Source organism: Nicotiana sylvestris, chromosome 3 (assembly GCF_000393655.2).
Source record: "Nicotiana sylvestris chromosome 3, ASM39365v2, whole genome shotgun sequence".
NCBI classification, from domain to species: Eukaryota; Viridiplantae; Streptophyta; class Magnoliopsida; order Solanales; family Solanaceae; genus Nicotiana; species Nicotiana sylvestris.
Window position 1 is genome coordinate 142925243 of NC_091059.1, and position 72089 is coordinate 142997331.

Below are 72089 nucleotides of genomic sequence, written 5' to 3' on the forward strand. Positions count from 1 at the left end.
GAAGGAATTTCAACTTCTGCTGGTATTACTGCTTCGGTTCCGTATACCAACAAATAAGGAGTCGCACCTATTGAAGTACGAACAGTAGTGCGGTATCCTAACAACGCAAATGGTAGCTTTTCATGCCATTGTCTGGATCCTTCAATCATTTTCCTCAATATCTTTTTTATATTTTTGTTGGCTGCCTCAACTGCTCCATTCGCCTTGGGCCGATACGGAGTGGAATTACGGTGTGTAATCTTAAACTGTTCACATACTTCTCTCATCAAGTTGCTGTTAAGATTAGCACCATTGTCCGTGATTATTATATTTGGGATCCCAAATCTACAAATGATATGGGAATGGACGAAATCCACCACTGCCTTCTTGGTTACAGACTTAAAAGTTTTGGCTTCAACCCACTTAGTGAAATAATCGATGGCTACCAGAATGAACCTGTGACCGTTCGAAGCTGCCGGCTCGATAGGCCCAATGACATCCATGCCCCATGCTACAAATGGCCATGGTGCGGACATTGTATGCAATTCCGTTGGTGGAGAATGAATCAGATCTCCGTGTATCTGACACTGATGGCATTTTCGTACGAAACTGATACAATCATGCTCCATAGTGAGCCAATAATATCCCGCTCGCAGAATCTTCTTTGCCAACACATATCCGCTCATATGGGGCCCACAGACTCCAGCATGTACCTCTGTCATCACTATCGTGGCTTGACCTGCATCAATACATCTCAGCAATCCCAGATCTGGGGTTCTTTTGTACAACATTCCTCCACTGAGGAAAAATCCATTTGCCAGTCGTCGAATGGCTCTCTTTTGATCTCCGGTTGCCTGCTCCGGGTATATTCCTATCCTGAGGTATTCCTTGATATCATAAAACCATGGCTCGCCATCCATTTCTTCTTCTATTATGTTGCAGTAGGCATGCTGATCACGAACCTGAATATACAATGGGTCAACATGGATTTTGTCTGGATGGTGCAACATCGATGCTAAAGTGGCCAAAGCATCGGCAACCTCATTGTGAACTCTCGGGATGTGTCTGAACTCCACTGATCGAAATCGCTTGCTCAAATCGTGCAAACATTGTCGGTATGGTATAAGCTTCAAATCCCGTGTTTCCCATTCACCCTGGATCTGATGTACTAGGAGGTCCGAGTCTCCCAAGACCAAGACGTCCTGAACATCCATGTCTGCAGCCAATCGTAGGCCCAAAATACATGCCTCATATTCAGCCATGTTGTTAGTACAATAGAAACGTAGCTGAGCTGTAACAGGATAGTGATGTCCTGTTTCTGAAATAAGTACTGCTCCTACTCCAACTCCTTTCGCATTAGCAGCCCCATCAAAGAAAAGCTTCCACCCTGGCTCCTCATTCAGTTCTAACTCCTCTATATGTATCACTTCTTCATCAGGAAAATACGTCCTCAAAGGCTCGTATTCTTCATCAATAGGATTCTCAGCTAAGTGATCGGCCAATGCTTGAGCTTTCATGGCCGTCCTCGTCACATAGACAATGTCGAACTCTGTGAGTAATATCTGCCATTTTGCCAATCTTCCTGTGGGCATAGGCTTCTGGAAAATATACTTTAATGGATCCAGACGTGAAATAAGGTATGTAGTATGTGACGACAGATAATGCTTAAACTTCTGTGCTACCCAAGTTAGAGCACAACATGTTTTCTCAAGTTGAGTGTACTTATTCTCATAGACTGTAAACTTCTTGCTGAGATAATAGATGGCTTGCTCTTTTCTTCCTGTGATGTCGTGTTGACCCAACACGCAACCAAACGAATGATCCAGGACCGTTAGATAAAGGATTAATGGCCTCCCCGACTCAGGTGGAACCAATACAGGTGGATTAGATAAATAACCTTTGATCTGGTCAAATGCCTTCTGACATTCTGCCGTCCATTCTATCGCGGCATCTTTCCTCAACAATCGAAAGATGGGTTCACAAGTTGTTGTGAGCTGAGCGATGAATCTGCTGATATAGTTCAACCTTCCCAACAGACTCATTACTTCTGTTTTGTTCCTCGGTGGCGGCAATTCCTGGATGGATTTGATCTTTGACGGATCCAACTCAATGCCTCGCCGACTGACGATAAATCCTAACAGCTTTCCAGATGGAACACCAAATGCACATTTGGCTGGGTTGAGCTTAATGTCGTACCTTCGAAGTCTTTGGAAAAACTTCCTAAGGTCTGCTACGTGGTCTTCCTGACGCTTGGATTTGATGATCACATCATCTACGTACACTTCGATCTCTTTATGTATCATATCATGGAACACAGTAGTCATTGCTCTCATGTACGTTGCCCCAGCGTTCTTCAAACCGAATGGCATTACCCGATAACAATAAGTCCCCCATGGCGTAATGAAAGCTGTTTTCTCTGCATCTTCTTCATCCATCAAAATCTGATGATACCCAGCGTAGCAATCCACAAAGGAGCCGATTTCTTTCCCGGCGCAATTGTCGATCAAGATATGGATATTGGGCAATGGAAAGTTATCCTTTGGGCTTGCCCTGTTCAGATTACGGTAGTCGACGCATACCCTGATCTTCCCATCTTTCTTTGGTACTGGCACTACATTAGCCAACCAATCAGGATATCGAGAGACCCGAATAACCTTTGCTTGCAGCTGCTTGGTTACTTCTTCTTTAATCTTCACACTCATATCTGTTTTGAACTTCCTCAGTTTCTGCTTGACAGGAAGACAGGCCGGGTCAATGGGCAATTTGTGAACCACTAGCTTGGTGCTTAAACCCGGCATGTCGTCATATGACCATGCAAAAATATCTTTAAACTCAATGAGTGCTTTGATTAATTCTTCCCTGATGCCAGGCTCAATGTGGATGCTGATTTTGGTTTCTCGGACATTATCCGCATCCCCTAGATTTACAGCCTCGGTGTCATTCAGATTAGGCTTGGGTTTCTCTTCAAATTGGCATAGTTCTCGGTTTATTTCCTCGAAGGCTTTATCCTCATCATATTCAGACTCATAATCGATCTCTTGTATCATTAAATCAGAGTCAGATTGATTTATTAGACTAGGTCGAAGATCCGTCGTGCATGCCATGTCATTAGAACCAGTAAAAAGAGAACTGTTCAGAAAGAGAAAAGAATAAAACAAAATTAAAATGAGACAAGAAAAGAGTTTTATTAAAATGCGGGATAACAGGGTTCACACTTTTACAAGATAAAATGAGATTTGGATTACACCCTGAATAATCCGAAAAATAAAAAAGCAAAAATCAAAGCCTACTACCAGGACTCTCCCCGAGTAGGAAGAGGAGTAACCGTCCAATTGTTGGTTTTGGCTTCAGGCCCCATAAACTGTATGTCTGTTCCACTGGAACCCTCTCCGACTTCTACCATATTGACATTAGTGAACAATCTTTCGAAACTCTGATTCAGATCCCCGTCAATCCCAATCAATCGCCCGAGAACTTTCGGGACTGGTGACCCCTTGGCGCTTGCTCTAACAAAAGATCTTGAGAGACGTGGCACAGGTTTGGGAAGAAACCAAACTTTCTTCTTCATTTTCCGAGCTCGTTTTACATCTGCCGCAGTCGGTTTGAACCCCAACCCAAAGGTCTCCAAATTCTTGGGCAAGGAAACAGGTTGAACAATTCCCTGAAGTTCAGCTCCCAAGCCTTTTCCTGGCATAAACCCATTACCTAGCATTTCTGAAACCATCATAACCGTTGCGGAAGCTATCCTAGGATGCTGAATGATTTCACCCTCGGGGATCTTGTTTGCCGACACTGCATCAAAAATCTGGTAGACCCAGGGACCTTTGTCATCATTAGTCTCTATGAAGGGTACAATGGCGCCTCCTACGGTGCACGCAGTGTCCTCGCCGTGCAATACGACCTCTTGTCTATCCCACTCGAACTTGACCATCTGATGCAAGGTGGATGGCACTGCTTTGGCTGCATGGATCCACGGACGTCCCAACAGAAAGTTATAAGATACCGTAGCATCTAATACCTGGAATTCCATGGTAAACTGGACTGGACCGATGGTCAACTCAAGTATAATATCCCCCACGGTGGCTGTTCCATTTCCGTCAAATCCTCGGACGCAAATGCTATTCTTTTGGATTCTTCCGTGGTCGATCTTCAATTGGTTCAGGGTGGATAATGGACAAATATTGGCACTTGAGCCGTTATCCACTAATGCCCGAGTAACTGCCGAATCTTCACATTTGACAGTTAGGTAGAGAGCTTTATTATGCTCCGTGCCCTCCACTGGCAGATCATCATCTGAAAATGTTACCCTGTTCACCTCGAAAATTTTGTTGGCAATCGTTTCCAGGTGATTTACAGAAATTTCATTGGGCACATGAGCTTCATTCAGTATCTTCATCAGGGCCCGACGATGTTCATCCGAATGGATTAATAATGATAGCAGTGAGATCTGGGCCGGTGTTTTCTTCAACTGTTCGACCACGGAGTAATCCTGCACTTTCATCTTCTTTAAGAAATCCTCAGCTTCTTCTTCTGACACAGGTTTCTTTATTGCAGCTGGATTGGGTCTTCTCAACTCCGCCGGAGCAAAACACCGTCCTGATCGAGTCAGTCCCTGCGCCTCACAACTATTCTCCTCCACTTGTTGTCCCTTGTACATCACCACTGCCTTTTCATACTTCCAAGGCACAGCCTTGCTATCAATCATTGGTGTTTGGACTACTGGTTTTATGATGACCAGTTCCCTGCAGACCCCTTTCACAACAACCACGGGTGTAGATGATGCTCCCGTTATTACCAACTTGGCTGGTTCTGGTTTCCTTGTAGCGGCAGATGGATTCTTCCCCAATATCACCACTGGCTTGACATCTTCCCCTTTCAACTTTACCCCTGCTTCCTCATTGATCGATTTTTCTTTTGGAGTGGCACGGATCATCATCACTGTCTGTGGGGGTTTCTTCGGCTCCCCTACTTCGTGCACAAGCTCGATCATGTGGGCTTCAGGGTGCTTTGGCAATGGGTTCTGGTTAATGTTAGGTGCCTCCGGTGCCTGTACCTCGATCTTGTTGGTATCAATAAGATCTTGTATTGCATGTTTCAGCCTCCAACATTTCTCGGTATCATGTCCGGGAGCTCCCGAACAATATTCACATCTTACCGAGTGATCCATATTTTGGGGTAAGGGATTTGGTAATCTAGGCTCAACAGGATTTAATAAACCCAACTGCCTCAATTTGTGGAACAAGGCAATATAAGTTTCCCCCAACTCAGTAAAAGTTCTTTGCCTCTGCAATCTTTCATTTCTGGCGGCCGGATTTCCCCTGAAACCCATCCCTGGAGGGTTCCTGTAGGCTCTTGGTGGTGGATAGGTGTTTTGTGGTGGTGGGTATGTGTTATGTGGAGGTGGGTATGTGTTATGTGGAGGTGGGTATGTATTGTGGGGAACCGGCGTGCGCCATTGTGGGCGAACCGGAGGTTGGGTGTATGTCTGGGCTTGATGGACGGTGAAATGTTGTTCTTGTGGTTGGTAGTAGGGTTGTGGAGGGTAATTTGGAATGTGTGGGTAGTTTAGACGATGGGGTCTGGGTTGGTAATGAGGGGAAGGACCTCTAGATCTGGACCAATTGTCGGCCTCTAATGTCGTGACCTCCTCTCTCCTTTTCTTCCCTAGCGCACCTCCCGTGCCGCTCTGAATGGCCTGAGTTGTTGCCTTAATTGCCGAATAACTCAGGATTTTATTAGACTTAAGTCCCTCTTCTATCATACCTCCCATTTTCACAACTTCATTAAATGATTTGCCAACTGACGTCACCAAGTGACCAAAGTAAGTTGGCTCGAGAGTTTGTAAGAAGTAATCCACCATTTCTCCTTCTCTCATTGGGGGATCAACTCTGGCTGCCTGTTCTCTCCATCGGAACCCAAATTCTCGGAAGCTCTCTCCGGGTTTCTTCTCGAGCTTTAGCAATGTGAGACGGTCTGGGACTATCTCAAGGTTGTATTGGAAATGTCCTGCGAAAGCCTGTGCCAAGTCATCCCAGGTGTACCACCTGCTCGGATCTTGTCTTGTATACCACTCTAACGCCGACCCGCTCAAACTCTGGCCAAAGTAAGCTATTAATAGCTCATCTTTGCCCCCTGCTCCCCTCATTTTGCTACAAAAACCTCGTAGATGTGCCATAGGATCACCATGCCCTTCGTATAAATCGAACTTGGGCATTTTGAACCCTGCTGGTAATTGAACGTCAGGGAAAGGGCATAGATCCTTGTAAGCCACGCTGACTTGGTTACCTAACCCGTGTATGTTCCTGAAGGATTGCTCCAGGCTTTTAAATTTCCGCATCACCTCGTCCTGCTCTGGGCTCTTAGCCGGCTTTTCAATCTCCGCCGGGACCTCAAAGTGGGGATTATAGGTATGTGGCTCGGGTGCTTTGAATGTGAGTTCAGGGGGGTAGTATTGTGTATCGTGAGCCTGAAACAATGGCTCACTAGATGATCTGTGCAATGGGGCTGGGGGAGGTGCCACAAAGACGGGAACATTTGGTGGAGGAGGGTTTTGAGTGGGTGGTGGAGCTTGGGAATCATAAGCCTCTCTTCCCTGATAATAATGATGGCTTGGGAAACTTGTTGAAGGACCGGGAGAAGGGTATTCCGGCGTGTGTGTTGGTTGGAGGGTAGGAGTAACGGGTAATTCTTGCCCCTTCTGGGCTCTAGCTAAGGCTATCTGCATTTCATTCATTTCTAGCCTCATTTTTTCCATTTTCTCCAGGGCTTCTTTCAGCATCTGATTGGCCGTTTTTTCTGACTCAACGCTGTTGTCTGACCCAGTCATACTTTCTGGTATAGGACCTTTTGATCTTGTCTGATAATGGTACGGTGCCAGTACGCTCTAACAACTAACTGATATTGGTATGAAAAAACAACAAACTTGTCAGTGGTAGAGTCTTAACAGATATTGTAATTGCACGTTAGGGGGATGCAATGCTCCTAGGCAGTTAATCATTTCTAACATGCTTTTGCTCCGATCCGCATGCATCATCCCGGCTTATTTTTGCTCTGACAAATATATATTCTTCCTCTTTTTTTTTTCTTCTTTTTTTTTCTTTTTAATTACGGTCGAATCCTATAGAGATTGCCTACGTATCGTGACCCCGCACGAATCAGACCAAGCGTAGTTCGTGCCATAAGACCAAATATATATATATATATTTTTTTATATTACTCAAAAATAATGCTATTACAAGCCATCACAGAAAAAACAAAAAATACAGACTTTATATATATATATATATATATATATATGTTTTTTTTTTTTTTTTTTTTTGAGAATGTTTGAAGAAAAGGAAAAAACATATGGGTAGACAACAGACTCGAAAAACAAACAAGTGCAAGATTGAACTAGGGATACATTAAAGCTTTGAATTTTGGTGCCCGCGAGGCATCATTCGGCCTTTCCGCGGGCTTGGGGGCCAGGCTTCTTTGCAAGCTTTTTAGTTCCTCCATGATCTGATGGACATAACCCATGATTGAGGCAAATAGGACATCACGAGGCATCTCTTCACATGTTAGGCACTTTGTGGTGATATAGCGCCCTATATCATTGATCCTACCCCTGATTCTATCCCTCTCTATGCACAGCTGTTCTATCCGTTGATTCTTTAGTCCCAATATTCGAGTATTGTCAATGAGCTGCTCTTGGAACCTCTCCATTTGTTCTTCCATCCGGGCTATCGACTCATGGTAGTGTTCTCTATATGTTCTAGCATCCTGGGCTTGTTTGAGGACCCGATTATTGAGAATGGAGTTTATCTCTCTCAATGTCGCGACACTCATTTCATAGTCCCTTTTTACTTTCCATAGGTGCTCTCTCCGTGATGTTGTAACTGTAGCCCACCTGACCCGCATTCTTGTTATACAAGCCTGGGATCTCTCCAAGTCTTCTCGGCTTTGGCTGACTTGATTTCTCAATTCCGCTATCAACCTTTCATCAGATCGACGTTTCTGTCGGTCGCTATCACTCTTACTGACTTGGCGAATTCGGGCTTTCAGTGCCTGGTTTTCTTTGGCTAATTTGTTCTTCTCACCCTGCTCTGAGGCTACCTGAACGTTGTTTTCAAACATAAGTCTTTCAATTTGTCGCTTCAGCTTCCGGATTTCAACCCGGTAGCCTTCCTCTCTCTCTAACTAGCCCCACTGTTCCTGCGAATCATCTGTAAATTGTTGGACGTGAGCTCTTTTGGCAGGCCTCTGACGAATCTGAAACCTTTTCCCGAACCAAACATCGTATTTTGGGTCTACCTCACCCTTAGCCAGCTCTCGAACCATAGTCTTGGGTTCAAGGAATCTACATTCGTGCCACAACTTTCTAATTTTTCCTTCGGGGAACACGACTCCTGGACTCAACTCAATGGCGTGCTTGCTTAGATCCTCATCAGTGGGAATTACCTGAAATCTTCCTAGTTGGCGCAGTACCCGATGAGGAGCATATGGTTGGATGCTACGAAGTCCCATCAAAAGAACATGACATTCCTCGGCCGCCATGTATATTACCTCAGTATCATTCAACCACCCAAATGCCCATTCAACTTGGTCGGCTGTTGTTGACCTCAATTGTGCAAGCCATGCTTCGACGCCTTCGGGAAATATGACGCCTGTCATTCGTTTCTCAAAGCCGCTAATGCAGTTTTTCTCAGTCAACCCGTGGTTCATGTATCCCACTCGGTGATGGAGGTGTTCTTGCATCCACAACTGGAGTAACAGATTGCATCCCTGAAAGAACTTGCCTCCTTCTCGGCATATAGTTAAAGCTCGGTAGATTTCAGACAAAATCAAAGGAACCACAGTACTGTCGGTTCTTTTGATTGCAACATCGGCCATCCCTACAAGGCCTATCTCTATTTTTTTATCTTTGCGGGGACAGACCACAATTCCCAGAAATGCTGTGATAAATGCCAAAGTACGTCTTGCTTCCCACCTGATTCTGTTCCCAGTGTGAATTAATCCGAGGTTTGGTTCTTCCAAACCCTGAGGAATTCCGTACCGTTGATACAAGAATTGGAGAGTACAACATCCCTTCGACAAATCATCATTCTGTACCTTCCGACTAATGCTTAGTAAATCCAAGAACGCGTGCGGAGATACTGGTCTTGGTGAAAGTAAATACTGCCCTCTTAGTTTCCCATTCAACCCCGCATATCCGGCGACTTCCTCTAGTGTAGGTGAAAGTTCAAAGTCAGCAAAACGAAACACGTTGCGTGTTGGGTCCCAGAACGGTATTAGAGCCTCGATGATATCTGTCCTTGGCTTGATATTCAACAGATCGACAAAACCTCCCAAAACTCTTTCCACTATCTTTATACTATCCTTTCCCATATCATTCCACCACATGTGGAGTTGCGAAGGGACCTCGCTACACACTGAGAATGGTTCATTTTGACTTGTGCTCATCCTGCACATTTATTATAGTGATTAAAGAAGGAAAAACTTTTATTTGACTTAAAAACTATCTATATTCTAAAGAAATATTTTTTTGGATTTTAATAATTTTTTTTTCTTGAAAAAAAACTTTTAAGGAGAAAGGAAATATTTTTGAACCAATATTCTGAATTTATGAAAGAAATACTACAGAAAAAATATTTTTGAATTTTATTTTGAATATCTTTTAAACAAATAATTGGGATTTTGAGATTAAAAGGAAATATATTTTTTTTTTAAAAAAAAAATTGAGGTCTAAAAGAAAAACTTTCTAAAGAAGTGAGTAATGTTAAATATTTTTGGATTTTTTTTTTTGAATATGGTGAGCCGAAACCAAAGAGGTTTGCCTCTGATCTCACATCCGGTGAGAATCATACCCGCGTAGTTCAGGCTATAAACTAACTAATTTTTTTTTTTTTTTTTTTTTTTGAAAACAAACAAATTTTTCCACTTCCTTTTATATAAAAAAAACTATTTTCATTTTTCATTTTTTTTTTAAATAAAGCAAATTAAAATAGAAGACTTATTCCTACACACTTTCTGCTTTCTAGGCAAACCAACAATTCTAAAAGTAAAAATATATATATGTTTTTTTTTTTTAAAAAAAATTCGGCAGTACTTCGACAGTACTTGGACACTGATTTTTTCTAAATTAATCAAATAACTTTTACTTGCTATTTTTATTTTATTTTACTTTTTACACTCCCGAGACTCAGAAGCCGGTCAACATGCAAGACCGAGCAAATAAATGCACATAAAACAAATAATATGCATCAGGATGGTCATTTTCATTTTTGGTGCACCTGTCCTAGACAGACTCAACCCCTGTGTTGAGCCTCCAAAGTCAGATGCACGTGATGCAAACAAACGTTCCTACTAGGGATCCGACATGTGGTTTTGTTATACTAGGTTCAGAACCTGGGTGTTTGTTCTAGACCTGGCTTACCCGAGCGGACAGCTCGAGCCGAGGGGGGGTAGCGTACCGGGAATACAGAAGCTTCACCGGCTTAGCAACTTGTCCGAACCTCGTTCTAAATTGGGATTTGACACTATACAGAAAAGAAGTCGTACGAAGTACACCCTTCTTCATGATTTAGAAGACTCAGAGAGGAGATGGGTTTCGGCACAGTTTATACACAGTTCACGTAATATCAAAGCGGTAAAAGCAGCATTTAGCACATTAGGCTCAATCATGTAAAAATCAGATAAAACCAAATATAACAATTTATATGAGCTCGAATTTCTAACCCTGAACCACTGGTTCTGGGTTAAGTCCCCAGCAGAGTCGCCAGAGCTGTCACACCTCCTTTTTCCGGCACCGCGAGGTGCGTAGGGAGTTTTTTCCAATTAAAGGACAGTCGAAACGGGATTGGTTTAATTATTTCAGAGTCGCCACTTGGGAGATTTAGGGTGTCCCAAGTCACCAATTTTAATCCCGAATCGAGGAAAAGAATGACTCTATATTACAGTCTGCGTACCAGAAATCCGGATAAGGAATTCTGTTAACCCGGGAGAAGGTGTTAGGCATTCCCGAGTTCCGTGGTTCTAGCACGGTCGCTCAACTGTTATATTCGGCTTATTTATCTGATTTTTAATACAATTATGAACCATGTGCAAATTTTATCTTTTACCGCTTTATTATTATAATTATTATTTTTTAGGAATGTGAACATCGCTTAAAACATATCTTTGGATTGTGTCACATGAAATGCACCCACAATACGAAACATATTTTATTTGATGTTTTAGGATTTAGATTTGGGTCGCATGAAATGCGCATCCGAGTTTAAGAAGGTAAAATTAATTAAATCGCGCCTAAAGAGTCTAACGCGTCATCATCTTTGGGGAAGGAAGTGAAATTCACTAAACAATCCATCCCTAATTCTAAGTAATTTTTTTTTAATAATTAAATAAATAAATGAGAATGGAGAATCCTATACATTTGTATTATTTACATCTATTTATTTTTAGCGAACTCCTTTAATAGTATCCCTAATGACTACCTTTTTATTATTACTAAGTTTTTTATAAATATAAAATCAATATCTACATTCTTGAAAATGACATATTAAATAGAAGGGAAAAACAAATATTAGCAGAAAATAATAAAATTATAATCATAGATACAACATGGAATTATCGGAAAGTAAAAAAATAAAAATAAAAATAAAAAAAACTAATTATCCCATAGTTGGATTAAAATTCAAATTATTAGTAAGACTTAAGCTTATTGAAACTAATTATTTGCAAATACTGAAAATTGAAAGAAATAAAAATAAAAACTTGAGTACTAAATCATATTTCTAAAAATTTAAACAATTTAACATTAACTAACTTTGTTTTAATTCATCATGTCCTAATACTTGTTTGCAAACTAATTCATGTTATAACTGAAATTAACTACATGATTCGGATTAACTTATCGTTGATGAAAAACCTTCTGCATAAGGAACTTAGTTAATTTTTGCCAAACTGATTCAATAACGCCATTTTTACGTTATTTCTTCTATTTTTTTTATTAAACAGTTTTAATTAATAATCAGGCTTAAATATATTTCCTAATAATCTGGTAAAGGCGTTATTTAATATGTCGCTATAATATGCCTAGTTATGCCGATGACAGTGATTTACAGAATAATAATACATGAATAACCTAAATACAATACAAAAATTAAATTAAACTAAATTAAAAATTTAACACTCCATTCTTCATTTCAGCTTACAAAATGCCAAAATTACAGTTGTGTACCTGATATTGTCAATATAAGAAGAAGAAAGTCAGCAACGTAATACGTAACACAGCAACAGCAACAATAACCAGCAATAACCAGTCAACGAAAATCCCAGTGACAGCTTTGAAAAATTCAAAATAAAATCCAGGAATGCCGAAAATAATGGACAGAAACCAAAGGAAATTTTCAGATTTTTGAAAGGCTAGTTAATCTTCAACCCTTAATTTCTACACCTGTATACCAGAATATTTCTCAGGTGTGTACTACTTTCTCTTCTAATTTTCAAATTTTTTTTTCTTTGTATGTTTTTTCTTTTCTTGAGAGTTTCAATGTTTTTTTTTTTCGGAATAAGTGTTCAGCTTTTTTTTTCAATCTCTTTTTTTCTGTCTGTCCTTTTTTTTTTCTTATGTTCAAGACTTCACATATATATATCCCATCCCATAAATCAATTCAAATCAATCCCTTTCTCTACCAAACCCATTATCTTCCCACTCATCCCCATTACATTAAATAAATATATCACACCACCCCATTATATTTTGTCCCCCATGCTTTATTTAAAATAATGCAAGATTCCCCTTTAATTTAAATCTTGTCCCCCCTTTATATTAAATAATCATATCACAACCCACCCCATTTCATTTTGTCCCCCATGCTTCAAATAAACAATTTCAAAATGTACAATTCCTAAACTACCCCTTCCAACCTTACTGAAATTACCAAACTACCCCTGATCGTATTACAAATTTACCAAACTACCCATCAGCTATAACACATCATTTAATCAAACATAACCAAAATATAGTCAATATGATCAATTTCTAACAATGTTCAAACAACAATATGAACATGGATGAACATCATAACAACAATATCACATGAACATGATTTTAACAACATTTCAACAACAAATCATATGAACATAAATTGAACAACCAAGAACAACCAAAATTTGATTGAACAATATTTTTGGCAACAACAAACCTATTTTTCGGATTTAAACAACAACAACAATCAAACAAGTATATTCAGATTCTTAAATTCAATAATATTGAACTTAACATCAACTCTAACAACATTACAACAAACAATTCTTATATTAAACTTTAAACAAGATTATGAGAACAATTCAAGCAATAATCATAAATGGTAAACAAGAAATCAAACTATATAAAATTCGGATTCAAGATCATCCAAACAAAGTAGGAACATGAATGAATCTACTTTAACAACAATAACAAACAAGCTTTATTCAACTTCGAATTAAACTTAAACAAAACAAATAAACATATTCAAATTACTAATCTTCAAATAATCAATTAATCTTTTTTAAATTAAATCCAACAAAATTATAACAAATATGCATGATCCAAAAATTAAAACCAAAACATAACTTCACATTAAATCACTGAATTAAAAACGAACTTCAAACAAGATGAAACACGAATTAAATCTATATTAACAACAATCAACGGATTTAAACGATTTAAGCTAACACTTTTCTATATTAAAACTAAATCTTCTCAAACTGAAAAAATAATTTAATTGAATCTTCAATTCAAATCTATCAACAATATAATTAAACTAACCATTTTTATCTAAAAATAAATATGAAAAATGAAACAAACTTATACTAATTTCAAATCTGAAAATATCAAACAAATTATGGATGAAAATAAACTTAGAACAACTAACCGTAAATGACCAATGACGAACATCGAACGAACTCTAAACGAAACCAACGAAACTTGGACATAAACGGACTTGAAGACGACGAAGCAACAAGCATCAGTGAAAGATGAAGAAAACGCAGCAGCGGCAACACGGCATCGGCAGCAGCAATCCGGCAGCGAAGGCAGCAACACGTCGCGGACAGCCATGGACGACGACATGGTCGACGTCGAAGCTCGTCCATGGCTGTGTTCGTTTGGTCATTTGATTGAAACAGAAGCAGCAGCATCGGCAGCAGCACGATGGAGGGAGTAGCTGCGACAACCGGCGACGAAGAGAAGACGCAGTCGCGACAGCAGCCATGGCAACGAGCGGAGCTGTAGCGGCGACAAGGCATCGACTGCGTAGTTGTCCAGGAACTAAAGCACGGCCATGGCAATCACTGAAGCAGCAGATGTGTCGAGAAAAGGGTGCAGCAACAGTAAAAAAACGACGCGACACGGCGAGAAGGATGAAGTCGCGTTGGTGGTTTTTGAGGTCGTTCATGGTTTCTGAGGTTGTTCATGGGAGGGCAGCTTGGAGACGACATGTGTGTGTGTGCAGTGAGGAGGATGGAAGGGAAGCCATTGATGCTAGGGAGAAACTTGGAGAAGAAGAAGCAAAGGTGGGGGGGCGGATGACTTAGGTCTTTTAGGGTTTTCTTCTCTTATTTTTTTTTGTTTTGTTTTTGTTTTGTAAAAATGAAAGACAAATGGGGTTTGAGTCTTTTGGGTTATGGACTGGGTCGACCCAGTTCGAAATGGACTGGGTCGTAGGGAAGATTGGGCCATTTTTTGGGCTTGTGGCTTGAAATTGAAGAAGAGGCCTAATTCCGACTTTCTTTATATTTTTGCTTTCTTTTCTTCTTTTATTTCTCTAAAACTAAATTATAAAAATACTTAAACTATTATTAAGAATTAAATTAAGTTATAAAAGCGCAAATTAACTCCCAATAACAATTAACGCACAATTAAGTATTAATTAAGCATAAAATTGTATATTTGGACATTAAATGCTAAAAATGCAAACGATGCTTATTTTTGTAATTTTTAAATTTTTGTAAAACAAATTTAATTACTAACAACTATAGAATTAAATCCTACATGCAAAATGCGACATATTTTTGTATTTTTTATTAATTTATCAAATAAACACGCACAGACAAATACAAATAATTATTCAAAATGTCACAAAATATCACAAAATGGCACACCAAGAAAAATCATTTTATTTTTGAATTTTTTGGGAGTAATTCTCATATAGGGCAAAAATCACGTGCTTACAGCTGCCCCTCTTTGCCCGGATACACGAAGGGTTTTCGTGCAAAGATAAAGCGAGCGATTTTTGCCCATTCGCGTACTCCGTTGAAGCATTTTTTTTGAAAAAGATTTGACCGAACTATTTTCAAAAATTCCCCAAGTCCTCAAAATCTGTCCGTTTGTTTTCTTCTCCCCTTTCTTTTGTGTTTGTCCGTGTATTTAGCATGGGCTTGTCAAGAAAAATGAGCCCCACGCGTGGTGGGGTTCAAGGTTTATGTCCCCCACGCGTGGTGGGGTTCCCCATGTGTCCTGGACACGGTTATTATGGGCTAGGTCCGAAAATTAGGCCTAAAACCGGGTAGTTTGAACCCGAATATTATTCTTTTGCCCGGACCCGAGAAATAGGAACACGTTGCTTAACTAGTCCTATGTAAGCAAAATAACTACCGAAAATAAGACTAGTATTTAACAAAACTATATCTTTTTTTAAATATTTTTAAGGTTTTAAAATAGCTACAAAATATTAATAAAACTATTTTTGTAATTTTCGTAAATATTAAGATAAAATATGAAGTACTATTTTTGTATTTTTTCAAAGTTAAAACGACTATAAAATATTAATAAAACCATTTTTTTGTAATTTTCGTAAATATTAAGATAAAATATGAAGTAATATTTTTTGTATTTTTCAAAGTTAAAATAACTATAAAATATTAATAAAACTATTTTTTTGTAATTTTCGTTTTTTAATAAAGACAAAAATATGAAATAATATTTTTTGTATTAAAATGACTTCAAAACATTAATAGAATTATATATATATTTTTTGTTAATTTTCGAATTTATATAAAGTACCAAAATAAAGTGCAATTTTTGATTTTTTCAAGTTTATGAGGGATACATAAACTAAAATTTATATATATACTTTTTTTTGTAATTTTTCTTTTTGCAACGAAATAAAGTAAAAATAGTTAAAATAGCTATACTAGACCCAATTTCACATATTCACACTAAAAATGTGAAAATTCTCGGGGAGGGTCAAAAATCACGTGCTTACAGCTGCCCCTCTTTGACTGGAAACACGAAGAGTTTTCCGACAAAGAACGACTAGCCGTGTTTTTGACCCGACCATTACTTGGACGGACTACACTTAAGGAAAGGGAGGGAATGTGACCGAGCCCTGGTATCTGAGCTGTCTACATATCCTTGGTTATACAGGAATCATGCCGTGTGTAGTTCGGATATGAGAGAGATAGTGAAGTGTACCGAGGTGAAGAGCCGATCGAGGTGCCGTTCCGTTGAGGTTCCGGTCCGCGGTCCTGTCATTACAACAAAAATGAAAACTGAAAAAGACTAACTAAGCCTATCAGCTACTAGTTACAAGGATTCCTATCTCTTAAGTCTTCTGAAACTTGGTCTTGAGTCTTGAATGGTGCTTCATACAGACTTTGGATCTGAACCTTGATACTTGCTAGTTGTAGGTGCTAGTTCTTGAGCAGACCACATTTGTTCTCCACTTCCGTAATTTGGGTTCTTTTCTTTTTTTTCTTTTTTTTCTCTTTTTTTTCTTTTCTTCTTGTTTTTGTGACTAGCTTTTGTTGACCCTCTCAGACTGTTGACTCGCATTCTTGGGGCGAGCTTCTAACTTGGATTGAATGCTGGGGATTTCTGTTGTAATCCTTCTGCTTTCCGGTCACTGCTTGATCTTGAAAAAATGTTTCTCCGTTCTACAGGCGGACTCCTGACTTCTTCTATCTTCGACACGCAACAACCTCCGTTCTACAGGCGGGTCCCTGACAATCAAAACAAACAAGACAAACAAAATTTCCTAACCCAGTTTGTACTGGGAAGATTTGTGAGTCGTTAGCAAAATTGTAACTCCTTACACCACTGATGCAATGATGAGAGTAAACTAAAGACTAGGCTAGGATGTGCATATCCTAGAGTAAAACCAAAACTCTTGCTAGCAAATGTGTCTACTAAAATAAAAACCTCAATGACTCAAACTAGAAAGTGTGTCTTCTATGGTTGCATCGGAATGAGCTAAACTAGGAAGTGCGTCTCCTAAGGGTGAAAACTTCAGTGACTAGAACTAGGAAGTGCGTCTCCTATGAATAAAATATCGATTAGGAAGTGCGTCTCCTACGGGTAAACTTCAAAAAACTGGACTAGGAATTGTGTCTCCTATGGTCGAACTTAAAATGAATCAAACTAGGAAGTGCATCTCCTAGGGGTGAACTATTCTTAGGAAGTGCGTCTCCTATTGGTGAAACTTAACTTAGGAAGTGCGTCTCCTATTGGTGAAACTGAACTTAGGAAGTGCGTCTCCTATCGGTGAAACTTATCTTAGGAAGTGCGTCTCCTACTGGTGAAACTTGCTTAGGAAGTGCGTCTCCTATTGGGAAAAACTGTTCTTAGGAAGTGCGTCTCCTACTGGGTAAAACTTGCTTAGGAAGTGCGTCTCCTATTGGTGAAACTGAACCTAGGAAGTGCGTCTCCTATTGGTGAAATAAACTTAGGAAGTGCGTCTCCTATCGGTGAAATTTGCTTAGGAAGTGCGTCTCCTATTGGTGAAACTTGTTTAGGAAGTGCGTCTCCTATTGGTGAAACTTGCTTAGGAAGTACATCTCCTATTGGTGAAACTGACTTAGGAAGTGCGTCTCCTACTGGTGAAACTTATCTTAGGAAGTGCGTCTCCTATTGGTGAAACTTCTTAGGAAGTGCGTCTCCTATGGTGAAACTGAACTTAGGAAGTGCGTCTCCTATTGGTGAAACTGAACTTAGGAAGTGCGTCTCCTATCGGTGAAACTTATCTTAGGAAGTGCGTCTCCTACTGGTGAAACTTGCTTAGGAAGTGCGTCTCCTATTGGGAAAAACTGTTCTTAGGAAGTGCGTCTCCTACTGGGTAAAACTTGCTTAGGAAGTGCGTCTCCTATTGGTGAAACTGAACCTAGGAAGTGCGTCTCCTATTGGTGAAATAAACTTAGGAAGTGCGTCTCCTATCGGTGAAATTTGCTTAGGAAGTGCGTCTCCTATTGGTGAAACTTGTTTAGGAAGTGCGTCTCCTATTGGTGAAACTTGCTTAGGAAGTGCATCTCCTATTGGTGAAACTGACTTAGGAAGTGCGTCTCCTACTGGTGAAACTTATCTTAGGAAGTGCGTCTCCTATTGGTGAAACTTCTTAGGAAGTGCGTCTCCTATGGTGAACTGAACTTAGGAGGAAATGCATCTCCTATGGGTAAAGACGTGGAATGTATGCCTCTATTATCTGGGCGGGCTCCCAATTTCAACACTTGAAATAAAAAGACTGAATTTATGCCTCTGTTATCTGGGCGGGCTCCCAATTTCAACACTTGAAATAAAAGACTGAAACCAACATATCCTATTTGAGGGCGGATGAACCCAACATATCCTATTTGAGGGCGGATGAACCCGACATATCCTATTTGAGGGCGGATGTACCCGACATATCCTATTTGAGGGCGGATGAACCCGACAGATCCTATTTGAGGGCGGATGAACCCAACATATCCTATTTGAGGGCGGATGAACCCAACAGATCCTATTTGAGGGTGGATGAACCCGACAGATCCTATTTGAGGGCGGATGAACCCGACAGATCCTATTTGAGGGCGGATTAACCCGACATATCCTATTTGAGGGCGGATGAACCCGACATATCCTATTTGAGGGTGGATGAACCCGACAGATCCTATTTGAGGGCGGATGAACCCGACAGATCCTATTTGAGGGCGGATGAACCCGATAGATCCTATTTGAGGGCGGATTAACCCGACATATCCTATTTGAGGGCGGATGAACCCAACATATCCTATTTGAGGGTGGATGAACCCGACAGATCCTATTTGAGGGCGGATTAATCCGACAGATCCTATTTGAGGGTGAATGAACCCGAACAGATCCTATTTGAGGGCGGATGAACCCAACATATCCTATTTGAGGGCGGATGAACCCAACAGATCCTATTTGAGGGCGGATGAACCCGACATATCCTATTTGAGGGCGGATGAACCCGACAGATCCTATTTGAGGGCGGATGAACCCAACATATCCTATTTGAGGGCGGGCTCCCAATTTCAACACTTAAAAGTAAAGACTGAAACCAACATATCCTATTTGAGGGCGGATGAACCCAACATATCCTATTTGAGGGCGGATGAACCCGACAGATCCTATTTGAGGGCGGATTAACCCGACAGATCCTATTTGAGGGCGGATGAACCCGGACAGATCCTATTTGAGGGCGGATGAACCCAACATATCCTATTTGAGGGCGGATGAACCCAACAGATCCTATTTGAGGGCGGATGAACCCGACAGATCCTATTTGAGGGCGGATGAACCCGACAGATCCTATTTGAGGGCGGATTAACCCGACATATCCTATTTGAGGGCGGATGAACCCAACATATCCTATTTGAGGGCGGATGAACCCGACATATCCTATTTGAGGGCGGATGAACCCAACATATCCTATTTGAGGGCGGATGAACCCAACAGATCCTATTTGAGGGCGGATGAACCCAACAGATCCTATTTGAGGGCGGATGAACCCAAAATATCCTATTTGAGGGCGGATGAACCCAAAATATCTTTAAGACTTGAAAATGTCTTACCTCGAATACTTGCTGGGGATTGGGATGAATTTTCCTTTTCTACCTTCCCCATTTTTTATTATTATTCTTTTTTTTTTTAATTCCTTTTTTGTTTTTGTTTTGTTTTTGCATAGCTTCTTCCTTCAAAGACTACATCCCTTGATTTACTTACTTGTTGGGGGGTAAAATGTTATCAGCTGGGGGTACCTGACTTCCAGAAAATTTTCTAAATGGAAGGAAAATTTTCTGCCCCAGTTTGATAATATCCCTTGTGGCACGCAGTTCTGGCATCAATGCCATTTCCTTTACCTGTTTCAAATCAAACAAAATTGTTAGTTTAAAACATGGTGGTTGGTTGTGATACTCCTACTGGGATGGCTTTCCCTTTCTCCTTCCTTGCTCTGCGTTCAACAACTTGTTGGGGATGATCTTATGTGCTGGGGATAATCCCTTCCTGCTGGGGGATATCCCTCTTCTTTTGTGGCATAGCTTGGAAACTGGCATTTCCCCGACCTTTTAGTCTAGTATGGATTTCGCCAAATTATGCTCACTGCTCTCCTTGCTCTGTTCATGGGCCTTGGCCTTTGAGGTTTGGGTTTGGCAAGGATATCTCTCTTGACGCTCGTCAATCCTTTTGTCAATTCCCTTTGCTGGGGATATCTTTTTTGACACTGGCCTCGCTCTTGTTCCTCGCCGACTATACCATTTGGATATACTAGTCAGGTCTCATCTTGGAAAGTTGATGGCATATTTTGAAGTCATTTCATACTTGTTCTGACCGGACAGACTCTATTGGGGAAATTTTTTATGAAAGGAGAAAGATAACAGAAAAAAATAAAAGACAAAGGAAACGATGACTCTTTTACAAAAGAAACTATAAATAAAACCCTATCAAACGCAGATACCGACTCTAATGGCCATGACATGCATATGAGGCCTATCATTTACCGTCAATCATCTTTCAAGATCCTCAATTGGCGATTCCCCATCTGATTCCCAATCTTATTCGACTTGCAGTGCCCGAAGGGTTTTCACTATCAAGTCTCTCTCATTTTTGGCTTTTCTCTCAGATTTCATCGCCTTATGGTGCCTGTGAAGGTTTTCACCGATAAGACTCTCTCATTTGTATCACTTTTCAGCTGGGGATTTGGAGTGTCGCCGGTATGACTCTTTCTGCTGGAGATTAGAGTCCTTTCTGCTGTGGAACAGAATGTTATGTTCGCCGGTAAGACTCTTCATTTGTCTGACTTGGCATCTTTTGAAGACTGATCGGAAGGTCTTTCTTTGGACCGTAATGTGGGTTTTGGATAGGGTTAGAAAGAAAGGGTATTAAAGGCTCAAAAAATGCATTAATTTTGGGTTATTAATTACAACCTTCGGAATTAGATTTATTTACATCAAACGCAACTTTTGCCCCAGTTTCTTGCTTGGGGATATTTTAATTGATTTTTTCATTTTTTAAAACTATGACCGAGCCGTGAAGCGCCTACGTATCCTCTTTGAGGAATCAGGTCAAACGTAGTTCCCAATTCCTCTTTTCATTCCGACTTTCTTTTGTTTTTTTCTTTGTTATCAATTTTCTTTTCTTTTCTTTTTTTTTCTCTCTTTTGCTCGTTGCTGTTTTCTTTCTTTCTCTTTTTTTCGTTGTTACTGATTCCGAACGAGGGGTATGAAAGAAAAATAAATAAGGCTCAAAAGGGGTAACGAAGGATAAAATGTTTAGGTAGCAGAACAAAATGCCTTCGTCATTCCAGTCTTCAAGACATGCCAAGTGCAAACAACACAATTAAACAATAGATTTATAGTCTCTTCCGATGGTGCTAGACTTGACAATTATACTCAACATCTGTTTGTTCATTTGTCACTTCTAAACACTGCTGGGCGATACTCTCATTATCATGAACGCCCCTCATGCCAATTTGGCGAATCTTGGTTTTAACGGTTTTTCTTCATATTTTACTTGCCCCAGTTCCATATGACTCGAGCTCTGAATAGTCTCAACCCGTTCTTATTTCCTTTAAATGCTTTGATCACCTTCCCAGGGTTTTATGATTAACTTTTAAGATTAGGCCCAAACTGGGTGCGCATGTCATGTCCCTAGAATCGACATTGAATAAAAATGATAAAAGGACTAAACAAAAGAAAACTGGAAATAAAAGGGACCGGATTTTGCATTAGATTACCGGTGAAATGGTTTGAATGACAAGACAAACAAAACAACCGGTGAAATGGTTTAAATAACAAAACAAACAAAACAATCCAGAACAAAATCCTAAAAACAAACTGGACAAGACAACATCCGACTCATAACCCTAATAATCCGAACAACAGAAATGACAACAAAATGAGCCACCACAAGCTTCTCTCTTGCTGACCCAGGAACAAAACGTCCTCCCACTTTATCAAAATTGGCATTTTAGCCACTGAGCTTTGCATCAATACTGCCGAGACCATTACCAGCTTCAACCTCATCAACCTCCGTCGGCAAATTCTCGAGGAGGTTCGAGTGCTCCATGTCACTGTTATTAATCGCAACCCGCCCTTCTCGGATCATTTTCTCTACTTCCCTTCTCCAGCTATGACAGCTCTCAATGTTGTGCCCTATGACATTGGAGTGGTAGGCGCATCGTGCTGCCGGATCAAAGCTCCTTGCAAGCGGATTTATAGTACATGCGGGGAGTGGCTCAATCGAACCAGCATGCCTTAGCCTTTCAAACAGACTGGCATAAGATACCCCGATGGGGGTGAGAGCCTTTCCTCGTTTCAGCAACCTCTTCATTCTTGCATGTTGACAGGGCCGGAAACCTGATCCAGGTGGCTTTTGGTAGGCTTGTGTAGGTGGGTAGGCATTTTGTGGAGCCGGGTGCCTGGAAAGTGAAGTATGGCGGGGAAAGAAGTGGTGTTGGGGAGCGGAGAAGCATTGAGGAGTGATGGAGCTACTCAGGTAGCTGGGAAAGCTGCCATAAGCGGGTTGGGATGGAGAGTATGGGGGATCTTCCATTATGGTGTTGGGTGCTTGGGAAATGACCGAGCTCAAGAGACTTGGCGGTGGAGGGGGTGGTGCTTTTCCCGTTATCCATGCCTGATACATGTCTGCCACATGCTGTCTCAGCATTCTCACTTCTTCTACCAACCCGCTGTTCCGTTCGATCAATTGTTGTCGGTCATCAGTACCGACCCACTCGGTTCTGCGGTTCTGAGCCATTGTCCTTTGATTTTGCTTTGCAGGGAGGAGTTACCACAACCAACCACTTTCTATATATGGACACATCAAAGGGAAGCCATCACGTTAGTGTTAGGGCATTGGACAGACAATCATATATCAGAGATACAATGTACCTAAGCAGTTAGACAATTGTGCCCCCTGAAAATCTTCCACACTCTCTTTTATTTATTTATTATTATATATATTTTTTTTTATTTTAGTGGCGGTCGAATCTTATGGAGATTGCCTACGTATCACGTCCCTGCGTGAATCAGACCTTGCGTAGTTCGGACCAATAAGAGACAAACAATAACAAATAATTTTTCAATTTTCATATTAAAACAAACAGGGTTTCAAGGATTTAAAGATGACCGCAAACTTGAAAATCAAACAAACCGCACGTTCTGATCAAAAGATTGGTAGACTCAAAAACAAAATTCCAGTTCCCTTTCTCTGTTAGACAAATGCAACCAAACGGTTATTTTTTGCAAATGTGGCCCCTTCCAAATTTCACATGAATTTTGAGGCCGGGGAAGATTATTTTGACACTTTACAAACTTGTCCATTCTTTTACGAAAATAACCGTTCGACAACTGAAAGATACTCTAAGGCTATTTCGGCAAGAACGGTTTAAGACGCGGCCGAAGCTGGCTCGACTTATTTTATTCTTTCATTTTTTTTTGACTAAACATCCAAACGGCATTCACCTGACCGTTTACTCTTTGCCTTTTTTTTCAAATTACGATAAAACCCTTGTGTTGCAAACACGGCCTTTCGACGTCTCGGGGACGAAGCTTTTTAAGGCTGTGTGGGTCCATATCTCAAAATGACCCAAAGGTGGCTGTTTATGCAAAGTCAGCCTTCCGGCGTCCCTTTCGGGAACATTCGGCTATGTCTTGATAAAACAGCGTCACCTGACTCCTTTATGACAAAATTAAAATTTGACATATATTTTTTATTTATTTGTTTTTTTGGCTATTTTAGCAAAAGGTGGGGTTGGACCCGATGAGGGTTGCCTACGTATCTCACATCCGGTGAAAATCAAACCCGCGTAGTTCGGGCAATCAAGGATAAGTAGATGAACTAACTTTTTTTTGAATTTGAAAGAACTACTTTAAAAGAAGAAAGGAAGTATATTTTTTGATTTTTGATTGATTTTCTTTTTAAAAGAAATACTTCTAAGATATATTTTTGAATTCCATTTGCTTTTTTTTTTATTCTAAAGAATAAGAAGAAAATATTTTTTGGAATTTTACCTTTAATAAAAGAAATGCTTCTAAAATGTTTTTTTTTCTGAATTTTCTAAAGAAGAATCAAAATATTTTCGGATTTTTATTTATCTATTTTATCTTTTTTGAATTTTGAACTTTCTTTTGAATTTTTTTTTTGGATTATATATATACTTATTTTTGGAACAAATAATAAAATCACATTCAACGCCGGACTCTTTTTATTTTTATTTCTGGCATTTTCATAGACAAACAAAATAAAATAAAATAAAACATTTTTTTTAAAAAAAACAAACTCTTTTTCATTTTCATTTAATGGCAAAACAAACTATTTTCTTTAATATTTTTTTAAAAAAAAAAACAGACAGAATAATGATGATTTTTTTTCCTTTGCTTTTAATATAACAAACTGACAAGACATTTTTCATTTTCAAAATTTCGGCAGAGTTTCGACTCTACTCGGACTTCTATGCTGTTATTTTCTCCTTTTTCACGGTTTTCTTATATGTGGAAAATGATGACAACATACAAAATCTTTTGAATTTTCATGTTTTGTTTTTATTTGTATTTTATTTTTTTATATTTATTATTTCTTTCAAAAATGTGGCATGGGAGACATAACGATTTCCAAGACTTCTTGGATTCCGCAAATGCTCCCCATGCGCTTTTCCCAACATATGAAGCGTGGGGGACATATGGGAATTCCAAGACTTCTTGGATTCCACAAATGTTCCCCATGTGCTTTCCCAAAAAGCAAGCGTGGGGGACATAGGGAATTCCAAGGCTTCTTGGATTCCACAAATGTTCCCCATGCTTTGATTAAAATAACATCATGCTGGAAATGACCAAATGACCCATACGCCCTTGACTAAATACAACATGTAGCACATAGGATGCCGAAAGATTGTCTATTATTTTCAGGTTGCTTGTCCTAGACGGACCCAACCCCTATGTTGAGTCCCCTAAGTCAAATGCACATGATGCAAATAAACGTTCCTACTAGGGATCCGGCATGTGGCTTTGTTATACTAGGTTCAGACCTGGGTGTTTGTTCTAGACCTGGCTTACCCGAGCGGACAGCTCGAGCCGAGGGGGGGCAGCGTACCGGGAATACAGAAGCTTCACCGGCTTAGCAACTTGTCCGAACCTCGTTCTAAATTGGGATTTGACACTATACAGAAAAGAAGTCGTACGAAGTACACCCTTCTTCATGATTTAGAAGACTCAGAAAGGATATGGGTTTCGGCACAGTTTATATACAGTTCAAATAATATCAAAGCGGTAAAAGCAGCATTTAACACATTAGGCTCAAACATGTAAAAATCAGATAATAGATAAAGCCAAATAATAACAATTATTTTAAGCTCGAATTCTTAACCCTAACCAGTGGTTCTGGGTCTGAAATAATCCCCAGCAGAGTCGCCAGAGCTGTCACACCTCCTTTTTCCGCACCCGGGAGGGCGCAAGGAGTTTTTTCCAATTAAAGGACAATCGAAAGGGGATTGGTTTAATTATTTCAGAGTCGCCACTTGGGAGATTTAGGGTGTCCCAAGTCACCAATTTTAATCCCGAATCGAGGAAAAGAATGACTCTATATTACAGTCTGCGTACCAGAAATCTAGATAAGGAATTCTGTTAACCCGGGAGAAGGTGTTAGGCATTCCCGAGTTCCGTGGTTCTAGCACGGTCGCTCAACTGTTATATTTGGCTTGATTATCTGATTTTAAATACAATATGAACTTATGTGCAAATTTTATCTTTTAACCGCTTTATTATTATTGTTTTTACGAGAATGTGAACGTCGCTTAAAACACGTCTTTGGACTGCGTCACATGAAATGCACCCACAATCCGGAACGCATTTTATTTGATGTTTTGAGATTTGGATTTGGGTCGCATGAAATGCACACCCGAGCTTAAGAAAGTAAATTATTAAACACGCGCCTAAAGAGACTATCGCGTTATTATTTTGGGAAGGCCACGAAATTCACTAAGCGGCCCTCCTGAATTCTAAGTAATTTAAAACAAGTATTTACTGAGGGCCCCGCAATTTGTATTTTTATTCGGCGAGGCTCATCTCATTCTTATTTTTTAAAGGAATTTGCAACGTCATGGAAATGCATCTCGGGCCACGCCACAATCAATGCGCCCGTGACTAGAGACATATTTCGACTCCGTTGAGATTTGGATTTGGGTCACATAAATGTGCACCCGAGTTTAGGGAGATAACATTATTAAAGGCGCGCCTAAAGCAACTAGCGCATTATTATTTTTGGGGAGGGCCGTGAAATTTGTTAAACGGCCCATCCCGGAATCTAAGTATTTAATACATATATTTTGTGAGGGCCCCGCAATTTGTCCCTTTTATTCGGCGAGGCTCGTCTCATTTTATTCTTTATTATTATTATTATATTATTATTTTTTATTTTTTTAAAAGGATGCCATTTTTATGTCTTTAACAATACTAAAACTTACGGCCTCTTTACAACTAAAATCCCATGACTTGTTAGAAGTTTAATAAAAGGAGTTTAGCGAATGAGTGTTTCGGGAAGTAACAACATGCACTAATACTAATAATTTTTTTTCGAATGTCCAAAGCAAAGGAAAGGACGAACAGATTAACGTCAAACTTGTGTCATAGAACGACTAGTCCAACTTAATCAAATGTCATCAAATAAACAGGAGTAACATAACATAAAATGAACCAAAATGCAGACAGTGAAACATAAGCAGGAAATTATCATATCAATTGATATATTGCAACTTCGAACATTGAACGTAAAATTTCTTTATCCAATACATCGAGGCTTACTAACCTGAATAAACAGAAACGCATAGATCCATGGACCGAACCTCAACATCGACTTCAACGGACAAACTCGACGCGCCGGACCTCGACAAACAAAGACGACCTCAACGGACTGCACGACAACAGTAAAAGAACCACGATAACATGGCTGGTTGGTGGTCGCGTTTGGATAGTATAGCTGAAGCAGTGGTGTTTGGACGGTGTTCAGTGGTCGTTTGATCCACTGCTGGGCGTGAGGAAACGACAGGGACACTGGTTGTTGCTGTTGGTTGTGGTGCTGGGGAAGGTGACACAGCAGCGGTCGACGAACGGGAGGGAGTTGGTGGCGCGACGGACAGTGACGACGCAGCAACAACAGCTGCTGCTCGTCCGGCTGGGTTATGGTGGTTTGGACAGTAGGGTGGTGGTGTTTAGACGACGAGGGAGTGAAGGACGCTTGGTTCGATTCACTGCTGGGGAGCGAGGGGTCGTTTGGACAGTAGGGTGGTCGTTTGGGTGGTGGTTATGGCGTTTTGAAGGGACGGGCTGTTTGGTCGTTGATGGTGGTGATGGTTGAGTCGCGCTCGGACAGTAGGGTGGTTTTGACGATGGAGGTTCGTTGGAAGCTTGGTGGTCAATGGTCGACGATGGCGGAGCTCGCAACGGCAACAATGGCGGATTCAAGGAGGAGGAAGGTGATGGTTTGTTGGTGTCGGACAGGATGGAGCTGGTTGTTTGGGTTGGTTCTGGTGATGGGTGATGGTGCGTGGGGGTGTTTGGACGATGGGAGGGTGGTTGGGTAACGCAGCAGCAGCTGCCGCTGCTTGACCTGGAATGAGGGTGGCGTTGGAGGAGTGGTTTCACGGTGAAAGGGGGGTCCGGTGGTGGTTTCGGGGTGTTGATGTTGGAGTAGGGAATGAAGGTCTTTAGGGTTTTTGGTCTTCTTCCTCTTTTAGGAAGAAGACGAGTGAACAGTACTATTTTCAAAAATTCCCCAAGTCCTCAAAATCTGTCCGTTTGTTTTCTTCTCCCCTTTCTTTTGTGTTTGTCCGTGTATTTAGCATGGGCTTGTCAAGAAAAATGAGCCCCACGCGTGGTGGGGTTCAAGGTTTATGTCCCCCACGCGTGGTGGGGTTCCCCATGTGTCCTGGACACGGTTATTATGGGCTAGGTCCGAAAATTAGGCCTAAAACCGGGTAGTTTGAACCCGAATATTATTCTTTTGCCCGGACCCGAGAAATAGGAACACGTTGCTTAACTAGTCCTATGTAAGCAAAATAACTACCGAAAATAAGACTAGTATTTAACAAAACTATATCTTTTTTTAAATATTTTTAAGGTTTTAAAATAGCTACAAAATATTAATAAAACTATTTTTGTAATTTTCGTAAATATTAAGATAAAATATGAAGTACTATTTTTGTATTTTTTCAAAGTTAAAACGACTATAAAATATTAATAAAACCATTTTTTTGTAATTTTCGTAAATATTAAGATAAAATATGAAGTAATATTTTTTGTATTTTTCAAAGTTAAAATAACTATAAAATATTAATAAAACTATTTTTTGTAATTTTCGTTTTTTAATAAAGACAAAAATATGAAATAATATTTTTTGTATTAAAATGACTTCAAAACATTAATAGAATTATATATATATTTTTTGTTAATTTTCGAATTTATATAAAGTACCAAAATAAAGTGCAATTTTTGATTTTTTCAAGTTTATGAGGGATACATAAACTAAAATTTATATATATACTTTTTTTTGTAATTTTTCTTTTTGCAACGAAATAAAATAAAAATAGTTAAAATAGCTATACTAGACCCAATTTCTTTATTTTCAGGTACCTGAACTTTTTCGGGAGTTTCATGAAATGTTATGTCGTGGGCTCTTCTAGAGCTTATTTCCTCCTCATTATGATCATTTCGATCATTAGCTCCTACTATTTTTCAAGGATTGTTACCTTTGGAACCGATTGGTCTACCACGCTTCATGCGTACAGTAAACTCTATCCTTCAGGGACTTTAATTTTAATAGGAGCATTTGCAGCTGAAATATGATATTTAATTTTGGATCAGCAAATGCTTCTGGCATTCGACTTGAATTATCTTCTAAGTGAGGATCATGATAATTCGATTCATATAACATATTTTTCAACTGTTTATTCCATCTTTCAAATGTTAGAAAAACTAACATATATCCTCAATCATCTTTGGGAAACATATCTTTGTGTATTATGGTAGAGAAATTAATCACATACCACACAACAAAAGATAGTAAAAATATTTGGTTTCTGATCCTAAACCAATTGTGAAGGGAGGACTTATCATATATTGTTGATCTGATGCATACAAGTGCTGCTATATGCAATTTAGAAAATCTTAGACCAACACATGAAGCTTTGTTCTCATAAGCAATGGTTTAGACATTAATAGGAGGTATTCAATGCTAAACCAGCTTGGATATAAACCAGCATTATCAAGATGAACTGTCTTGATTTCATAATCTGAAAATTATGCTCTTAATCGAGAAAAGCAATTCCAAATGCCAAACTGCAGGTTGACAATAATTACACATGTAACCATCTCATATATGCACCTATAAGTGGTTCACATGATAGGTGAACGGGCCCATATTCACCTTTTATATATTTCAGAATCAGGGGTCTTAGTCCCAACTTTAGCTGGTATAATCAATTCATTATGAGAACAAGCAACACATGAGAATTCCTGAAGAATCTTCTAGTTCTTTAGTATATGCTTATCTGAATTTTCAAATAGCTCATTTAAAAATGGCAAATGAAAACTTCAAGTTTATCATGTCATGTGCTATCTCTTAGTAAACTTCTGGTTTACTATGGCATAAACTTTTGCTTTAGTAAACTTCTAGTTTACTGTGATACATGATATAGTACAAATTAAAGAATAAGGCGGGTAACTTCTCACATACATATTATTTTACCCCCTATGATTGTGGAAACATGAAGATTATCAATCTTCCAATCATTTGTAGTCTCACTATGATATGTTTTGACCATAATCATATAATATGAATGACATATTTGTATATAAGCTCTTCGAGAGCCTTAATTTATTATCCACAATCTAATATTTATCTGGCACTACTGGTGTCATGTATTCTTTAGGCAAACATTTAGCTCTTCAGGAGTTATTGATACATTTTGTACTATCAAATATTGCTCAGACACTGCTGGTGTCATGAGAGAAAATCACAATCAAATAAACAATGTAAAACAATTGTTTAAGCACACGAAAACTCTTATTCATAATATTTTTCCACTTCAGGAGGCAATTTCAACTGTGTTACTTCTTTAGGAGCAAATTTAAAATACGAAATATTGAGTATATATTCTCTCAATTATATTAACTCTTCTGGAAGTGAATTGTAATGTATTCACATCAAGAGCGCGTTCATATTTACCCGACTTATTAATGTTGTCACATTCACTTCAGGGAATGGATTAATATTATCAAAAGTTCTCATCCTTCAGGAAATCGAACATAATTATCTGAATGCGCATTAATCACATCAAATTTTGATGTCTCAACCTCTTTTAAAATATTTACTACTTCAGGAGCAAATCGAGGCGTGCATTTAATATAGAGAATATTTATGTAGCTTATCTTCAATTGTAATTATAGAAAGCCTAAATTATCACTTCTGGTGATCATAGACATATACCACTTCTGGTGGTTAACAAAATATAATTACAATGAGATGTATGAAATATAACTACTTCTGGTGGTTGTATATTTCTTGCAAACTCTGCTAGAGTTTAAGTTGATCTAATAATATTATCCATATTCTTTAAAATGACATAAATAAGATATATTATAGTAAACATCATTATCAAATCATAATTTTTCTTTATGTACAACAATTACATAACCATACTATCTATTACAAATAACAAAAATTAAAATATTTACATTTCTACAGATTCACCACCGATTACATGACTTGTTTCTCCTTCTGGGAGTGCAAAGTAATCAGCTACATCCAAATGCATGAAGTCTAAATTATCTTCAGAAATAAAATTTGCTTCAGCATTTTTCTCTGTCTTCTTCAGGGAGGCTTGATAAAGCTCAACCAGGTGCTTTGGCGTACGACAAGTACGTGACGAGTTCCCTTTTCCTCCACATCTATAGCATGCATTTTCTACATTTGGCGCTTGCACCGCTTCATGCTTTTGTTCCTTCCTTTTTCACTGCTGGTGGTGAAAAGGCTTCTTTGGTGCATTATTATTACCATGATTGGGGTTTCTTCCCCGACCACGGTCATGACCACGACTGGGGCCACGACCTCTTCCACGTTTAGCTTGGTGGAAGTTCGTCTCATTCACTTCAGGGAATGGACAAGAACCAATAGGTCGGCTTTCATGATTTTTCATTAATAGCCCATTATGTTGCTCTGCTATAAGAAGATGTGAGATAAGTTCAGAATACTTTTTAAATCCCATCTCTCGATATTGCTGCTGCAGGAGCATATTCGAGGCATGAAAAGTGGTGAAAGTTTTCTCCAACATATCATGATCAGTAATATTATCACCACATAATTTTAATTGGGAAATAATTCTGAACATAGCAGAATTATACTCACTGATAGATTTAAAATCTTGTAGCCTTAGATGAGTCCAATCATAACGTGCCTGTGGAAGAACGACCATCTTCAGGTGGTCATATCTATCTTTCAAATTATTCCACAGTATGACTGGATCTTTAATAGTGAGATATTCCATTTTCAGGCCCTCATCAAGGTGATGGCGTAGGAATATCATTGCTTTGGCACGGTCTTGGTTTGATGCCTGATTTTTATCCTTGATGGTGTCTGCCAGACCCATCGCATCAAGATGAATTTCAGCATCAAGCACCCAAGACATGTAGCTTTTGCCCGATATATCCAGGGCTACAAATTCAAGTTTAGAAAGATTTGACATTATTTAGGAAAAGAAAGTTCTTACCTCAGATACTTTCAAAATATTTGCTCGAGATGGTAGAGCTTCGTGCTGATAACGTGTTATGAAATAAAGACTATAAAGTAAAGACAAGTATAGAGAGAAACTGATATATTATTCGAATTCAAACTGATGTACATAATGAACTGAAATCTCTTCTATTTATAGAAGAAAAGAAGGTGCTCTGTAAGCTGCTACTACAAGCTGATGTGTAAGCTGCTACTACAAGCTGCAGTGTAAACTACTATAAGCTGTTGTGTAAGCTGCTACTACAAGTTGCTGCTGTACCAGATATGGATAATCTTCTACTGAGAGCAATATTTATCCATAACGGAGTACTGAATGGATAAGCTTATTATACCCGGTATGGATAATCTTCTACCGGGGTAATGTTTATCCATAACTGGGTACTGAAAAGATAAGCTTATTATACCTGATATGGATAAACTTCTACTGGGGGTAATGTTTATCCATAACCGGGTACCGAAGTGATAAGCTTCTTCAGGAAGCTTATTTCCAATATAGTACTAAATAGATAAACATATTTACGGTGGAGTCCCATATGAATAAGCTTCTTCAGGAAGCTTATTTACAACGGAGTACTAAATGAACATCCATAATATAATATATTTATAACAGGATGAGTAATTTTAAGGAGTTTTTAAGCTTTATGAAGGTATAACGGTATAAGAAATATTTATACAATTAGGTCATATATAAAGTAATTATAAGTAATTTTTTTTATAACCTAATAAAATAACATTAGTCTGCTATCATGGATTAATATTCACAAAATAATTTGCAATATTTTTTTAAGTTGTCAGCGTATATAACTTAAATTTTAACTTTACGTGGCAGACAAGTGAGAAAACTTTAACTTCTTATCAAGCCTGTAATAGGAGGCACTAATCGACCAAAAAACGGGAGTAGTCTATTGTCTCTTGGAAATTTGGATTAATGCGTTGGACGAACATTAATATTCAATAGTACGTACCAGAACAAAGACAGAATAAGATTCAAGCATAACCGTAGGAGCAGCTAATGCTCATTTGAGGATAATAGAATTTTAATGGATTTGTGGAATATTATAAGAGAATGAATTAATGGGGAACATCTCAAAAGATAATGCTGCTGATATCAACCATAATAATGAATTGGTTTTTTTCCTAATCACTTTACTACATGTTTGACCTCAATGTTCGCCTTTCCAATAATTTTGCAATTATCTGGTAATTTGATTTACTCTTTTATTATTCCTCCTCAAATAGTAACAGTAGGAGCAGTTTGTATCCACCGACTTAAAATTCTGAAAATTTGCCTAATTTGGATCGTTCAAGAACATGAAGAGATAAGTAATTTGTACTCTGGACACGTAAGAATTTTAAAAATCTTTATTCAGGTAATTTTCCAATCAGCTTTAGTATATAACCATTAATTAACAAGAAGTCTGCCTTTTCGCCAATCTTAATGCTTTACCAACGTGAAAAGAAAAAAAAAATTCTTCAACATGACACACTGCATATGGAGCGAGAATAAGAATTTGTAAGAAAAATTTAACACGACCAACGGGTGTGATAGGATGGATCTCCATTCTTAACCAGAGTATCGAGGTTCGAGTTTTGAAAATGAAAAAAATCTTCTGACAGACAGTCGCGCATTTAATGTGAGAATTTGGATCAATCTGGTTAGTGGGTTCGAAGTAACCCAATAAAACAAAAATTGAGACACACCTGTGCCTGACGTGAAAATGAAACCACCTGAAGATTAGCGTTTTGCATCAAAATTAAGTGGATAGTGGAAGTCCAGTAACATCTTCCACCAACAAATAGAACCAACATATCTAGTAGTAAAATAGAATTTCTTCAAACTTATGCTTTTCCTTTTGCATGCATCTCGTTCTCTCTTTCTATCCTACTATTATATACCCATAAATTAAAGCGTTTTTAAATGGAGCATTTACATTGAACAAATTATTCCATATTAAATATACAAGCTAACCAATTTTCCTACCACAAATTTTTCTTTTTTCTTTTATTTTGATATTGATTGATCAGCTTCCACCCACAAATTTGGATAGATGTAGACAGCACTTTCTCTCTTTCTTAAGCAAAACTATAGTATTTATACCTTAGAGGAATACTAAACAGTTCAGAAACAACCATCTTAAATACTTGCATGTTTTTTGACAAGGTCTTCTGAGCTAGATTTATCATCCTTCATATTTTGCTCTCCAAAACTATCTATTAGGCTCCAAAGAAATGGGTGATATGTTGCGTTTGGCAGTAGGAGTAATGGGTATACCATACTTTTATTTAACTCCACTTTTCTTTTCCATATCTGGAAATAGTTTTTATATATAATTAACTATAGTATTACATGATATATAAACGTGCATGGTTTTATTTGTCCCAGGGAATGCCGCCTCCATGTTGCTCTATGCTGCACCTATGTAATTATAATCTATTTTAATTTCTACATTGTTAATATTATTAAACCTCTAGTTTTTGTTGTTCTAATAATATTGTTTATATAACATTTTCTTCCTTGTGTTTGACAGGCTGACTTTCTCTAGAGTTATAAAGAAGAAGAATACCGAAGGATTTTCATGCGTACCTTACGTACTAGCATTGTTCAACTGTTGTCTCTACACATGGTATGGGTTACCAGTAGTAAGTTATCGATGGGAAAATTTCCCAGTGGTTACTATTAATGGAATAGGGATTCTTTTGGAGATCTCTTTCATTCTCATATATTTCTGGTTTTCTTCCCCTAAAGGAAAGGCAAGTAGAATATATCTCAATTTTCTGAATATGGCACGTTATTTTTTTTTTTCTTTGTATAGCATAGTGCATTATTAATTACTTAGTTTTTTTTTTCTTCTGAAAAGCAGAAGGAGGTAGCTAATATGGTGGTGCCTATAATTCTAATATGCGTGGCAACAGGAATTATATCTGCATTTGTATTTCATGATCACCGCCGTCGCAAGGTTTTTGTAGGGAGCATTGGACTGGTAGCTTCAGTCGCTATGTATGCTTCCCCTCTAGTTGTTGTGGTAAGTTTTTTTTTGCTTTTTCATGACTTTAACTTCTCATTCTCGGCATTGAGTCCACATATAGTGTATAAAATTTAATTTTTACGCCATCAATCAGCAAGTTAAGTTGACTTAAAATAAAAATGTTCGTGACAACTCTAATAAGGAAATCTGAAAAACATAGTTAAATTGAATTGATAGTGAACTTTTTTTTACTGTAGTATATATATCTTAAATCTTTTTTTCATTTACGTTTTTTCCCCGTAAAGTACTACTAGTAGTTTAAGTTTTATGTATTATGGGGTTTGTCTCGCAATCTAATGGGACACATGCACCATGAGAGGGACTTATTAAGTGGACTATCTAATTATTGATATCCCTCGGACATAATAAACTATAAGGAGTAATTATTGTCTGGACAGACGACAGTATCAACCAAAATGTTAAAGCACTTATACGTTGTAAAATTTCTTAAAAGATTCTAATTATAAGCTTATACAGGTTGCTCATGAGCATGATGACTAGACCCCTTCAATTTTTTTTTTTTTTTATAATCTTTTTGTCTATTTCGATTATATTTAATTAAATTATTACTCATGTACGTGCGTACTAATTGGGTGCAGAGACAAGTGATAAAGACAAAGAGCGTGGAATTTATGCCATTTTACTTGTCATTTTTCTCATTTCTTGCTAGTTGCCTTTGGATGGCCTATGGTCTCTTGAGCCATGATCTCTTTCTAGCGGTTTGTCTATACTAACCTACCTTCAATTCCTTTTTCATAAATTCAAAGCTAGATGAATAGTGTTATAATATAAACTACTTGTCATTTCAGTCTCCAAATCTGGCGGGAACACCCCTGTGTATCCTGCAGCTTATATTGTATTGCAAGTACCGAAAGAACCCCATAAAGGATTTAGAACCAAAGAAATGGCCAGATTTGGAATATAACGATGAGAAAATCAAGCAAGAATTCCCATTGGATGAGATAAAAGAATCGAAGTTAATTGTCACTGAGAATCTCAGTACCAAGACTTGAAGAGCTTTTAGTAATTTATTACTTAAGGTAAGGTATATTATACATATTCTCACATTTGTGTGTTGCTATCTATTTAATTAACTTATGACTTTGTTTCATTCTTGTTATCTATTGGAAAGTAATAATTAGAGTTTTGTTACCATTTTATTTTTGGACAAGTAGGTAAAAACTTACTCGATCAAGGAGTTGCGCTCACCAACGTTCAGAAAGAGGACCAAGAAATATTTGCATGCATTGCTTTGTCGGTTGTGTAACCCTTTAATTCTCTTGAGGAATTGAACTAGTTTATTTTGTGCCTCAAGCTTCTAGTTTTCTTTCTTAAACATTTTCACTTTAGTTTTGAGCTATATAGTTGACCCAGCAATCACATATTTTACTCTGCTTTATAAAACAGAGATTATTCTATAATAAGCCCCTATCAAACAGGCAGTTGTCAGGCGTTGCAACAGGAACCATAAAGTTTAGTACAAAATCTCAAATTATTTCTTGACTCATCAGTCACGATTAAGGAAAGACTAATATATGAAAGCTAATCAAATACTACATCCACGATATCCACTACTACTCGTTTTTTTGGTTGGAAGAAAGAAAAGGATAATAATAATTTTATTTGATGTGGAATAGAAAGGAAAGAAGAGGTTTCATTAGAGAGGACAGTTGAGCGGAATTTCAAAAACCATAAGAGTTCTTGTTTATGACCTTGTTATTTTTTCCTCCTCTCCCTAGGGCCTAAACTTCAGCCACACATCCAATTCATACTGTTGATATTTTGACACAACTACCACAAGTTTGGCGAAAAAAGCCACGTGCCAGACAGTATCCTATTCCTATTTGTGTCATTCGCCCAAAAAAATTTTAGGGACTAAAAGGAAAGGAGAGGAATTTTAAAGCACGCTGGACATGATTTTCCTTAAGCGCCAGAATTTAAATACATGCTGGGCAAGATTTCCCTTAACAGCTGTTAATCTGTTATGGTGATTCTCAGGATTTTGCCAGAATGCTGAAAAATTCTGGTGATCGTCAAGATTACTGGCGCTTCAAAGTTATGGCGTTTAAGGAAAATTCTGCCCAACATGAGCATTTTTCCCAAAAATGCATCAGAACTACCAAAAAAGAACAGAAAAGCATCAGATTATGCCAGGAAAGTGAATGCAGCTCCAAAAACTAATAGTCGTACTGTTTCTTAGGAGACCCTTGTAAAATATAAGATTTATTCCAAAACAGCATCAGAATTACCAAAAAAGATCAGAATTTTGCTGGGAAAGTGGACACAGCTCTAGAAGCTAATATTCCTACTATTTCTTAGGAATTTGAAATCTAAATCACTTTGTGATCTATAATGTCAGAGGATAATGAAAGAATATATACTGAGGACCCGTCAAAATTGTTGAAGACTGTATGAACAAGAACGACAATATCTCAGGATATATCAACACATACTGACCCTGTGCCTTTGAGACCAAGTATGATTTTCGACATGCATTAATCTGGACAGAAAGGCCTCATATACAGAGATCAGCCATTACGAATCCAGGACTAATTTTTATCTCAGGCACCCAAAGCGAGGCAAGATCTAGATAAAAAAAAAACTGGGGGAAAACAGAGTAAAAGCATAGAGAAGTCAAAATGATGAAACAGCAAGAACACAAATTTTAGGTGATGCTATGGATTCATCATGATGCTAGTTGCATTTTTTTGGACAAAAAACTAATAACCTCAATCAAACACCGCGGATGTTCTGCAAGATCAATATAATTAGGAGGATTGACTAAGATAGTAACTCCCTTTCCCAATATAATCTTGAAGAAGTACAATCAAAATTAATTTCGGAGTTCACATTTGCTGTTAGGTTTTCCAAAGTCGAGTAAATTATATTACAAAAATGATGTGTTCTATCATCTACATAAAAAAATTGAACCTTGTTGTTTAGTTCAATCCAACTATATCCAGGATCCTTCTTATACTGCAGATTTCTCAATACTTTCCTCGCTCTCATCTTCTGCGACCACCTGCCAAATCCTGCATACATATTGGACATGATAACACAGCCGGATGTAGACTTGGGATCCAACGAGAACAGTTTCTCAGCCACCCTCTCACCAATTTCCACATCCATCCAGAACCAACAAGCATTAAGCAGTGCAACAAAAATAATGCTATCTGGTTCAATATGCATTCTGTTAACAAGCTTCTCAGCTTCATGTAGATGGCCTGATCTACCAAGAAGATCTACCAAGCACGTGTAGTGTTCCAGGGTGGGTGTTATACCATATTGTTCTTGCATAACGTGGAAAAGTCTTGTGCCCTCCCCCACCAGACCTACACGAGTACAAGCCAATAAGACACCCACAAAAGTTGCTGCATTTGGATCGATTCCTTCGTCTAACATTTGGTGAAAACATTTAAGCGCCTCAGAGCCAAGCCCATGATGTGCATACCCATTAATCAGAGCTGTCCATGCTGCTACATTAGGAAAAGCAATGCTGTGAAACGACGCTTGAGCATCACCAAGGCTCCCACATTTGGAGTACATGTCAACAAGAGCTGTTCCAACATAGTTATTGGATCCGAATGGAGTTTTAATCAAATCTGCGTGAATCAATTTACCTTGCTGAAGTGATCCAAGGCAGGAGCAAGCGTGAAACAGGAGAGCAAATGTTGACCTAGTTTGGCTAATTGCTAACCTTCTCATGGTCGTATACAACTTTAACGCACTCTCATGTTGATCATTTTGGGTATATCCTGAAATCATAGAATTCCAAGTAACAGAATTTTCCTGTACTTTGGCTTCTTCAAAAAGCTGGACAGCTTTATCGATTCCACCATTCCTTGAGTACACAGTAATCATGGTATTGAGGGAAATTAAAGTTCTTTCCGGCATCTCCAGAAACAACTGTTTTGACTCCTCCACTAGGCCAGACATGGCATATCCTTTGATCATCAAACTGTATGAAGCAGGATCCCGCTTGATTAATCCGTTAAACAGTGATCGAGCTACCCCAATCCTGCCTGCCTTGATTAGCCCTCCAATCAGCAAGTTTGAATCATTTAAGGAAGGATTAACTAGTGCACTATAGACCAACATAGCATCATCAAGAACCTCACAATTACAATAAAAATCAACCAGTGCACCAGAAACTGAATTATCCCACTCAAACCCAAGCTTCACTACCAACCCATGAAGTGCTCTACCCTCATAAAAAGATCCCAATCTACCGGAAGCCCTCAAAGCACAGTCCAAGGTGTATTCATTCGGGACCACGTTATCATCCTCTCTCATTGACCTAAACAACTCTAAAGCCTTGTGACATCCACCTTCAACCTTTGAGTATCCAGAAATCAAAGTGGTCCAAGCAACAACATCATGGGTTGGCATTTTCCTAAAAATCTCAAAAGCATCAGTTAGCAGATTACATTGAACATATCCCGCAAGCATCAAGCTCCATAACAACTCATTCTCCTGATGCAACACATCAAATACCATCCTCGCATCTTCAATTTCACAACAAGTGGAGTAAAGATACAATATAGCACTACCCACAAAACGAAAACTTTGATATCCAGATTTCAAGACTAGCCCATGGACTTGCTTGCCACGGCTGAGCGACTGTGATCGAGCACAAACACTTAGAACTGAGGAAAAAGTAGATTCATTTAGCTCCATATAGCTGCCGTGCATCAAAGAAACTAACTTTAACGCTTCGGTGAACTTTCCCCATTCGGAATACCCAGAAATAGTGGTATTCCATGAGACAACGGTTCTCTCAGGCATTTCGTCGAACAGCTTTCGAGCTGGTTCAATTGAACCCTCTTTCATTAGCTCTGTTATGGCTTTGTTAGTGGAGACAACGACGTCGGACTTCGATGGCGGAGCATTATTTCTATAGTAGCATATGTTCGAAAAAAATCTCAGACTCCCTTTCCAGCGGTGATGCTTCCAGGGACCCGTAAATAATGGCCTTATAATCATTTCTTTATTTTTACTATCCTATCAAAGCAAACGGAGGCGACAGTAAAAATAAATTTTCAAGATGGTTGCAATCTACGAGTTTTGGTCAGACTGATACAGTTTCTCCTCCGTAAAAACTCATGCAGACACATGACTTTGGCCTTTTTTGGGATATAATTTTTAGCTTATGAAAGGTTAACATTTTATTTATTTTAAATAAATATCATTTAAAAAAAATTATATTCTATAGATACTTTTTATGTTTATAGCAAAATATTTAATTTTGGTTAAAATACTACCCTAAGCCACTAAATATGCTATTTAGTTACACAATTTTCTTTCTCTCTCTACTTTGATACATCTCATTCTCTTCCCCAATCCCATTAAAATTTTCGCCTCCTCCTCCTAACGACATCTTCTCTTTGATTCACGTTAATCAATCCTTCAAAATCCAACGACCAGCAACACAACAACAACAAGCCCTAACCCGGAGACTCAATCATGCCGAAGCAAATCCACGAAATCAAGGATTTCCTTCTCACAGCAAGAAGGAAAGATGCACGATCTGTCAAGATCAAGAAGAATAAGGATATGGTCAAATTCAATGTTCGCTGCTCCAAGTACCTCTACACACTCTATGTGTCCGACTTTGAGAAGGCCGACAAGTTGAAGCAGTCACTTCCTCCAGGTTTGAGCGTGCAAGATCTTTGAAGATGGAAGGACTATTTTGCTACAAGGCGAAAATTAGGGTTTGTTCTTGAGCAAAGACGACGGAGTTTGGGGTGGAGCAACTTGATTTTTTGTTAATATATTTCAATGCATTTTCAACGTATCACGTTGTATTTTCATGTATTTCATTGTATTCATTGTCTTTTTTTCATTGTAATTCAATGTATCTCGCTGTATTCCGTGTATTTCATTGTATTCATTGTCTTCTTTTTCATTGTATTTCAATGTATCCCGCTGTATTCTATGTATTCATATGTTTTTTTAATTAATACAATTTATGTATTTAGATGTATTATATAATTTCTCTAAAGATTGCTATATTTTTGGAGTTTTTTCCAATTGAAAATCTTTTTTATAATCGGAAATACAAATTTAGTGTATTATAATTGAGTTTGTTGAGTTATATTAGGAGTCTATTATGTTAATTGATACACTTTCCGTTTAGAAACAGCGTAATCCCCTATTTCACGCCGTGAATACAGTCGAATACAGTAATCTGTCCAGATGTAATCCCATGTTTCACGCCATGAATATAGTCGAATACATTCTAATACAACAACTGATTAGCTGGACTTCCCTGATTCACGCTCATTTTTGCTACTGTATTCATGAATACAATAGCTTAAATACATCATATAACCACAGAAAAGGTATTTATAACTATAGATGGCTAATTACTACTAAAAGATAGTGCTTTATGAAAATTTCTCTTTTTTCTCACCATAAAATGACTCAAGTTCATTTGGACAAATAGCCGTTTAACTGTTGATTAAAAATCAGCCATTATTTTTAAATTAATCAGAATTAAATCACTCTTTAATGGAGTAATAATATTTGAACAATAATATCCCTCCACATATCGTTGGCACACAACGACTTCTTTATAAAAGCGTCTTCTCTTCTCCTTCTCCTTCTCCTTCTCAAGCTCATAAGAGTTTTATTTATAAAAATTCGAATTCCAGGACAATATTATGAAGTTTAAACTTCTATAAGTGAACTTTAGGATACTTCAATTTGCACTTCAAAATTTCAAGAAAATGTCATGTCATCATAATGATATTAGGCATATTTTTACGACATTTTAATATCGACTTGCCCGTATCTACAATATATTAAAAGCAGGAACCTTTTTAGCTAAAAGCTAAATTACTATATTACCCTTATTTTAGTATATTTATACGAAATTACCCTTCACTTAAATTGTTTTTTTTTTAAAAAAACCTTCGCAATTCGCACCCTCTCCTCGGCAGACGCCTATTACCTTCATCGATCATCTTCCCAAACAGTTGCACCGGTTAATATCAGAATCCCATGACAGCTTTCTCTCAATCTAAGTTTTTGTCCATTAAAGCAACATGTATATTTTTCAATTAGTCCTTTCCTACCCAGTTTTCCTAATCTCTTTCTTTATCAGATTTTCGGTGCTATTACCATTTCATCTTCCCAGCCCTAATCCTAGCCGCTATTTATCTTTGGAAAAGTTAATTTGTAAGTTCCTTGGTTTTGTCTTCTAAGTTACTTTGTTTTGTTTTTTTCGTTGATTTTATTATAATTTTACCTTAAATGATTTTTGAATCGTTGTTTACAGTTGTTCCCCTGAGATATATTCTTTGACACAGTTAAAATTTGGAGATCACTTACGTTGAATGAATTTGAATTTTTACGGTTTGAATAAAGTTTACTTGAAATTGCTTTTTTCTGCCTTACTTTTTAAATTTCTCCGTAGCCATTGTTTGCTGTTATTGATTCAATATGTAAATATAACTTCTACAGAAAATGCTTCATACCCTCCATAATGCCTTCTTTAAATTATGATTTAAATAGTTAACATGGTAACACTAAATCAAGAAAACACAATTTATGGTGTGTTTATGGAGAAGAAAGGGTAAACATTCTTTAGCAATGAATGTGTTGTGAAGGATGCTGAAATCTTGTATAACAAATAAAACGGATTATTAGAAGAAGTATTTCCTATGAAGGAGCGGCAGAAGAAATCAAACAGATATTGACAAGAAAAAATCTTGAAAAAATCATCTCATATCTTATTGATCAACATGAGAAATATGAAAAATTCCGAAAGAATCCATATATCTGTGAATAATCTATTGACCATTTTTTATTATTTGCTACCAAGGGTTAAGCGAACCAAAGGCTTCAGAAGTTGTCGGGTTCCTCTCAAACGGAAAAGAAGACAAACAAATTGTGCAAAGGAAGAATTAAAAACCTTGTGGAATAGTCAATGGTAATAGGTTTTAGACGGATGAAAATTGCAAAAAATACTAGAGCCTCCCATCATGAATATTATTACTTCCAGTTGTTTCTAATGAAAATACTAATCCCGCACCTTAGTTCCTACACTTACTTTGTACAATGTATCTCTATTAAGTTGTTTTACAACGGTTAGATCAGTAGTATATATCTCAATTTTCCTTGTACTCTTGGCTTCGATATATGTAAAATGCATATATATTGAAATATTAACTTAAACAAATTTTTACCGGAGTTTTATTCTTACTATATTGTTGCCTTATAAATTGTTGTAACAACCTTTCTGCTGCTGCTATTGTGAATCTCTGCGCGGTCATTTTATGTAGAAAATTTCTTCCCTATAAATTAAGGCAAAGCAACGACAAAACAAGTGCTGGCGATGGTTTGTATGATGTTGTATTGAAATACTTGAGGAATTTTATTCTTATATGAAATTTATGAATCTGCTTGTAAATTATTTTTCCACGCCCACATTTGCAAGTACCTTAGTTAAACTTAATACTTCTATAAAACTATTAGATTACTCTTTTATTTTATGATCTACTCATGCCCACGCGTCACAATAAGTATCCGAATCAAAGTATGTTATATTCTTGCTTAGTTCTACCCATTTCTGTATGTGTAGATATAACTGTTACGCAACACCTTCTTGATGTTCTTTGGAAGGGCAACGTAAGGCTAAGCAATCGATGTCAGTACGGTTGCTGTCCGCCAATGAGATCCCCTCCGCACGCTAGACTAGATTGTCGGTACCGTGCGGGAAAACCGATGTCACGAGCAATTGCGGAAGCTGAGAGAGAATTGGGTTTTGAATGATGATGATGATTTTATTGATGACTGAAATGCTGATTACAAAAGATGCGGCATCGAGGGGGAGAGACATCAGTACAGAAAATTGCTTGCTTGAAAATGTTTGATTGTTTGGTCCCCCTTAATAATGCTTAAAAAAAAACCAACATTACATGACTAGTCCTAATAAAGTTGTAGAAGCACACTGAATGAAAATGATGTAAACTAGCCTATAATTACAATGAAAAGGACTTAGTTTATTACAAGGTAGAACTAAGTCCGATGACAACAACTTTGTCTTGCGGGTCAGGGTCTGCGCGCGCGTTGCTGTGGGCGCGCACAACACTTGCTGTGTTGGCCTGAGGCTGGGCGCTGGTGCTTGGCATCAAGGTCTGTGCGCGAGGCGTTCCTGGAATGGGCCTGCAGCTGGGCGCTGGCGAGGCATCAAGATCTGCGCGCGCGACATTGTCAGGGCGCGGCGCTGTTGTCATTGGCCAGCCCTTGGGTGCTGGCGAGAGGCATCGGTGGGGAGACAGAGGCACATGCACTCTTGTCACTTGGCGCAGCCAAGACCACGGGGCCGACCATGGCGCTAGGCATTGTGAGGCTTGCTAGGCCGCCATGGGGCGCGACCAAGGGGTCATGGGGCGTGCTTGGAAAGCAGCCCATGACATTTTCCCTCACCTGAGTTGGCGCCGTCCTCGGAGTCTTATGATGATGATGATGATGATGATGATGATGCTTCTGGTGGTTGTTGGATGGGAGGTCTGCGCCCCTCTATTCTATGAGCTTGCTATTGTAGCGACGCAATGATTTCATGCGGCTGACATGGAAGACTGGATGGATCTTCCACCAGGATGGAGTTTTCACGTGGTATGTGGACTTCCCAATGCGTTTTTCAATGGGCAGGGGCCCGATGTATTTTTGTTGCAGGCGAGGGTCATGGGTCCTCTCTGCAAACAAGTACCGCTTTGGGATGCATAGCATTACTTTGTCCTCTGTTTGATGTTGGGCAAAGCAAAGATTTTGTTCGGTGAATCTTTTTTCCCGCTCTTGGGCTTTGACGAGATAGCTCCGCACTATCCCCATGTTGCGCTCCCATTCGCTCGAGAAGTTGGCAGCTCGAGGAGATTTCGGCATGGTTGATGCATTCACCGTTTGCAAGAGAAGCGGTTGCTGTCCGGTAACAAATTCAAAAGGTCTTTTGTTTGTATGATGGCTCTTTTGAGAATTGAAACACAGTTGAGTAGCATCCAAGAGCTTCACCCAATGCTTCTGTGATCCGGTTGCAAAGTTGACGAGATTTTCTTCCAGCATGTCATCGAACCGATCTGTCTGGCCATCCGATGGTGGATGGATGTCTGAGTTGTGACTCAATGTTGACCCAAAACACCTGAAGAGATGGGTCCAAAAGTTGCTAGTGAAGCGTGAGTCGCGCCTACTAACAATGTCTTTGGGCAGGCCCTAATGTTTGACAATGTGCGAGAAGAAGAGTCGAGTTGTATCTTCTTCTGATGCGTTTTGCGGGGCTGCTATGAAGGTTGCATAGTTTGAAAACTGATCTATGACAACCATGATAGATGTAAGATTACCAACTTGGGGCAATCCCGTGATGAATCTGTGGGAAACACTTTCCCATAGTCTCTGAGGGACATGTAATGGTTGCGAGGGTCCTTTCTGTGATGAGTGATCCGACTTGTCCTTGTGGCATGGCTGACAAGTCTTCACATGCTGAGGAGCGTCACCAGTCTCTTGAGGCCGATGACATGATGGCTGATTTTTGCTGCGAAGGGTAGCCGGAACCAGGGTTCATGTCTGTTGACTACCTTCTCCAACTGCATGGCCGAGATGTTTTCAGCGGCCATCTTTATGGGAAAGCATGGTATGGTGCAGGGTTTAGCCCCATTTCCTCCCATCATCAGGAACATGTTGACATATGGTACCGGTATGGTGTTTGTTTGCCTCATGAACTCCAAACCCACTATGATGTCGAAGTCATCTATGATTGCGATGCGCAGGTCGATGCTTCCTTTGTATGGGCCAAGTTTCACTAGGACATTTGTAGCTGTTCCACCCAATGTCTGGGGTGGTGAGTTGATAGCCTTAACGCGACCTTTGCTCTTTTGCACCACAAGACCCAAGCGCTCTACTTGAGTTGACGACAAGTAGTTGTGGGTGGCACCCGTGTCTATCAATGCGTGAAGGGGCTTGCCGTTCACTTTCAATTCGATGAATATTAGGGTCCTCGCTTGTTTAGGAGGTCTCTCGTCCATATTTTCCTTCCCTTTCTTGGTGATTGGGGCTGAGATTTTCTTAGGAGGACATGCACCGGTCCCCGCTAAGGCATGCGGGATAGAGCCAACAATTGCATTGAAGGCGCCTACCTGGTCTTCTTCTGATGTGTCTGACTCATCCTCGACAGTCTGATGAGCATTGACCTTTATGTTTGGGCATTCATTGTTCCAATATGCCCCGCCGCAATGACGACATTCTGAGGGAGGCTTTCTCCCCTGATTATTGTTGATGGATGCAGCACTGTTGCTGCTGGAGGGAGGAGTCTTAGTTTTGGATGCACTCCGATCTCCCCCACTTTTGCTTGGGCCACCATTGCTGGGATGGTTCCCGTTGAATCCCCCTCGGACAGACGGCTGGGGCCTATCATTCTGAGTTCCCAAATGATAATCGCCAAGGCATTCTGTAGCTTGAATGACCTTGGGCAGGGTGTCTACCCGTTGTCTCTATAGTTCCATACGGGCATGAGGTTTCAAACCTTCTATGAATGCGAAGATTTTGTCTTTGTCCCCCATATCGCGTATGTTTATCATGAGTGCATAGAATTCGCGCACGTACTCCCGCACTGATTTGGTGTGGCAGAGTTCCCGTAGCTTTCTCCTTGCATTGTATTCCACATTTTTGGGGAAGAACTGTAGGCGTATGACTACCTTCAATTCATCCCATGTCTGGAGAGTATCTTTACCGGCCTTGATGGCTTCATATTTGACCCGCCACCAAAGTTTGGCATCGCCTTGAAGATACATGGCAGCAATCGCTACCTTTTTGGATTCTTCCAAATGGCTCACGGCATCGAAGTATTGTTCGATGTCGAAGATGAAGTTTTCCACTTCTTTAGCATCCCGGGATCCATCGTATGGCTTTGGCTCTGGTATCTTAAGCTTTTGTGGAATGGGGGTGAAGTTTGTTGCACCCCTGATGTGGTTGTCGCCTCCTCGAAGTAGGCTTTGTAGGGCAGCATTGATAACATTGAGCTTGCCTGTCAAGTCGTCTATGGTTTGCTGCATGGCAGTTAGTCTGTCTGCCTCTTATTGCCGATGGGCTACATCGTCGGCACGCTCCTGTTGGAGGTCCTCAAATTTGCTATGAATATTGGTAGTTTCGATGGCTGCCGTTTGTCAGTCATCGTTAGAGTCACGACTGATGTTTGCAATGTCATTTTCTGCCTGCCGCATTCAGCGGTCCAGGTCGTCCAACCTTTGCAATAGGTTGTTGTTTTGATCAGGCACCGTATCCACGATGGGTCGTAACCGGTCAACCGTCTCTTCTAGGGATGCTAGACGCTCCCCATGATTCACCATGGTCAGAAAAGGTGATGATGACAAATGTGTTCCCTCGTCCGATGTCGAACCTAGGCTCTGATACCAACTGTTACGCAACGCCTTCCTAATGTTCTTTGGAAGGGCAACGTAAGGCTAAGCAACCGATGTCAGTACGGTTGTTGTCCGCCAATGAGATCCCCTCCGCACGCTAGACTAGATTGTCGGTGCCGTGCGGGAAAACCAGTGTCACGAGCAATTGCGGAAGATGAGAGAGAATTGGGTTTTGAATGATGATGATGATTTTATTGATGACTGAAATGCTGATTACAAAAGATGCGGCGTCGAGGGGAAGAGACACCAGTACAGAAAATTGCTTGCTTGAAAATGTTTGATTGTTTGGTCCCCTTAATAATGCTTAAAAAAAAAAACCAACATTACATGACTAGTCCTAATAAAGCTGTAGAAGCACACTGAATGAAAATGATGTAAACTAGCCTATAATTACAATGAAAAGGACTTAGTTTATTACAAAGTAGAACTAAGTCCGATGGCAGCAACTTTGTCTTGCGGGTCAGGGTCTGCGCACGTGTTGCTGTGGGCGCGCGCGACACTTGCTGTGTTGGCCTGAGGCTGGGCGCTGGTGCTTGGCATCAGGGTCTGTGCGCGAGGTGCTCCTGGAATGGGCCTGCAGCTGGGCGCTGGCGAGGCATCAGGATCTGCGCGCGCGACATTGTCAGGGCACGCGACGCTGTTGTCATTGGCCAGCCCTTGGGCGCTGGCGAGCGGCATCGGTGGGGCGACAGAGGCGCATCCGCGCTTGTCACTTGGCGCAGCCAAGACCACGGGGCTGACCATGACGCTAGGCATTGTGAGGCTTGCTAGACCGCCATGGGGCGCGGCCAAGGAGTCATGGGGCGTGTCTGGAAAGCAGCCCATGACATAACTCGTGTAAAGAAGCTTAATTTAATAAGCCGATTTTAATTAAAGGCGTCAGACATACGTTGTATGCTCATGGCATTATAATAGTCTCCGCTTAATATTTTGCAAACTGGAAGTTAGATTTAAGTTCCTACTGTATGCTCAAGCTATTTTGATTTCACCTGATATTTTACCTATACAATAGTTGTATCGCTCGCTCCAATATTAATCAGTTTAGTGCTCCTCTAACAGGTCTCTAAGATTGCTTGCTCAAACAATTGGTAATACTTCACTTTTTAGTTATTATTCTTATTCCAATATTTTCACTAAACTAATGAAAGCTATTGCCAGCATAGATTGTTCTTGTTTTACCCTCTCTCATTAATATTTTCAAGCTGCCAGTTAGATTAAGGGACCTATTGTCTACTTAAGCTATTTCGAATTCACTTAATGTTTTCATAGATAACAGTTTATATCGCTCGCTCCAATATTAATTAGTTTAGTAACCTTTTAACAGGTCTCCAGGATTGCTAGCTCAAACAGTTGGTAATACTTCACTTCTTAGTTATTTACAATTATTTCAATGTTTTCACTACATTATAAAAGCTACTGCCAACATGTTCCTGTTTTTACGAATATTTTAAGCTACCGTCTATTTGAAATGACAAAAGAAACATAATAGAAATCACAAACCTATTACTATTATATTATTTTCCTTCGTCCATTTAACCATCTCAGGTTCAGATCAAATGGCGACTGAAATAGAATTTTCAAAATAATACATACCTATTAGCAAAGCACCAAAATATTCGGTCGATCAGGTTAAGTACAGTAAAACCATACAAAAACCCAAGGCGCAAAGGTGTTTTCAGAACTCTTTATATATGTTGATGAAGAGGTAATACCATTTTTTATTTTTACTCTATACTTTATTAATTTATATTGTTTTGTTTATGACATAAAATGTATGTTGCATCTTCAATACGAGACAAAACTCCAAGCAACACTTCAATCAAATTTATTTGTTTACTTTTCGTTCGTGAGTCAATTGATTTTTTTTTTTTTTTTTTTTGCGTGGATGATTACGCACGCGCTTGAAATATTCATCTTCGCACCAGTCACAGTCCAACAGAGGGCAAGTGCTTTAATTACTCTTATCTTTTTTATTTTCTTGAGAGAAGTTTACTATTTTTCCTACTATACTTGTACTTAAATCATATATATCTAATAATGCTGTATTCTGGCCCGGGCCCGGGCCTTAGTGGGCCTAACGGGCTGGGCTTCGTGGTCCCGGGCTTCGTGGTCCTGGGCTCTGGCGGTTCCGGGTTTCGTGGGCTCAATGGGTGGAACCGGACCGTGACGGGCCTAAGCCCACATGGTCCTGTGCTTAACGGGCCGGGCTCGTGGGCTTCGCGGGCCTAGCGGTTTTTTTTTTTTTTTTTTAAAGACAATTTCTTGTAGTGTCATGGCTATACTAAAAATATATATGTAGTATATATGTAGATCTAATTATTAAAGTGCTTGACGAAAAAGAAAATAACAAAACAATAGTAAACACACTAAATTGTCATGCATAATATATTGTCTTGTAGTATATATATTGTATCTTATGTATATATATTCTCTAATATATTTTCTTGTAGTATATATATTGTATCTTATGTATATATATTCGCATAAAATATTTTCTTGTAGTATATATATTGTATCTTATGTATATATATTCGCATAATATATTGTCTTGTAGTATATATATTGTATCTTATGTATATATATTCTCTTATATATTTTCTTGTAGTATATATATTGTATCTTATGTATATATATTCGCATAATATATTGTCTTGTAGTATATATATTGTATCTTATGTATATATATTCTCTTATATATTTTCTTGTAGTATATATATTGTATCTTATGTATATATTGTAGCTTATAAATAATTCTAAGTATAGACAAAGAAATATTGCGAAAAGATATTCATGGGTAGAAGCAATAAATTTTATTACCAAAAATGGCATATCTTTCTTAGTCATCCTTCCCCCAATGGAATGAGCACAACAAGGTACTAATACCACCATTAGAAGGAAAAAAACTAAGGAAGATGTGCCAAAATACAAGTTACATATTAGTCTATGTATTATCTCTAACAAATCTCATAAATCCTTCAAGGTTCGGAGGAGGTTGCGTTGGTGGTGGTGGAAAAGAAGCTTGTTCATCACCACTTCCGGGCGAAGCCGAATCCTCCGCAAGTTCCGCTATCATTTCTTCATAAGCTTCATCTATCGCCGGTTGTGCTTCTGCAATTCCAAAGTTTCTTCTTTCCGAGCGGATCCAATCTCCGTACCCGCGAGGGGACAAGGGAGTTTTTTCCAATTAAAGGACAATCGAAAGGGGATTTATTTGTTTATTTCAGAGTCGCCACTTGGGAGGTTTAGGGTGTCCCAAGTCACCAATTTTAATCCCGAATCGAGGAAAATAATGACTCTATATTACAGTCTGCGTACCAGAAATCTAGATAAGGAATTCTGTTAACCCGGGAGAAGGTGTTAGGCATTCTCGAGTTCCGTGGTTTTAGCACGGTCGCTCAACTGTTATATTTGGCTTATTTATCTGATTTTTAATACAATATGAACTTATGTGCAAATTTATCTTTTAACCGCTTTATTATTATTGTTTTTACAAGAATGTGAACATCGCTTAAAATATATCTTTGGACTGTGTCACATGAAATGCACCCACAATCCGAAACATATTTTATTTGATGTTTTAGGATTTGGATTTGGGTCGCATGAAATGCGCACCCGAGTTTAAGAAAAATTAAATTATTGAAGACGCGCCTAAGCAACTAGCGCATTATTATTTTTGCGGAGGCCGTGGAATTCGCTAAACAACCCTCATGAATTCTAAGTAATTTTAAACAGGTATTTACTGAGGGCCACGCAATTTGTATTTTTATTCGGCGAGGCTCATCTCATTCTTTTTTTTTTTTTTAAAAGAATTTGCAACGTCATGGAAATGCATCTCAGGCCACGCCACAATCAATGCGCCCGTGACTAGAGACATATTTCGACTCCGTTGAGATTTGGATTTGGGTCACATAAATGTGCACCCGAGTTTAAGAAGGTAAGGTTTATTAAAGCGTGTCCTAAAGAGACTAACGTGTTGTTATTTTAGGAGGGTTGTGAGATTTGCTAAACAACCCGTCCTGGAAACTAAATGCTTCAATAATATACATTTAACAAGGGCCCCGCATATGCGCGTTTTGTTTATTTTCATCGAGGCTCATTTCGTTCTTATTTTAAAAGGATATCCTATAGCAACTACGTTTCTTGTCGTGTTTGTCTCTATCAATTGAAAACAGTAGATAATCCTAATTAATTACATGCTTGCAAGTCATTTGTAATGGAATTCGGAAATGCTTAAAAAAAAAAATCGGGACCGAAGCTGCATGCACAGTCGGCCAAACAAATAATCATGGGCCCAAATCCAGCCCACGCGCGGTTGGCCAGACCTGGGCCACTGCTCGTTCGATGCGGGCCTGCCTGGTCTGTCTTCGACCTGGGCTCGACCTTCATGAGGTTGAGGCCCTGAATTTGTGTTCTTTATCTTGAAACATGATTTTAAGAGTCATATATGGCAATTTATTGGAAAGGCAAGAACTTAATTTACAGTGTACAAGTTTCATGCTTGGACTACATTACATCATATATGGCACAGTAAACTAAATCTGAGATGCAACCTAATTCATTGAGACCACCTTTATCTAACAACATACATATATAATTATCATTCGATACCCTATGTTGACCTCAACTAGGCTTGTTAGCTAACTTCAGTATCCCAAAATATGAGCTATTAGACATTACATGACGTTCAACACAACAGTACATGTATATAAACAACATCTGCAGATCTTCTCTTTTATACTCATTGCTCAAACTTTCGAGTTACATTGGTAGTGTAATTGTGTACCTGGTATGGAGAACAAAGAAGGAAGGAATGATCAGCTAGGCAGTATGCAGTAAACACAGCAACAACAGATACTCAGCAACAACACAGCAACAACCAAATAACCACGAAGATGAAGCTCACACGTTGGTCGAACAGCAGACAAATATTCCCAGGAAACAAAATAGGAAACAAGACCAATCGAGAAAAGAACCAGAATATTTTGTGCTATAGCCGACAGAAATTCAATAACCACCAAAGCTCAGTACACAACCACCACAGCTTCAAACAATCAGGAAGACTACAAACTCAATGTTCAGCACACAAAACTCAATGTAGTAGCAATCACAGCTGAAGATACACAGGCTTCTCTTAATGGAACAGTAATCAACCTAGTTAGGATGACCAGCTTGATTTCTTACGCAGTTTTGGACAATGTTCAGTTACAGTATTTTCTGGAAATTTCTTTCTGTTTTTCTTCACTTTTCTTTAACTCACAAAATCCCTCTCAAGACTAAATTTTTTTTTTTCGTTTAAGTTATCAAATGGCCTATTTATAGGCCAAATGAACCAGTACAGCTGAGCTGCCTGCCCTGCCAATTGGCAGAATGCCCATACCCTTTAAGCCCATGCCTAAGCATCTTTGGTGCCAGCCCCTTTGTTCCCCACGCCTGGTCTTTGTTTAATCAAGAGTTATGGGCTCGTTTTATTTATTCATTTTAAGCCCCATACTCTTATGTCTTGTCCCCCATTGGCATTAGTTTAATCCTAATTTAGTACCCCATTTGTCAGCTCACTTAAACTAATTACTTCTGTTCTTTTTAACACCCCAGAATACCCCTGTCAACCTTGATTATTACTGCCCCTGCCTATTGCAGCATCAGGGCATTTTTTATCTGATGAAAGTTCGAACTTAAGACTGCCTGGGCTATACCTTTTCAGTCAGTTTTACAGTGCAAACGATCCATTTCAAACAATCCTGGGTCATACAGTCAGTGGCAAAGCTCAATTAGTCATGCGACATTATTAGCTCATTCGGTTCATTAGTTATAGAAAACTAATCGACGACATTTATCGAGTCGACTATACTAATTATAGCAGGTAATAATCGATCGCTCACATAAACAATACATTTAGGGACCTAAAGGGCATCGGACAATTTTTGTTCAATTACTGGGGCCTATATGAGTTAACTTATCTGACGATTAAACTAATCGACGATCATGTTTATCACAGAGTACATTCAGAATCATACACAGAACACAATCGACCAAATAAAAAGGTCTTTACAGAGAAGAAAGAAATCCGGATGAAAAATAACAAAAATAACAAACAAACACAACGAAACATGCTGACCACTTAATCAAAACTAACACAAAAGAAAGGAAAACTTACCGAAAATGTTTAAATCAAACAGACCCAAATCTGATTCAACTTCGAACTTTTGAGGCCGAACAAACTTTAATCAGGGTGTTCTCACATGAGAACACCTTGATTAAGGTCTATTAGACCTCAAACCCTTGTCAAGACTGGCCGGGTTCCCCAGGTGCATGTGTTTCAAGTTCTGGATTTTCAGATCTGGATTTTTAGGAGTTGTGGGTAGATTCGGACCAAACCAAGCTTGGTTTGGTCACGAGGAAGGTCAGGGGGGTGTCTGGTATGAAGATGGGGTAACTTGGCATAGGTCCGGGTTCGACTCAAATCTTCAAATGAAGATTTGAGACGAACGAAAGTGATTCGAGGCAAATGGATAGTAGATCCATGTTCAGGAGAGTGAGGGGGTCTTAGGGTGTTCAGGAGGTGGTCACCGGCGTCCATGCCGCCGGCTTTAATGGCGAGGGAGATGGGGGCGGCTAGGGTTTCTAATGGGAGGTCCGGGTTTGAGCTTGGGGACGATGGGATGGGGTGTTGGTATAGGGGGCGTGGGGTGTAAGGGAAGGCTTATATATGGTCTAGGGGTTTAGATCTGAGCCGTTGGATCATATGATCTCAACGGCTTGGATCTGATGCTGAGAAATGAGACGGGGTCGTTTGGTAGTTAAACGGGGTCGTTTGATTTAAGTGAGGGGTTGGGTCAGGCTGGTTATTTGGGTCGGGTTTTGAAGCGGGTTACTTGATAGAGGTCCTGAGCCGTTGGATCGAGAGTTTGAACGGCCCAGATTGATTTGCCTGAAACGGCGTCGTTTCAGAAGAGGCCTGGGCAGCCGGACTTGGACTGGGTCAGATCGTTGGTTTGGGCCTGTTTTATTTCATTTCTTTTGGGCCCAAACCGGTTTTCCCTCATTCTTTTACTTTTCTTTTTTTTTCTTCTTTTTTTTTCTCTTTTTTTTTTCTTTTAATAATAATAAAAATAGTGAAATTAAAATCAACAACACTGTGACATTTCCACATAATTATCACAAAATAGTTAAGTAAGTTAAATCACAACCTAGAACGAACGACGCACATATATTCATATTTTTGAATTTTCTTTTAACGACACATATACTTTATATATATATATATATATTTTTTTTATTTTCGTTTGATAATGACTAGATGAAAAATGGACAGACCCACAAACACATGTCACGGACAGATCGAAAAATTGTACAGCGAAACCATTTGTCACTATTTTTATTTTCTTTTGGAGCGATTGTCCGTAAAGCAAAAATCACGTGCTTACAGCTGCCCCTCTTTGCCCGAAGACACGAAGGGTTTTCGCGCAAAGATAAAGCGAGCGATTTTTGCCCGTCCGAATACTCCGTGTGAAGCATTTTTTGAAAAAGATTTGACCGAACCTTTGCTTCAGAGGTTTCCTACATATCCTGGGCTGAACAGGAATCAGGTCAATGTAGTTCGGGAAATTTGGTAGCTGGGACTACCGTGTGACTGTAGTGCTTGTTGTTGTTGTTGTGCGCTGTTGTATGCTGATGTAGGATGCTACTGCTCAACCGATCTCCCTATTACATTGCTCAAAGGAAAACAAGAAGCTAAGCTAAACTGAGGATCCTGAAATCTCATCCATCTTCAACTTGTTCTTGTTGCCTTGCTTTCTTGTCGGCTACCACTTTCCTCCGATGCCTTTATCTTGTGACTTTGGGAGATGATGCTGGTCCTTTGCTGACGTTTGAATGCCAGTTTCATCACTTTGCTTGATCCGCTGGGGACACGACTTTCTTCTTTAAATTTTCCAATGGTTTCTTCAGTGGTATGTTTCTTCATCAACCGTCATACTGGGCATGCTACAACGCTCCCAAACTGCTTCTTTTGAGATGCGTTCCTTTTTCCTTTTGAATTGCGCGCTTGCCTCTGCAGTTGTCTGCTTCTTGGTGCTGGGGATTTTATGGTTTCCTGCTTGGGGCTTTCTGTTGTACCCTTCCGTCTTCAGGTGGGGTGACTGATTCCAAAATCTAGAGCCGAATGTATTCCCGCATTATACTGGTGGGCGACCTAGAACTTAAAAGTATTCCCGCATTATACTGGTGGGCGACCTAGAACTTAAAAGTATTCCCGCATTATACTGGTGGGCGACCTAGAACTTAAAAGTATTCCCGCATTATACTGGTGGGCGACCTAGAACTTAAAAGTATTCCCGCATTATACTGGTGGGCGACCTAGAACTTAAGAGTATTCCCGCATTATACTGGTGGGCGACCTAGAACTTAAAAGTATTCCCGCATTATACTGGTGGGCGACCTAGAACTTAAAAGTATTCCCGCATTATACTGGTGGGCGACCTAGAACCTAAAAGTATTCCCGCATTATACTGGTGGGCGACCTAGAACCTAAAAGTATTCCCGCATTATACTGGTGGGCGACCTAGAACCTAAAAGTATTCCCGCATTATACTGGTGGGCGACCTAGAACTTAAAAGTATTCCCGCATTATACTGGTGGGCGACCTAGAACTTAAAAGTATTCCCGCATTATACTGGTGGGCGACCTAGAACTTAAAAGTATTCCACGCATTATACTGGTGGGCGACCTAGAACTTAAAAGTATTCCCGCATTATACTGGTGGGCGACCTAGAACTTAAAAGTATTCCCGCATTATACTGGTGGGCGACCTAGAACTTAAAAGTATTCCCGCATTATACTGGTGGGCGACCTAGAACTTAAAAGTATTCCCGCATTATACTGGTGGGCGACCTAGAACTTAAAAGTATTCCCGCATTATACTGGTGGGCGACCTAGAACTTAAAAGTATTCCCGCATTATACTGGTGGGCGACCTAGAACTTAAAAGTATTCCTGCATTATACTGGTGGGCGACCTAGAACTTAAAAGTATTCCCGCATTATACTGGTGGGCGACCTAGAACTTAAAAGTATTCCCGCATTATACTGGTGGGCGACCTAGAGCTTAAAAGTATTCCCGCATTATACTGGTGGGCGACCTAGAACTTAAGAGTATTCCCGCATTATACTGGTGGGCGACCTAGAACTTAAAAGTATTCCCGCATTATACTGGTGGGCGACCTAGAACTTAAAAGTATTCCCGCATTATACTGGTGGGCGACCTAGAACTTAAAAGTATTCCCGCATTATACTGGTGGGCGACCTAGAACTTAAAAGTATTCCCGCATTATACTGGTGGGCGACCTAGAACTTAAAAGTATTGAAATTGCTTTCCCGTTCTTCCAGAAAATTTTCGACAATCGGCAGAAAATTTTCTGCCCCGGTTTTTGGTGACTTCCATGGCGTTGCATCTTGCTGCCATCATCAATTCTTTGATCTCCTGCAACAGACAAAAGGATTTAGTCAGTTTTAATCGTGGTGGTGCCTTTCTGGCAAGCCATTTTTCTCTCTTCCCCTTCTCTTGCTCTTTGTCCCCATAATTGGTTGGCGGGCAAAGTTGCCTGTTGGGGGGGTTTCTAGCCTGCTGGGGATTGGTTTTCAGTTTATCCCCTACTCTGCTTTCTCTTTAAACACATGATGTGGGAGTCTGCTTCTAACTCCTGAAACCACTCCCTTTTGGAGCTTACTTCTTCCAACATTTCCGAGCACAATCCCTGCATTGCCTGGGGCCGGCCTTTAAGATTGTTTGTATTATCCTGCATTGGATGAATTCCCCTTTGGTTCCTGGTAGTAAGCTTTGAAAAATCCTTTAAAGACACTTTTTTAGGAAAAGAAATAAAGATATGGAAAAAAGAAAAACTTTCTGAACCAATATTTTGTGGGAGGAGACAATCCACAGAACTTATCTGGAGGACAAAACTGGTCCCCGTGATCATGGCGTGCACCATAGATTCCGACCCAGTCTATTTGTATCGATTGATTTGCTCGATGGTTTGACTTGCTGGGGATGATAAAGGAGTGTTCACTTCGTTTCGAATGTGGTAGCTTTGCTGATCTGTCTTGTCGCCCCATAGTGCCCTTCGAGGGGTTTTCACTAATGAGACTCTCTCTTTTCTCTCATCTCCCGGCGCCTTATGGTGCCTGTGAAGGTTTTCACCACTAAGACTCTCTCATTTCATAGCCCTTATCTTACATCGCCTCTCGGTGCCTGTGAAGGTTTTCACCGATAAGACTCTCTCATTTTATTTCTTTCGAGGAATCGGGGCGTTGTAGATACGACCCTCTCTTCTGGAGACTCCTTCGGCTATCAATTCATTCCCAGTCTTACGATCCTCTTCTTTGCTGGGGATTGGTGTATCATTCTCGGTCTTATTTGCCGGATTTGGCATCTCTCGAACATTGATCGGGAGGTCTTTTGGATGTTGACGTTGGTTTTGGTGTGGGATTGAAGAAGGCTACAAAAATGAAAACAATTTGAAGGGTGATGTGCTACAACTTTTGGAATCAAACCTTTGTTGGAACTTAAAACATAACCTCTGCCCCAGTTCTCTTGTTTTGGGGAATTTATTTTTTATGCTTATGTTGAGCTATGTGCGTTACGCACATTGTGCCTATTATGCACACTATGTACATTATGCATCCTATATTTGCTATGATGCATACTATGTACATTATGCATCCTATATTTGCTATGATGCATACTATGACCGAGCCGTGAGGCGCCTACGTATCCTCTTTGAGGAATCAGGTCAAACGTAGTTCCCACGGTTTTATATTCCTTGATTTTTCTTTTCTTTCTTTTCATTTTCTTTTCCTTTTCTTTTTCTTTTTCTTTTCTTTTCTTTTCCTTTCGTTTCTTTTCCCTTTTTTCGTATCTTTCCCATTAGTGATTCCAAAAGAGGGGTATTGAAAGAATTTGCTCAAGGCTCAAAGGGGGAAGCGAAGGTTAAAAGTGTTTGGATAGAAGAAAGAATTGCCTCCGTCATCTCATTATCCAATAAATGCCAAATACAAACAAATAAACCAAAATTGCCATAATTTAAAGAAATTACGCATAATATCTCTTGACTGCATCTGAATTGATAGCCATGTCGACACATCTACCTTCGACATCTGTCAAACACAAAGCACCGTTGGACAATATTCTGGTCACGATATAAGGCCCTTGCCAATTTGGGGCGAATTTGCCTTTTGCCTCGACCTGATGTGGGAGGATCTTCTTCAATACCTGCTGCCCTACTTCAAACTTCCTGGGGCGCACCTTTTTATTATACGCTCTAGCCATTCTCTTCTGGTACAGCTGACCATGGCACACTGCTGCCAATCTTTTCTCATCTATCAGGCTCAACTGTTCCAAGCGAGCTTTGATCCATTCATCATCATCAATTCCGGCTTCAGCGACAATTCGGAGGGACGGAATTTCGACCTCCGCTGGTATCACGGCCTCAGTTCCATACACCAACAAATAAGGAGTTGTGCCTATGGAAGTCCGGACGGTAGTGCGGTAACCCAACAAAGCAAAGGGCAATTTCTCGTGCCACTGTCTGGACCCTTCCACCATTTTTCGCAGTATCTTCTTGATATTCTTATTGGCTGCTTCGACTGCTCCATTTGCCTTGGGACGATATGGGGTGGAATTGCGGTGTGTAATCTTAAATTGTTGGCATACCTCTCTCATCAAGCTGCTATTAAGATTCGCACCGTTATCCGTGATGATCACTTTTGGGATCCCAAATCTACAGATGATATGGGAGTGAACAAAGTCCACCACTGCCTTCTTGGTTACCGACTTGAAGGTTTTAGCCTCAACCCATTTGGTGAAGTAATCAATGGTCACTAGAATGAACCTGTGACCGTTGGACGCTGCTGGCTCGATGGGCCCAATGACATCCATGCCCCAGGCCACAAACGGCCAAGGTGCTGACATCGTATGTAACTCTGTTGGCGGAGAATGAATCAAATCTCCATGTATCTGGCACTGATGGCATTTCCTCACAAAAGTGATACAGTCGCGTTCCATGGTGAGCCAATAACACCCTGTTCGAAGGATCTTTCTTGCCAATATATATCCGCTCATGTGCGGTCCGCAAACTCCGGCATGTACTTCCGCCATAACCGTCGTCGCCTGCCCGGCATCTATGCATCTCAACAATCCCAAATCCGGGGTTCTTTTGTACAATACTCCTCCACTGAAGAAGAAACCATTCGACAAACGCCTAAGGGCTCTTTTTGGTCTCCAGAGGCATGTTCCGGGTATATTCCCATTCTGAGGTATTCCTTAATATCATGAAACCAGGGTTCGCCATCTGCTTCTTCTTCTATGGTATTGCAGTAGGCGTGCTGATCACGGACTTGGATATGCAGAGGATCAACATACATTTTGTCAGGGTGGTGCAGCATTGATGCTAAGGTGGCTAAGGCATCTGCAACCTCATTGTGAACTCTCGGGATGTGTTTGAACTTCACCGATCGAAATTGCTTGCTCAGATCATGCAAGCATTGTCGGTATGGTACGAGTTTTAGATCTCGTGTTTCCCATTCTCCCTGAATTTGATGTATCAAGAGGTCCGAGTCTCCCAAGACCAAGACGTCTTGGACATCCATGTCGGCAGCCAGGCGCAGACCCAGAATGCAAGCCTCATATTCGGCCATATTGTTGGTGCAATAGAAGCGCAGTTGAGCCGTAACAGGATAATGCCGTCCTGTTTCAGAAATGAGTACTGCTCCTATTCCAACCCCTTTTGCGTTTGCAGCTCCATCGAAGAAAAGCTTCCAACCCGGTTCCTCAGGTAATTCCAAATCAGTCGTGTGCATCACCTCTTCGTCAGGAAAATACGTTCTTAAGGGCTCGTATTTTTCGTCAACGGGATTCTCTGCCAAATGGTCTGCCAGTGCCTGGGCTTTCATGGCCGTCCTCGTTACGTAGATGATATCAAACTCTGTGAGCAGAATTTGCCACTTTGCCAACCTTCCCGTGGGCATAGGTTTCTGAAAGATATACTTCAATGGGTCCAAGCGGGATATGAGATAAGTAGTATATGAAGACAGGTAGTGCTTCAACTTCTGAGCTACCCAAGTTAGGGCGCAGCATGTTTTCTCGAGTTGAGTGTACTTGACCTCATGCACTGTGAATTTCTTGCTAAGATAGTAGATGGCCTGCTCCTTCCTTCCTGTGTCATCATGTTGCCCCAGTACACAACCAAATGAATTTTCCAAGACCGTCAGGTAAAGGATTAGGGGTTTCCCGGGCTTAGGCGGGACCAATACGGGTGGATTAGACAGATACCCTTTGATTTGGTTCGAAAGCCTCCTGACACTCTGCCGTCCAACCTACTGCAGCATCCTTTCTCAGTAGCCGAAATATGGGCTCACAAGTTGCTGTGAGCTGAGCGATGAACCTGCTGATGTAATTGAGTCTACCCAGCAAACTCATTACCTCTGTTTTGTTCCTTGGCGGTGGCAAGTCTCGGATGGATTCAATTTTGGATGGGTCTAACTCAATCCCCCGTCGACTGACGATGAATCCTAGCAACTTTCCTGATGGAACCCCGAATGCGCATTTGGCCGGGTTAAGCTTGATATCATACCTCCGGAGTCTTTGGAAAAATCTCCTTAGGTCTGCCACATGGTCCTCCTGACGCCAAGATTTGATGATCACATCATCGACGTACACCTCTATTTCTTTGTGTATCATGTCATGAAACACAGCAGTCATTGCTCGCATGTACGTTGCCCCGGCGTTCTTTAACCCGAACGGCATTACCCGATAGCAGTAGGTTCCCCATGGCGTAATAAACGCTGTCTTCTCAGCATCCTCTTCGTCCATTAGGATCTGATGATAACCCGCATAGCAATCCACAAAGGATCCGATCTCGCGCCCAGCGCAATTATCGATCAGGATATGAATGTTGGGTAACGGGAAATTGTCCTTGGGACTTGCTTTGTTAAGGTTGCGGTAGTCGACGCACACCCTGATTTTTCCATCCTTCTTTGGGACTGGTACCACATTGGCCAACCACTCGGGATATCGAGTGACCCGAATGACCTTCGATTGCAACTGCTTAATCACTTCTTCTTTGATCTTTACACTCATTTCTGTTTTAAATTTCCTTAGTTTTTGCTTGACCGGAGGGTATGCCGGGTCAGTGGGCAATTTGTGAACCACTAAATCGGTGCTCAATCCAGGCATATCATCATATGACCATGCAAAAACATCTTTGAATTCCCTGAGAGTTTCGATCAATTCTGCTTTGACATTCGGCTCAATGTGGATGCTAATTTTGGTCTCTTGGATGTTATCAGCGTCTCCTAGGTTCACAGCCTCAGTGTCATTTAGGTTAGGCTTGGGTTTCTCTTCAAATTGGCACAGTTCTCGGTTTATTTCTTCGAAGGCTTCCCCTTCGTCACCTTCGGATTCATTATCACAAACGACCTCTTGCATTGTTGAGTCAGATTCAGATTGATTTATTAGACTAGGTCGAAGATCCGCTGTGCATGCCATGTCATTAGGACCAGTAAAAAGAGAACTGTTCAGAAAGAAAAAGAACAAAACAAGAAATTAAAATGGGACAAAAGAAAAGAACTTTATTAAATTTGCAGGATAAAAAGGGTTCACACTTTTACAAAACGAAAGTAAAACTGGGATTACACCCTTGAATAATCCGATCAAACAAACAAACAAACAAAACATTAATCAAAGCCTACTACCAAGACTCCCCTCGGACAGGAAGAGGAGTAACCGTCCAATTGTTGGTCTTGGCCTCAGGCCCCACAAATTGTATCTCTGCTCTGCTGGAACCTTCTCCAGCTTCCACCATACTGACATCCGCGAATAGTCTCTCAAAACTCTGATCCAGGTCTTCACTTATGTTGATCAAAGGTCCTCGAATCTTTGGGATCGCTGATCCCTTGGCCCTAGCTTTAACAAAAGACCTTGAGAGGCGTGGCACTGGTTTAGGCAGAGACCAGACTCTCTTCTTCATTTTTCGCGCTTGCTTCCTGTCTGCTGCGGTTGGTTTGAACCCCAACCCGAAAGTTTCCAGATTCTTAGGAAGGGAGACAGGTTGGACTATCCCTTGAAGTTCAACTCCCAGGCCTTTTCCCGGCACAAACCCATTACCCAGCATTTCTGATACCATCATGACTGTTGCGGCAGTCACCCTAGGGTGCGGGATGATTTCTCCTTCAGAAATTTTGTTGGCCGACCCCGTATCGAGAATCTGGTAGACCCAGGGACCCTTGTCATCAGTGGTCTCTATGAAAGGCACAATGGTTCCGCCCATGGTGCATGTTGTATCCTCGCCGTGCAACACGACCTCTTGTCTTTCCCACTCGAACTTCACTGTCTGATGTAGGGTGGAAGGCACCGCTTTAGCCGCATGAATCCAAGGTCGTCCTAACAGCAAGTTGTAAGATACCGTGGCGTCCAACACCTGGAATTCCATGGTAAATAGGACCGGGCCAATGGTCAGTTCAAGTACGACATCCCCCACAGTGGCTGTTCCGTTTCCGTCAAACCCCCGGACACAGATGCTATTCTCCCGGATTCTTCCACGGTCAATCTTTAACTGGTCCAGGGTGGATAATGGACAAATATTGGCGCTTGAGCCATTATCCACCAATACTCGAGTTACCACCGAGTCTTCACATTTGACAGCTAGATATAGAGCTTTGTTATGCTCCGTACCTTCCACCGGCAGGTCATCATCTGAGAATGTTACCCTGTTCACCTCGAAAATCTTGCTGGCAATGGTTTCCAGGTGGTTTACGGAAATCTCACTGGGTACATGGGCCTCGTTCAGTATCTTTAACAGGGCCCTGCGATGTTCCTCGGAATGGAGGAGTAATGACAATAGTGAGATCTGGGCAGGCGTTTTTCTCAGCTGCTCAACCACAGAATAGTCTTGTACTTTCATCTTCCTCAGGAAGTCTTCAGCCTCTTCCTCTGACACTGGCTTCTTGGTTGCCACTGGGTTGGTTTTTCTTAACTCCACCGGAGCAAAACATCGACCTGATCGAGTCAGCCCTTGCGCTTCACAACTGACTTCTTCCACCTGTTTTCCTTGGTACGTCACCACTGCTTTTTCATATTTCCAGGGCACAGCCCTGCTGTCAAGCATAGGCAGTTGGACCACCGGCTTTATGGTTACCCGTTCTCTACATACCCCTTTCAACACGACCGCCGGTGTGGGCAGGATCCCTGGTATTACCAACTTACTTGGCTCGGGTTTGCTTGCTATGACGGACGGGTTCTTCCCCCATAATACTACCGGCTTGACACCTTCTCCCTGCGACTGTACATTTGTTCCTCCACTGGTTAAGACTTCTTTTGGGGCAGCTTGGATCATCATCACTGTTTGTGAGGGTTTTCTTAATTCACCTCCCTCACACACCAACTCAATCATGTGAGCTTCGTGGTGCGCTGGCAGCGGATTTTGGTTGATGTTAGGAGCCTCCGGTGTCTGGACCTCGATCTTATTGGTGTCAATAAGATCCTGTATGGCATGCCTTAACTTCCAACACTTCTCGGTATCATGCCCGAGCATCCCTGAACAGTATTCACAACTGATTGAACGATCCAAATTCTGAGGCGGGGGATTTGGTTCCCGAGTATGGACAGGACTAACCAAACCTAATTGTCGCAGCTTGTGGAACACAGCGGTGTAGGTTTCTCCCAGTTCGGTGAAGGTTCTTTGCTTCCGCAACCTGTCATTTCTGGCATCTGGATTTCCCCGGAAACCTGCCCCTGAAGGATTTCTATATGCCCTTGGTGGAGGGTAAGTGTTTTGTGGTGGTGCATATATGTTCTGGGGAGCCGGTGCGCGCCATTGTGGGCGAACCGGAGGCTGAGTGTATACCTGGGCTTGGTGTACGGAACAATGTGGTTCTCGAGGTGGATAGAAATTTTGTGGTGGGTTGTATGGGTAGTTTGACCTGTGAGGCCTGGGTTGGTTGTAGTGCGGCCTGCCAGCCCTGGACCAACTGCCTGCCTCGATCGTGGCAACCTCTTCTTTCTTTCTTCTTAGCGCACCTCCCGTGCCGCTTTGAATAGCCTGGGTTGTGGCCTTAAGTGCCGAATAGTTTAAGATCTTATCCGACCTCAAACCTTCTTCTATCATGACCCCTATTTTGACCACCTCGTTGAAAGATTTTCCAACCGTTGTCACCAAGTGACCAAAGTAGGTTGGATCCAATGTCTGCAAAAAGTAGTCTACCATTTCTCCCTCTCTCATGGGAGGATCGACCCTAGCTGCTTGTTCTCTCCAGCGGAACCCGAACTCGCGAAAACTTTCCCCGGGTTTCTTCCCAGTTCTCAATAACGTGAGACGGTCAGGGACTATCTCCAGATTGTATTGGAAATGACCTGCAAAAGCCTGCGCCAGGTCATCCCACGTGTACCACCTGCTGAAATCCTGCCTGGTATACCATTCCAGTGCAGATCCGCTCAGACTTTGGCCGAAATAAGCTATCAAAAGCTCATCCTTGCCTCCTGCCCCTCTCATTTTGCTACAGAATCCCCGCAAATGTGCCATGGGATCACCGTGCCCTTCATATAAATCAAACTTGGGCATCTTGAACCCAGCCGGGAGTTGGACATCTGGGAAAGGGCACAGATCTTTGTATGCCACGCTGACTTGATTGCCCAGCCCGTGCAAGTTCCTGAAGGATTGCTCCAGGCTTTTGAACTTTCTTAACACTTCATCCTGTTCAGGGGCCTTAACCGGCTTCTCAACCTCTGCCGGTACTTCCAAATGGGGATTGTAAGCCTGTGGTTCCGGTGCGTGGAATGTAGGCTCAGGGGGATAGTATTGTGTATCGTGAGCCTGAAACAATGGCTCACTGGTCGTTCGCTGCAAAGGGGCTGATGCAGGTCCCACAAAAATGGGAATATTGGGTGTTGGGAGAGGTTGATGGGGTGGTGGAGCTTGGGAATCATGAGGGCTTCTTTCTTGATGATAGAGGGGATTTGGGCGGCTTGTGGAAGGGCCAGAGTGAGGGTACTCCGGCACGTGTCCCAGTGTTTCCGGGCTCCTTTGCGTTTTGGCCAGGGCTAGCTGCATTGCATACATCTCTAGTCCCATCCTTTCAATCTTTTCCATTGCCTCTTTTAGCAACTGGCTCATCGGCCTTTCTTCCTCATTACTATTCTCTGAAGTAGTTATGCTTGTTGCTACCGGTCCTTTGGATCTGGTTTGGTATGAATGTGTTGCTAGAATTCTTTAACAACTAACTGTCTGGTATCAGACAACAACAAACTTTGTTAGTGTTAGTGCTTAACAGATTTGATCATAACACATAGAGGATGCAATGCACCTAGGCAGTTAACCGTTTCTACATGCTTTGTTTCAAACCACATGCGTCATCCCGGTTTGTTCATTCGTCTCTTTTTAAAGTATTTTGCGAAACCCCGCGTTTTATTTTATTTACATTTTTTCTTTATTTATTAAAAGCGGTCGAATCTTATGGGGATTGCCTACGTATCACGTCCCCGCGTGAATCAGACCAGGCGTAGTTCTGCCTTAAAGTAAAGACACATAGAAATTCTTCCGGAGTCACTTAATTTCATTATCAAAATTTGCTATTACACATTGCTTCAAACAACATAGCAACAGTACAGACTCCATGGTTCTTTGACCCTATTTGATTGAAGAAAAAATGGAAAACAACATATGGGAAAACATCAAAGCTTAACTAAAACAAGACTCGGCCAGAGGTTAATTTTCCAACTTAGGGACCCGCGAGGCATCATTCGGCCTTTTCGCGGTTCTAGGTGCGAGATCCCTTTCGAGCTGCTCCAACTCGTGCATGGTCTGTTTGACATAACCCATCACTGCTGGGAGAATGGTAGCGCAGGTCATGTTTTCACACCGTCGACACCTTCTGATGATGGCATGGGCAATGGCCCTGATCTTGTCTCTGGTTTTTTTCTTCTCTATGAGTAGGTGTCTTATCTGATCACTGCACGTCTTGAATACCTGTGAGTCCTGTATATGCTGATCCCTCAGCTGCCGCACTTCTTCCTTCATTTGGGCCAACAAGTCGTAACAGTATCTACTCTCCAATTGGAAGTCCCCGGCCTGCTTAACTGCTTTAAACTCAAGTGTAGCCATCTCCCTCTTTATTTTGGCCACAGTCTTCTCGTGGTCACGTTTCAATTGGTTCAGACATCGGCGATGCTTATCTACTCTTGTTCCCCACCGTGCCCTGAACTCTGCCCTGACCTTTTCAGATTCTTCTAACCTGTCTCGCCATTCCGTGATCTCTCTTTTCAAACCCTTTATCAACCGCTGGTCTGATCGACTCCTGGGCTGCTCGTCGAGAGACAATCTCAATTTTTGGATTTGGGCCTTAAGCTCTTCGTTCTCTTGGATCAATCTATTCTTTTCGCTTCGATCCGCCGCGACTTGTACGCTATTATCGAATTTCAGACTATCCATTTGTAGCTTCAAATCGCCAATCTCTGCCCGATAACCCTTCTCTTTTGCTAACCAGTTCCATTGCCCTTGGGATGATTCTACGAAATCTTTGAGATGCGGCCTCTTAGCCGGTCTTTCGTAGGACAGGCTACCTCTAAACCAAGCGTGATATCCTGGGGCGACTTCCCCTTTTGCCGTATCAATCACACAAGTGTTTGCTGTCAGATGTTGGCATTCACTCCAGATTTGGCGAACTTCTTCTTCAGGGAAATGACCGTTCGGACTGATTTCAATCACTTGGGTACTCAAATCTTCATCTTTTGGTACCACTTGGTACCTCCCAAGTTGCCTCAAAACCCGATACGGTGCATAGGGTTGGATACTTTTCAGTCCCATCAACAGAAAGTGAGGCCGGGTTGCCGGCATGTATATGATTTCCTCGATAGGTGACCATCCGAGCGTCCATTGGATTTGGCTGGCAGTGAGAGTTCGGAGAAATGAGGTCCATGATGTGACTCCCTCAGGTAAATTGAGCCCTTTGATTCTCGTGTAGAATTCTCCAATACAAGTTTTCTCTGGCGAACCATAACCCAAAAGTGAGGAGCGATGGCATAAATGATCGGTCATCCACATTTGCAACAGTAGGTTACATCCTTCGAAAAAGTCGCCCCTGGCTCGACAAGCAGTGAGAGCCCGGAAAAATGTCAGCCATAATCATAGGCGCCAGAGTACTTTTATCTTGGGTAAGCAAAGTATTGACGACCCCGGTTATCCTTAGATCAATGTTTCCATCTTTCCTAGGGAACACTATAAGACCCAGAAAGGCTGTCATAAAAGCCACTAGCCTGTGTTCGTCCCATTTTTGTCGGTTGCCTCTACTGCATAGTTTGAAATTCGGCTTATTGAACCCGCCCACGTGGCCGTATCTAGCATATATGAGGTGGAGACTGCAGAATCCTTTGGCAAGATCTGGATGGTGGAACGTCCGAGGTATTTTTAGGAAATCCAAAAACCTGTGTACCGTGACAGCTCTAGGTGCAATCAAGTATTTGAACCTAAAAGGGGCTTCATCGATCCCGATGTACCCTGCTATTTCTTCCAACGTCGGGGTGAGCTCGAAGTCCGAAAAATGGAACACGTTGTGTGCGGTATCCCAACAAGTGACCAATGATCTGATGATATCACCCCGAGGCTGAACGTTTAGTAGGTCCGGGAGACCTTTCAGATATTTCCTTACTTTGTCTTGCCCTTTTTTGCCTAAGTCGTTCCACCATAATCGCAACTCAAACGGGACCTTGGTCATTAGTGAAAAAGGTTCGTTTTGTACCGTGCTCATCCTGCACATTTATTAGGGTGATTATGCCAAGTGAATAAAAATAAAACTTTATTTAGACGTATAAAGTTTTTTTTTTTTTTTGAAAATTCAGGGTCTAAAAACTTTCATGACTTTTGGCAAAACAAATATATATATATATATATATATATATATATATATATATATATATATATATATATATATATATATATATTTTTTTTTTTTTTTTTTTTTTTAGAACGACGACCTTTTTTTTTTTCTCTTGTTCTTCTATTTTTCCTTTGCGTTCAATAAAACAAAACTAATAAGACGTTTTCTTTTCATTTTCTCAAAATTTCGGCAGAGTTTTGACGGTATTTTGGCATTGGCCCTTTTTTTTTCAAAAATAAACAATTAATTCCTTAACCGCTATTCCTTCCCCTTTTTTTTTTTTTTTTTTTGTTTTTCCAATTTTACGTTATTCAAACACTGGTCAGCATGCACGCTCGAGACAAATAAATGCACGGAAAACAAATGGGATGCATTAGGATGGTCTTTTCATATCAGGTTGCTTGTCCTAGACGGACCCAACCCCTGTGTTGAGTCCCCTAAGTCAAAATGCAACGTGATGCAAATAAGCGTTCCTACTAGGGATCCGGCATGAAGTCACGTTATTCTATGTTCAAAAACCTGGGTCAGTGTTCTAGACAGTGTACCCGAGCGGACAACTCGAGTCGAGGAGGGGGCAACTTACCGGGAACCAAAAGGCCGTCCGGCTTCGTAACTTATCCGTCCTCTTTCTTATTTCGGGTATTGACACTAACAGAATAGGGAGTCTCGACCGGCGAGCTTCTCCCCGGAGGTAAGAAGAGAAGGGTTTCGGCACAGTTTATATACAGTCCAAATAATATCAAAGCGGTAAAAGCAGCATTTAGCACATTAGGCTCAAACATGTAAAAATCAGATAATAAATAAAGCCAAATAATAACAATTATTTTAAGCTCGAATTCTTAACCCTGAACCAGTGGTTCTGGGTCGTCGGCTCCCCAGCGGAGTCGCCAGAGCTGTCACACCTCCTTTTTCCACAATCAATGCGCCCGTGACTAGAGACATATTTCGACTCCGTTGAGATTTGGATTTGGGTCACATAAATGTGCACCCGAGTTTAAGAAGGTAAGGTTTATTAAAGCGTGTCCTAAAGAGACTAACGTGTTGTTATTTTAGGAGGGTTGTGAGATTTGCTAAACAACCCGTCCTGGAAACTAAATGCTTCAATAATATACATTTAACAAGGGCCCCGCATATGCGCGTTTTGTTTATTTTCATCGAGGCTCATTTCGTTCTTATTTTAAAAGGATATCCTATAGCAACTACGTTTCTTGTCGTGTTTGTCTCTATCAATTGAAAACAGTAGATAATCCTAATTAATTACATGCTTGCAAGTCGTTTGTAATGGAATTCGGAAATGCTTAAAAAAAAAAATCGGGACCGAAGCTGCATGCACAGTCGGCCAAACAAATAATCATGGGCCCAAATCCAGCCCACGCGCGGTTGGCCAGACCTGGGCCACTGCTCGTTCGATGCGGGCCTGCCTGGTCTGTCTTCGACCTGGGCTCGACCTTCATGAGGTTGAGGCCCTGAATTTGTGTTCTTTATCTTGAAACATGATTTTAAGAGTCATATATGGCAATTTATTGGAAAGGCAAGAACTTAATTTACAGTGTACAAGTTTCATGCTTGGACTACATTACATCATATATGGCACAGTAAACTAAATCTGAGATGCAACCTAATTCATTGAGACCACCTTTATCTAACAGCATACATATATAATTATCATTCGATACCCTATGTTGACCTCAACTAGGCTTGTTAGCTAACTTCAGTATCCCAAAATATGAGCTATTAGACATTACATGACGTTCAACACAACAGTACATGTATATAAACAACATCTGCAGATCTTCTCTTTTATACTCATTGCTCAAACTTTCGAGTTACATTGGTAGTGTAATTGTGTACCTGGTATGGAGAACAAAGAAGGAAGGAATGATCAGCTAGGCAGTATGCAGTAAACACAGCAACAACAGATACTCAGCAACAACACAGCAACAACCAAATAACCACGAAGATGAAGCTCACACGTTGGTCGAACAGCAGACAAATATTCCCAGGAAACAAAATAGGAAACAAGACCAATCGAGAAAAGAACCAGAATATTTTGTGCTATAGCCGACAAAAATTCAATAACCACCAAAGCTCAGTACACAACCACCACAGCTTCAAACAATCAGGAAGACTACAAACTCAATGTTCAGCACACAAAACTCAATGTAGTAGCAATCACAGCTGAAGATACACAGGCTTCTCTTAATGGAATAGTAATCAACCTAGTTAGGATGACCAGCTTGATTTCTTACGCAGTTTTGGACAATGTTCAGTTACAGTATTTTCTGGAAATTTCTTTCTGTTTTTCTTCACTTTTCTTTAACTCACAAAATCCCTCTCAAGACTAAATTTGTTTTTTCGTTTAAGTTATCAAATGGCCTATTTATAGGCCAAATGAAACAGTACAGCTGAGCTGCCTGCCCTGCCAATTGGCAGAATGCCCATACCCTTTAAGCCCATGCCTAAGCATCTTTGGTGCCAGCCCCTTTGTTCCCCACGCCTGGTCTTTGTTTAATCAAGAGTTATGGGCTCGTTTTATTTATTCATTTTAAGCCCCATACTCTTATGTCTTGTCCCCCATTGGCATTAGTTTAATCCTAATTTAGTACCCCATTTGTCAGCTCACTTAAACTAATTACTTCTGTTCTTTTTAACACCCCAGAATACCCCTGTCAACCTTGATTATTACTGCCCCTGCCTATTGCAGCATCAGGGCATTTTTTATCTGATGAAAGTTCGAACTTAAGACTTCCTGGGCTATACCTTTTCAGTCAGTTTTACAGTGCAAACGATCCATTTCAAACAATCCTGGGTCATACAGTCAGTGGCAAAGCTCAATTAGTCATGCGACATTATTAGCTCATTCGGTTCATTAGTTATAGAAAACTAATCGACGACATTTATCGAGTCGACTATACTAATTATAGCAGGTAATAATCGATCGCTCACATAAACAATACATTTAGGGACCTAAAGGGCATCGGACAATTTTTTGTTCAATTACTGGGGCCTATATGAGTTAACTTATCTGACGATTAAACTAATCGACGATCATGTTTATCACAGAGTACATTCAGAATCATACACAGAACACAATCGACCAAATAAAAAGGTCTTTACAGAGAAGAAAGAAATCCGGATGAAAAATAACAAAAATAACAAACAAACACAACGAAACATGCTGACCACTTAATCAAAACTAACACAAAAGAAAGGAAAACTTACCGAAAATGTTTAAATCAAACAGACCCAAATCTGATTCAACTTCGAACTTTTGAGGCCGAACAAACTTTAATCAGGGTGTTCTCACATGAGAACACCTTGATTAAGGTCTATTAGACCTCAAACCCTTGTCAAGACTGGCCGGGTTCCCCAGGTGCATGTGTTTCAAGTTCTGGATTTTCAGATCTGGATTTTTAGGAGTTGTGGGTAGATTCGGACCAAACCAAGCTTGGTTTGGTCACGAGGAAGGTCAGGGGGTGTCTGGTATGAAGATGGGGTAACTTGGCATAGGTCCGGGTTCGACTCAAATCTTCAAATGAAGATTCGAGACGAACGAAAGTGATTCGAGGCAAATGGATAGTAGATCCATGTTCAGGAGAGTGAGGGGGTCTTAGGGTGTTCAGGAGGTGGTCACCGGCGTTCGTGCCGCCGGCTTTAATGGCGAAGGAGACTGGGGGCGGCTAGGGTTTCTAATGGGAGGTCTGGGTTTGAGCTTGGGGACGATGGGATGGGGTGTTGGT

The 72089-nt window shown here is 40.3% G+C and overlaps 2 protein-coding genes and 1 pseudogene across 2 annotated transcripts; 2 read left to right on the forward strand and 1 right to left on the reverse strand.

Annotated features, from left to right (window-relative positions):
- The first annotated feature begins 34108 nt into the window (after positions 1 to 34108).
- On the forward strand, positions 34109 to 36484 carry LOC104241809 (bidirectional sugar transporter SWEET3). The gene is made up of 7 exons (XM_009796763.2): positions 34109 to 34259; positions 34377 to 34413; positions 34522 to 34744; positions 34855 to 35016; positions 35619 to 35738; positions 35829 to 36059; positions 36195 to 36484. Exons 1-6 carry the CDS (start codon positions 34223 to 34225, stop codon positions 36030 to 36032), a joined length of 783 nt encoding a protein of 260 aa, XP_009795065.1. The 5' UTR covers positions 34109 to 34222; the 3' UTR covers positions 36033 to 36059; positions 36195 to 36484.
- A 1285-nt stretch (positions 36485 to 37769) lies between these two features.
- LOC104241811 (pentatricopeptide repeat-containing protein At2g13600-like) lies at positions 37770 to 40092 on the reverse strand. Its single transcript, XM_009796765.2, has one exon. It carries the CDS (start codon positions 40000 to 40002, stop codon positions 37801 to 37803), a length of 2202 nt encoding a protein of 733 aa, XP_009795067.1. The 5' UTR covers positions 40003 to 40092; the 3' UTR covers positions 37770 to 37800.
- A 362-nt stretch (positions 40093 to 40454) lies between these two features.
- On the forward strand, positions 40455 to 40700 carry LOC104241812 (large ribosomal subunit protein eL38 pseudogene; annotated as a pseudogene).
- Positions 40701 to 72089: the final 31389 nt, after the last annotated feature.

What these genes read in the sequence shown, in the direction of transcription:
- LOC104241809 (XM_009796763.2), top strand. Translation starts at nt 34,223, where the DNA reads ATGGGTGATATGTTGCGTTTGGCAGTAGGAGTAATGG. An exon ending in TTTCTTCCCCTAAAGGAAAG is followed by an intron (nt 34,745 to 34,854) that starts GCAAGTAGAATA and finishes TCTGAAAAGCAG; the next exon opens with AAGGAGGTAGCTAATATGGT. An exon ending in GCCATGATCTCTTTCTAGCG is followed by an intron (nt 35,739 to 35,828) that starts GTTTGTCTATAC and finishes TTGTCATTTCAG; the next exon opens with TCTCCAAATCTGGCGGGAAC.
- LOC104241811 (XM_009796765.2), bottom strand. Translation starts at nt 40,002, where the DNA reads ATGATTATAAGGCCATTATTTACGGGTCCCTGGAAGCATCACCGCTGG.